General features: G+C 36.5%; 4 protein-coding genes across 4 annotated transcripts; 2 read left to right on the top strand and 2 right to left on the bottom strand.

The window, feature by feature from the left end:
• The first annotated feature begins 9,642 nt into the window (after positions 1-9,642).
• On the top strand, positions 9,643-22,710 carry LOC110867577. Its single transcript, XM_022116553.2, has 3 exons — positions 9,643-9,717; positions 9,796-9,858; positions 19,747-22,710. The coding sequence occupies exon 3, from the start codon at positions 19,751-19,753 to the stop codon at positions 22,385-22,387; it is 2,637 nt and encodes an 878-aa protein (XP_021972245.1). The 5' UTR covers positions 9,643-9,717; positions 9,796-9,858; positions 19,747-19,750; the 3' UTR covers positions 22,388-22,710.
• A 334-nt stretch (positions 22,711-23,044) lies between these two features.
• On the top strand, positions 23,045-25,773 carry LOC110869329. Its single transcript, XM_022118628.1, has 5 exons — positions 23,045-23,081; positions 23,254-23,354; positions 23,470-23,514; positions 24,033-24,503; positions 25,693-25,773. The coding sequence occupies exons 1-5, from the start codon at positions 23,045-23,047 to the stop codon at positions 25,771-25,773; spliced, it is 735 nt and encodes a 244-aa protein (XP_021974320.1).
• A 3,972-nt stretch (positions 25,774-29,745) lies between these two features.
• LOC110867575 (uncharacterized WD repeat-containing protein C2A9.03) lies at positions 29,746-38,671 on the bottom strand. Its single transcript, XM_022116552.2, has 10 exons — positions 38,424-38,671; positions 36,880-37,012; positions 36,434-36,592; positions 35,728-35,814; positions 33,821-33,955; positions 33,129-33,239; positions 32,938-33,029; positions 32,080-32,185; positions 30,445-30,531; positions 29,746-30,370 (listed from the first exon to the last, which is right to left on the bottom strand). Coding segments are annotated over exons 1-10 (1,326 nt in total). The 5' UTR covers positions 38,426-38,671; the 3' UTR covers positions 29,746-29,956.
• A 9,080-nt stretch (positions 38,672-47,751) lies between these two features.
• On the bottom strand, positions 47,752-56,935 carry LOC110867574 (aspartic proteinase-like protein 2). The gene is made up of 10 exons (XM_022116551.2): positions 56,524-56,935; positions 54,660-54,789; positions 54,310-54,557; positions 53,501-53,725; positions 52,440-52,602; positions 52,262-52,335; positions 49,859-49,946; positions 49,546-49,621; positions 48,838-48,909; positions 47,752-48,273 (listed from the first exon to the last, which is right to left on the bottom strand). Exons 1-10 carry the CDS (start codon positions 56,751-56,753, stop codon positions 48,122-48,124), a joined length of 1,458 nt encoding a protein of 485 aa, XP_021972243.1. The 5' UTR covers positions 56,754-56,935; the 3' UTR covers positions 47,752-48,121.
• Positions 56,936-65,169: the final 8,234 nt, after the last annotated feature.

The following is a 65,169-nucleotide window of genomic DNA, read 5'->3' as shown; positions in this document are numbered from 1 at the left end:
GGCCGCACTCTCACAAGGTTGCACACTCGGATGGGGGTCGCACACCCTTAACGGGCCTCTTCAGTTGGGCCGTACACTTAAACCATATGCTTTGGGTTTTTTTGTTGTGAACGTATGTTATGACTGTTATGCTATATGTGTTATGTGACAACCATGCTTGTATGCAACTTGTTAGAATACGTGTAAAACATACGTGTACTATATGAATACGAACCTGACTTGTATGGTAACCATAAGAGGACGTGGTTGACCACATTAGCTCAAGTGACTTTTATCTGCCGAGCTAAACTAAGGTGAGTTCACAATTTTTTATAAAAAAGCATGTTGTTCCCGGTGGATTGGGAACGGAATAAACAACAACTATATCCTTTTGTGGGATACAACTACGTTATCTCCTTGTGTGGGATACGAGCAACTTTGTCTCCTTGTGTAGGACGTACTGTTAATTTACTATTTATGCAACATGTCTTAAGCGGACTAGACGAAACTCTATCTGAAAGTCCCAAAACATTTTATACCGATTAATCGTTGAGCCAATGGCGAACGTGATATTAGTTAGTAGCGCTATTACGTTTAACAAGCCTCACAACGTGCCGCTGAGGACGGGAGTAAACTAGTATGTCTGGGCACTAGTCAATGATGATAGACATTGACGAGGGGCACTACACATAACCATAGTTAGTTTCGGTATGGCACGAGTTTAGTAGCTCCCCATGACATGGTTTATAAAAACAGAGCAATTTAACAAACTTACATTTTTGGAATAACACTAAACAACTGTGAACTCGCCAACTTTATGTTGACACGCTACTACATGCTTTGCAGGTCGTTAGGTACTTGGTTGGAGCTTGCATGGAGGAGGAGTCGTTGTGGCAGGGAACCATTATTGGATTCCTATTAAAGATTATGAACTTAAACTATTATTTGGGTTTTAAACTTTATGCTTCCGCTGACGCTTAAACTTGGTTTGGATATTTGTTTTCGTAAACACTAATCGTACTGAGTGTGATGGATTTCATTTATTGTTCAATATAATTGGTGGCATGATCCTGGTCAGTCGCACGCCTCGCGGTAATACCCCCCATGTAGATTTTGAGGGTGTGGCAATATTACCATATTACTATTTATAAACATAACAAGTTCTAGGTAATGTTATTGAATATGATACCTAGTGCAATGCCATCGTGTATTTGTTCACCGATTCTTGTGCTCGCTAAGAAAAAAAAGCATGTATCCTCTAAATTAAAAAAAACAACAGTTAATGAATCTTTTGTAACCAAAACTGCAGCCCAACATTTGTTGATGCACATGTGTAGATGTGGCTAAATGGGTGTGTTAAATAACAAGTCAAGATTGGTTCAAATAGGTGTGTATACGACGCGGTTCGACCGAACTGCTAACTACGGTGTAAAAAATAGACAAACCAAACCAAACAGATTGCTTTTACAGATTGACAATTCGTGGCGATTTAGTGGTTCCAGATAATAGAATTATTTAATTTCAGAAAACGTAACTGTATAAGTGTTTTAGGCATGATAAGAATTGTTCACAAATATTATATAGATAGATAAATTTATATTCCTAACATGGGAAAAATTAGGAAACAAATATGACTGGTTAGGTTTACAACTGGTTTCAATTCCAACATGTTAACCGTCAATGCATTAAAACCGAACCACGAACCAACGTATATATTTCAACCTGCCAACTTGCTTCGGTTTGAGTGGTTTGGTCAGTTTCAACGCTTTTCACCAACACAGTTTTGTTGTTTTAAAAACGTCTAACTATTAGTGTATTAAATACGATTATAAAAACTCGATTGCCAAATTAATAATACAACTTCTTTTAAGTAAACAAAATAAGACATATATTGTAAGCATTTAAATACGTGTTAGGAAACTTTTGACCTGTTTTAGTTTATCTAGAAATACAACTTGAATTGACTAACATAAACCTGTAATAAAATCAATGATTCATTTGGATTGTGAAAGTAGTTTGACTGCAAAAAAGAGCATAATACATGTACCTTAATCTCACAGCTAGCAAGGTAATCATACTTGAGACTGTCTTAATAGCATTCATAAAGCCTGAACTTAAGAATGAATTTGGGGTGCTGAAAGTCGCCTCAACCTTTTTGGGGACCTAAACGGATTCCAAAATCAGAGCCACTCTTGAAATTACCATAAGCTACGGTGCCTCCAGTCACAAATTCCTACCGTAAGGCAATAGGATATGTGCGTAAAGAATTAAAAGCTATCGTAAGCTACGGTAGTAGCCACCGTAGCTTACAGTGGCGGCTGAGAGAGAGATTGTAACTCCCACTTTATTAAACCATTATGAGGTGTCTTTTCAACATTCCAATCATTATTGCGTTTTGGAGAGCTGTTAGAGGCGAATTTTGGCTGGTTCTTGGTGATTTTGAAGAATCCAAACATTCGGTTTATGTTTTTGATTTCTATGAACAATACTCTTGATGTTATGATGATTTACCGCACTATGAGAGGCTAATTTCGTTGGTGATCATCCTAGATGTAAGGTTTGTTTGAGACACTATGTTTATGCTTGAATTTCTAGAATAATGAACTTTGCAATGTTTGTTTAGTTTGTTATGGTGTTTGGATATTTGTTTGTAAGTGTTAATTTGTGTTTGATCGTAGTCTAAACCATACGTTCTTGGTGCCATTGGCAATCGAGATATCATGGGAGGGATTAGGGTTGGATATAGAAATTAAAAAAAAAGCCATGATTCTGAGATTTTTACAATTGAAAAGCCTATATTTTTTTAGTTTGCCAAATTATCACCCTGGCAATGAAAGTTAGTCCCACTTGGAAATATTAACTAATAGTCAACAATTAAAAGTCGTGGATAACCAAATTGAGCTCCATTAACCATTAAAAAACATCTTCATGATGTCTGCAAATCAACATTCCAGTAACTGTTATGATTAAAACATAATATTTCAAACATCAGAAGACTGATTAGGGAATTTAGATACAGATTTGGATTTACTTAGGATATTGGGTCACTTAGACTAGAACATGAAATTAAAAAAATTAGGGTTTCGGGAAACTGACCGTGACGTAGCTTTGATCAAGATAACAGCCGCCACACATGTGACCCAAACGACACTTAAGAAGTATATTGTTGAAACTTGATAACCTAATTTTCGATTTAGGTTAGTGGAGACGTTGGTGTTCTGTATGAGGAAGACGATTAACACCATTTACAAGAAGAGAGTACAGTAGTATAGTGAAGCGGATGACCATCCAAATTCTCCATTGATGAGGACGGTTACCAGTGAGGCAAATTCTTCACGTGACCAGACAATGCGATTCAAGGAGGAGACAAATAGTAAATAAATCCCTAAAATGCTCCTAAGTGTTTTAAATTTTTGGACAATACGCAAGTTTACCCTCTCTAAAATAGCTTGACTCTCTTGTACATGTTGCTTGAAGATGTGCACACAGGGGCAGACCCACATTGGTGCCACCGGGGTCCCTGGACCCCAATCTTTAAAAAAAATTAGTAGATTCGGTATATTAAATTGTATATGGACCCCATAAATACAATTAGGTGGACACCATAGAAATAAAAAGAAAGCTGGTGTAGTGGTAAATATCCCTCTTTTCCACCAAGAGGTCATGGGTTCAATCCTTGATAAGCCCATTTTTTTTTTAAATCTAGTTCAAACCTCACTTTAACTCGACCCGAACGAGGACCGACCCGAAAATGGACCCCATTGAAATAAAATCCTGGGTCCGCCACTGTGTGCACACAATGTAAAATTACCATAAGGGTAGAAAACCTAGTTTGCTTAATAAGGTAGTATAGATAATAAAATATAAGGAAATAATATGAAGCAGAATGGTGTTTTGGTCGATGATTTGTGTTCGATCAACACGGATCCTTTCGAACATATTTCGTGTCTCTCAAGAGAATCCGTCTGTGTCCTAGGATACAGTAGCTGAAGCAGTATCTGTCGGGGAGTGCATAATTCCGAATTTTACCTATTAGAAAACCGATGAAGATGATCAAAGAATTGTTGGAATTATTTAAAAATAAAGGTGGGAAGTCTAGAGAGTTTTGTGTTGTTTAACATATGTTTCAACAAAGACGCACCTTGATATTTGTAATCAAACCAGATTTGAATAAAACAATATATAGAGTATTATACTTGGTAGGTTAAGGGGCTGTTTGTTTAGCTATTAATGGTTCAGACCTTTTGTTGGTTTAACACTTAATGGTTTAGCCTGTTTGTTTCGATAGCAGATGTTAAAATGGTTGAGACATTTGCCTCTGAATGATTAAGCATTATACTGGCTTTGAATGATTCAAACCTCTTACTGATTTAACACTTAACATTCAAAAGTTGCCAGACGATCTCTAAATTTTTTTACTACTAGCATGTAAGACTAAGGTATAGTTGACCACCTCTAACACTAAAAGATTTTGTTGATCTAGACATCTAGTGTTGATAAGCCGTCCAATATGAAGCAATTTGGTCCGCTTGAAAATATATACATTTAAATTATATAAATTAAACTGCTTAAATCCTAGAAATTTGAGAGTTTTGCGGTTTGAAACGTGGAACTGGTTGTGTAAACCGGACAGGACAAGAACGATACACATTTATTATTAATTTTTTTACTTTAGTAAAATAAAATTATGTATGTGTGGTGTGTGTCTAAATTAAATATGATATTATAATAGATAAGGCCGTCTAAACACGGCTTAGTTCGAATGTGTTTACTTTTTTTTATTTGAGCTTTTAACAAGTGACTCTTCGTATTTACACCTCTGGTCACCTTAATAGAGCCATAGAGGATACAATCAAACACCTTTTCATATACTAGGAAATAGCTTGGATCCATAACGAAAATGAAATGTGGTTGAATAATTAAAAACCTTGTATTACACTTTATTTAAACCTTATATAACGTATGTATATATGTTAATGTACAATTTAAAAGAGTTGAAACCAATTGCTTTTATGCAACAACGTTTCTTGAAAATGTATTTTAAGCAAATGTTTTGCAACTCTTATCTTTGATAAACTGATGATAAATTTTGATTAAACATTGGGGATGTAACAACCATTCATTTATTTTAAATGGAAAATACAAAAATAAATATATAAATTAATCAACCCAACCTAATCCAAACCAGCCACTATTAAGATCATTAATTTTGAAATTTGATGTGAGCCATACGTGTCACCTCTATCAATCTAGCACTAGTCACTCGTCATCAAACTTAATAATCTTTTTATTATGCTTATTTTTTTTAACGGCCAACGAATCTTTTAAATAGGTTAGTGGCGAAATTCATTACATCGGGATACACTTGTCTCCAAGAACCAGGGAAAACCCTAACCTAGGGCCGAAGCCCGTGAACACTCGCCCGAAGGCACGACAGTATGGGGAGGTAAAACCCGCTCAGTTCAAGGATCGAACTAGCGATCTCCACATTTTCGCCTAGTCTCCCATCATCACCAGGTGCCGCAGAAAATAATGGAAAAGTCAGGAATTGAACCCGAGTTCCTTAAAACACCAAGTTTCTCCCTTACCGCTCCACTACCACCTCATTGGCCCTTTTTATTAGGCTTATCTAAATATACTCCTCCAATTACTAATTATACCCCCTTTATGAGAGGAAAAATACCAGTTTACACGGGCCGCACCCATAAGTATGTGAGAAAAATGGTGCATTTAGTAATTAGGGTTGTATTTAGTAGCACTATTTTATTAATAACAACAATTGTTAAACAAATTATTATAAAGTTTTATAAAAATTTACATAGCTTGGTAATAATAACAGTTACACATCAAAAACATGTTACGTATTATGATGTTAAAATGTGGTGTTTACCGAGTGACACATCAAAACTCAAAACCAACATGAACCCTACGCAACCCGAGTCTAAAAATTATGTTAGACACAAGAAACCGACGACAAACACGATACAGGTCTTGCGGATTGACATAAATACAACTTGTTTACTTGAATTATCATATTAGTTTTATCTTTTAAATGTTGATATAATATATCATATCAATTATATACTAATAAAAATCGAATGGAATGAACAGTGATATTCAATTAATTAAAAATATATTCAATAATGGGGCGGGGTTGTAACGTGGGTTGAGTACAAACGCCCAAGTCACCATCCTGGGTGGGCTTGGGTTTCGGCGTAGCCCCTTGGGCAGGGGTTTCAGCCAGGGCGATGGGCGGGGCTATCAAGATGACATGGCGGGATCTCATTGGCCAAGACAAGACAAGTAGCTGTTTGGGCTAGCCGTTGGCCAACGGCTATGTGTTAAAAAAAGATCTAGTAAATATTATAATATGGGGTATGGGGCGTAGGTTGTGGCGTGAGTTGGGTACAAATGCCCAAGTCACCACCCCGGGTGGGCTTGGGTTTCGGCGTGGCCCCTTGGGCGGGGGTTTCAGCCCGGGCGTTGGGCGGGGCTATCAAGATGACATGGCGGGATCTCATTGGCCAAGACAAGTAGCCGTTTGGGCTAGCCGTTGGCCAACGGCTATGTGTTAAAAAAGATTTAAGAATTATTAGAATATGGGGTATGGGGCGGAGGTTGTGGCGTGGGTTGGGTATAAACGTCCAAATCACCACCCCGGGTGGGCTTGGGTTTCGGCGTGGCCTCTTGGGCGGGGGTTTTAGCCCGGGCGTTGGGCGGGGCTATCAAGATGACATGGCGAGATCTCATTGGCCAACACAAGTAGCCGTTTGGGCTAGCCGTTGGCCAACGGCTATGTGTTAAAAAAAAGATCTAGGAAATATTAGAATATGGGCTATGGGGCGTGGGTTGTGGCGTGGGTTGGGTACAAACGCCCAAATCACCACCCCGGGTGGGTTTGGGTTTCGGCGTAGCCTCTTGGGTGGGGGTTTCAGCCCGGGCGTTGGGCTGGGCTATCAAGATGACATGGTGGGATCTCATTGGCCAAGACAAGTAGCCGTTTGGGCTAGCCGTTGGCCAACGGCTATGTGTTTAAAAAAATATCAATTCACTATAAATACTCACACTTCTATTCATTTTTTACCACAACTACTCCACCTCTTCTATAATGATCTCTATCTTATTTTAAAAAAAAAAAAATTCTCATCCAACCACAATACGAAAAAATGAATCCTCATAATCGAGGTTTTGACCCGAAAAATCCGTGGGCATTCCAAGAAACACCTAGCCCAGCATCCAATCGTCCAATTGCTCCCTTTTTAATGCACTCCACGATGCCGGATATGACTGGTTACGCATCGTTTATCTTGAATCGTTTGAAGAATGATGTCAGTCAGTTTACTTACTGTGTGTATAAAAGGTAATCTAAACTGTGCAATTACTTGTATTGCTACGTTGTTACAGGATTTTATGAGCTCGGTACCAATCGGTACCGAAAATACCGTTACCGAAATCCCCAAAAGTATGTATCGGTACCGAATATACCTGGTACGGTACGGTTCGGTACCGGTTGGTACTGGTACAACACCGGTATTTGAGGGTAAAAATCGGTGAACACCGGTGCCGAACCGGTACCGAAAATACGTTACGTTTTAATTCGAGCTACTTTTTGTTATTTGACATGTTTTGTCATTCTTATAGAACGATTTGGTTTAGCGCGCCGCAACGCGCGCGCATGGAAACAACTAGTTATAGCATTAAACACATTTTCGAAAAAACAAATATAAAGTTAAGAAGTAAATTTTCTAAATGATGTGTGAGTTTAGGTCACTTTTGCTCTTCAATTCAAAAATAAAACTTTTTGTATCTAGGTCCCCGAGGTTTCATTTTGTTGCCATTTTCATCCAATTCGTAAACTGGGTTATAATTTTCTGTTAAGTTCTCACTGTTTTGTCGTTTTCTCATTTAAATAAAGGGTATACTCATCATTTTATGCCAGAATATATTTTAATTAAATGAGGAAAACGACAAAAAAAGGGTGAAGTTAACAGAAAATATTAACCCAGTTTGCCAATCGGATGAAATGACAACAAAAATACAAGCTCAAAGACTTAGATACAAAAAGTTTCATTTTTGGACTGAAACGACAAAAGTAATCTAAACTCATGGACCATTTTAGCATTTTAATCTAAACTTAAACATGTTAAACGAGTCAATTCTCGAACCACCATGTCAACCCAACTCCTTTAGCTAAATGTTCACGAGTACAACCCGAATTCATTTAAACTATATACCAAAACTAAAAAATTTCCAATTAGGTTCGTATCTTGTTTCCGTATAGCATTACATTATTACTTCACATTCTACCCATGTATCATGTTTTTAGTTTAGGTAAGAAAACACTTTAGCGGGAAACGTGGATAACAATTTCGCACCAAAAACTCATGCCCACATTACCCCTCGTGGTTCCACTTATTTACCACCATATCCAACCCCAGTCACATTAACTCAAGGACAAAATCGTCATTTACCCCAAAAATCATTAACAGTTAAATAAACTAAAAATCGAATATTCGGAAGCTTTCTATCTCATAATTTCTTCGTTTGGTATTCTCTTTTGACTCTAAAGAAACCCCCAAATTCAAAACCCTACATTATTTATACTCCTCTAATTCCTCCATTTTGATCATAAATTCGCAGCAATTTCTTCAATTCAGTTCGTTTTTTGATTTCTGGTATGTCAAATTCAATGATCCACATGTTTTTATAGACTTAATTCGTGTTTATCGTGTTCTGTTTATCGAAAATTATTGTATAATTATCTGTTTATGTAATCTGTTACTGAAATTGAATCATAAGAAGTGGCTTGATCCGATCTAATTTGAAATTGATATACTATGTTATATACAGATTGTTATATACATGTTATATACATATTGTTGTAGTATAGTGTGTTAGGTAGAAATAAGGAATTTGCTAGTTGAATTGTGGCTTTGTGATGATTGTTGTTATGAGAGAGTATGTGTTTGTTGAGTGATTTGAATTTGGTTTGAGCAATTGAATTATTTGGTGTTTTACTACCATGCCCTAATTTTTATGCACACATTTTAATTTAGTAGATGTGTTTAGGGCTGTAAAGAACCGAAGAAACACGATAAGACCTAGTTCGTGTTTGTTTGTTTGTTAAGGAAATATACGTGTTCATGAACTGTTTGTTTTCGTTCGTTAAGGAAATTATCGTGTTCATCTTCGTTTGTGTTCGTTTGTTAATTTTAGGTAACGGATGCAGATGAACGTTCATGAACACAAACGACCGTTCATGAACTGAATATATACGATTACACTGATACTTATTAAATATTTTATTTGTTGGAAAGTTGAAGTATTTAAATGAAATATAAAAATTGAATACATTAATGAACTATTGAACATAAACGAACACGTTACCAAACGTTCATGAACATAAATGAACGAACACGGCCTCTATTCATGTTCGATCATTTATCAATTGAAATATACACTGTTCGTTGAACGTTCGGTTTGTTTGCGGCCCTAGATGTGTTATCATGTGTGTATGTTTATTGAATTGCTGACATTCTGATATAAGGTTGTGGTGATTACAGAATTTTTATTTGGAAGAATTTGTATTTACTAGTATCTGGTATAATGCGTGCACCGTCATTGCTTTCACAATGCTTACCTGGCTTGGCACCGGACCGGGTAAGCCAAAGCATGTCGACTGCGTCTGATAGGGAGATGCATCTGCCTTCACCGGCTGTTGAAATTATACCTTCTAAGGTATTTTCTATTATCTGAAGTATGGGGATTAATCGGTTTTTTTTATGTATTCAAGCGCATGTTATTCCTATTATGCAGTTGGAGCACCCTTACAAATATGCTGGAGATAGCATAGATTTGCAAGGAGTAAATATCTTCAAGGTGCGAAACGACCTACACAAAGTTATTTATTAATCGTCATTCTTATGTACCTTAGTGTGAGGTCTCATATAGTCATATGGCTGTTGGAACCTAAAGGTTTATTCATGCAAGTTAACAATATATAGGGATTGATCTTGTAATTAGTTTAATTATGTTTTGGGTTAATCTTATGTGGGTTGGGCTTGTAAGTGTGTCGCATGGGCTTGAGTAGTTTCGGCCCTTATGTTTTGTATTTAAACACCCTTAATCAATAGATTAAGGGTTGTTGATACCGAATAGAAGCAGGGGCGACACATAGCAAGGAACCGAGTTCCTACCGATCTTGTATCAGTCATCTTCAAGTTGAATGCAAGTTTGGTTTGTTTATTCATTGTGTTTTATTCGATCTGTTTATATATTGTTTCTTGAATCACCTTTGTGTTTGGTTTTCCGCACTCTCACAAAGTTAGATTGATATCATTGTGATCCTCACGGGTTTTACAATTGGTATCAGAGCCATTGAAGCCATTCAAAGGCTCGGTTTGATATCAATCAGATTCAAGAATCTCATATTTTACTGATTCGATTTGTTGAAGTGTGTATGCAGATCTGTTCATCGACTGTTCCTGAAAATTCCTTGAAAAATTACTGATTTTGGTTCTGTTTGATTTCAGTCTCGGTGTTTGCTGAAATCTCGGGATATTGGTTCAACAGATTCAAAGATTACCAAATCTTTGAATTTTGGAAACTGCTGAAAAATCGGGATTGCGAGTAAACAGTCCTTATCACTTTCTGTTTTGCAGGTTCCGACTCGCAATCTCCCAGTTACGGCTCATCACGGTTTAGTTGCGACTCGCAATCAGCCTTGGTTTCGGTTCATCTCGCCCAGTTACGACTCGCAACCAGCTTTTTGATCATCACTCGCAACCACGGTTTCGGCTCATCCTGTCCTGTTACGACTCGCAACCATATTGGTTACGACTCGCATTCAAGTTTGACCTGACTCGCAACCGTCTACGATTACGACTCACAAACACCTCATTACGACTCGAAATCACCTCATTACGACTCGCACATTCCACTCGCAACCCAGTTACGACTCGCAACGACAAATTGAAACGGACTTTTGGACTGTTGACTTGGACTTAATTAAATCAATCAATTAATTAACTGATTTATTAAAAATGTCAACCACCAACAGTGAATTGTCTGCTTTAACTCAGCAACAAGAATTGGATTCAAAGCTAGGAACCACAACGCGTATTCCACGTTTAACTGATGCTAATGACTTTCCCGAGTGGAAATGGCGATTTGAACAGCATCTGAAAGTTAAAGACTACAAGCTATGGCGCAGCATATTGAGAGGACCAAGAGAGATCATGATGGAAAGCCCTACTGAACCTGAAGTCAAAGTAAAGAAGCCTCGTGATCAATACACGGAAGATGATCTGCTTATTGTTGAAGAAGATGATAGAGCTCTTTCTTATCTGACCATGGGTTTGGGTCCAAACATTGCTATGGGATTTCGCACTTGTAAATCTGCCAAGGAACTTTGGGACTCTCTGGTGGAAGTGTATGAAGGTAATGAGGACATGAAAGAAAGCAGAAGGAACTTGCTGCAACAGAATTTCAACAACTTCAACCATATTTATGGTGAAACAGTGGATAATCAGATCCAAAGGTTTGTCAAGCTGGTGACTCAAATGCAAATGGAAGAAATTCACACCACAAATGCTTCGACAAATAGGCAACTTCTCAATGCATTACCCAAGAGCTGGGATCATCATGTTGCTATGATAAAGAAAACAAAAGATCTTGCAAGATGCACCCTGTCTGAGATGATCTCGCATATTAAAGCTTGTGAATTGGATGACAAGCAGAGAGAGACTAACTACAAGAACAGTATGCTGGCTGCCGGTTTTTCTATAGCCCCCACTGCATCCAGTGACAGCAATACAGCTCTTCTGTCTCAAGGAGGATTCCAAATGTTTCGCAATACTAAACCTGCTCCCACTTCAGCAAATGTCTACAACTCAGGGTCTTCCACTCAAGCTTCCCCTGCAAGTGCTGGAAAGACTTCTGCTGCACCTTCTGTTTCTGTTGCTAGCAATGAAATGGTTGCTTTCTTCTCTAGGCAGTCAAAGGAAAATCTTGAAATTGCAGCATCTGTCATAAATTGCATGAACGCCTTTGCTTCGGGAAATCTTGACCCTCCTAAGTTTTCCATGGATGATTTGGATCAAATTCATCCAGAGGATGTGGAAGAAATGGATATCACGTGGCAGATGGCTATGGCGGCTTTTAGAGCTAAAAACTTTGTGAGGAAGACAGGGAAAAACAAATGGCAAAATCTTAAGTTCACAGGACCCGTAAAGATGCCGTTTGAATATCGTTGTTATAATTGTCATGAACAGGGTCATTTGGCTAGAAACTGTACGAAACCCAAGGTGAATGATGAACAAACTCCAGCTCAGCCTGCTGCTCCTGTTACACCAAATCGAGAAAGAGCCCTTGTGACTACAACTGGTGTGCCTGCTGATAGTGTCAACAGTGGAAGCCCACAAGTGGGATTGGCCCAAGCTTTGGTGGTTCAGCCTGATTCGCCTTTTGACTGGAGTTCAGAGATCGAAAGATTAAACATTTCAGCTCCTGAGAATCAAGCCACCCCAAGCAATATCGCTTTCATGGCCAGCAATGCTTCTGTGAGTGACGATGTGAAGGCTGCACAGGAGGAGGAGTCGTCAGCTGAAAACTTCGCCTTCATGACTCAAATTCTGTCAGCTCCGGTTAAGGGTCTCACCAAAGAAGAGGTACTTTCTGTTTTTTGCACTTCTGAATGTAGGGAACGAGTTGAGGCCTATAGAATCCATAACGCTGAGCTAATTGAAGATTATAATGAAATTAAACGCAAAAATTTCACTTTAACGAAAAATGAAAAACTTTTCAAAGAGAAAATCGAAGCTCAGCGTAAGGATATCGTCCAACTCAAAGACGATGTTAGTGTAGCCACGGCACAACTCATCATGGTTAAAGAAAAATTGTGTGAGGTAACTAAGGAACTGGAGGATGTTCGGGATAAATATCAAATTAATGAGTTAAATATTAAAAAATTTGATTCCTCCAGTAAATTAGTCAAGAATCTCTGTGATCAACAACTGGCTTATTCTAAAAAGAAAGGGTCGGGTTTGGGTTATAATCAGGCTCCTCCTCCGTACAATAACAATTATACCTACTTGCCTATGACCGAGGAGGAGATGCTGAATGAAAGTAAAATGACATACGGACCCAAAAATAATAAGCCCTCGGTAAATGTTGAAAGTTCCAAAAACAGTAAGTCATCAATCAATGGCAAATTTACTGAAGAGCAGGTAAAATCAGAGACATGTTTTGTGTCAAAGGGTACTTTTGATCCTAACAGTTCTTCGTCATGTGCAGATAAAGTACCTGAAGTGATATGGGGAGATGTGTTTGGAAGTGAACAAGTTTTAGAATCTGATTCTTCTAAAACTTCTTTTGATGATACTAATTCTGGTTGTGTGTTTGGACAAGCGTTTTTGAACTCTTTTCATAGTTATGTTTCGTCTTCTTTTGGGCCTGATGTTTTGGGCAAAACAGTGAATGCTTGTGATGAACCTTTTAAAACTGCGTGTGATGATGATTGTTTTGAAACTGCTGAAAGTTGTGATTCTGATATTTCTGATTCTCTAGGAGAAAATAGTGTGACCAACGATGTTCCTCAGAACACATCCAGTGAAACCACTGATGATGCTTCACAGGAAAATCAATCACATACTGATTTTTCGTGTGAATCAAATTCAGTAAATATTTCTACTGATGAATCTGAGGGAACATCATTGGACGACAATGATCGAAAGGAATCGAAATTTGTTGATGACGTCTCAGCTTCGATCGAGACTGAAACTCAAAATGATTTGCAAAAAGAGAAAGAAGTTTTCTTAAATGAAAATTTAAAAGAAAATGATTGTGAAGAAAATCATAAGTCAACACCTGAAAACTCTAATCAAAATGATTTTCATGAAGCAGTTAAAATTGAAAAATCAAATTTTTCGGATTCTCATGCTTGTGCCAGTGCTAGTTCTGATTCTGATCCTCAGGTATCTACAAGCTCAGGGAAGGCACAAGCAAGTAAATCAAAACAGAACAAGCAAGCTCCATCTACAAGACCCAAAAGACCCGCAGCCTCTGTGAATCGTCAAAAATCTTCCGCAGTGAAACGGCAAATTTGTTTCAACTGTGGGATAGCTGGGCACATTGCCAGAAACTGTGTCTCTCCATCTTCCTCTGTGCAGTCTAAAACTAAACATGCACAGCATCAGAAAGTCAAACCAAATCGATCTGGTCCTTCTAAGTCAATGACGACTCATCAGTCTAAGACAATGAAGAACGACCATCGTAAGGTCAAGCCTTCTGATCAAGATTGGAATGCAGCCAAACGTAGACATAAAAATCAGCAAAATCATTTTTCTGAAAACAGATTTCAAGCGTTTGGTAATTATGCTAACAACTGGTCTAAACAATATTGGAAACCTAAACCCAAGGCCAAGCATTCCAATCTGCCTCATACACTTCATAAAAATTCTGTCAATGCAAATTTATCTAAATTCTTAAACAAAGACAATTTAATCTGGCAGAGGGTAACGTATTTCGATGCTCAAGGAAAACCCAGATCCACTATGGGCTGGGTTCCTAAATCTAACTAATCCCGCTATTCGTGCAGGAACAGCTGTGGAGGACTACCGTGCGCCTCTGGTACATGGATAGTGGCTGTTCCAGGCACATGACAGGAGACTTATCCCAACTTGTGAATGTCAAAGAATTTAATGGTGGATATGTCTCGTTTGCGGGAGGTGAATCTGGCAGAATCACGTTGAAAGGAACTGTTCAAAACGGAGTTCTCAGCTTTGAAAATGTTAACTATGTTCCAGAACTGAAGCACAATTTGTTGAGCATTTCGCAAATTTGTGATAGAGGAAATTCAGTTCACTTTACGAAGAAAGGTTGTCATGTTCTCAAGCCTGGGATTGTTATTCCAGAAGACTGGTTCTTGATGACAGCTGAAAGAAAAGGAAACGCTTACGTCATTGATATGAACAAGAAGCCATGTGAAGAGATCACCTGCTTATTCTCGAAGATTTCAGAGCATGATGGTTTATTGTGGCACCGTCGACTAGGGCACGTGAATATGAAAAATCTGAATCGTCTAGCTAAAGGTCAATTGGTACGAGATCTTCCGATCAAGGATTTCATGTTGGTAGAGAAGTGTGTTGCTTGTGCGAAAGGGAAGGCTCATCGAAAACCTCACAAGTCTAAACCAGTACCCTCGACAAAGGCTGTACTCGAACTACTTCACATGGATCTTTTTGGTCCAGTGAATGTGCTGAGTATCGGGAAGAAAGCCTACTGTCTAGTAATCGTCGATGATTACTCTCGCTACACATGGGTGTATTTTCTTAGTCACAAAAACGAAACTGCTGCACTGGTGAAACAGTTTATTACATTGGCTGAAAATCAAGCGAGTACTAAGGTGAAGGTTATTCGATCAGACAATGGAACAGAATTCAAGAATGTTACTTTGGATACGTTCTGCAGTGAAAAGGGAATTGATCGACAGTTCAGTGCGCCTCGAACTCCACAACAGAATGGAGTGGCTGAAAGAAGGAATCGTACTCTAATTGAGGCAGCACGTACCATGCTGGCTGATTCAAAGCTTCCTAGCTTCTTTTGGGCCGAAGCTGTTAGCACGGCTTGTTATATCCAGAATCATGCTTTAGTTAATAAACGTCACATGAAAACCCCTTACGAGATTCTGGAAGGACATAAACCTTCAGTTTCACACTTTCGTATTTTTGGTTGTCCATGTGTGTTATTACTAATGGACTCAAATGGAAAGTTTGAAGTCAAAGGTGACGAATGTTACTTTGTTGGATATGCTAAAGGCTCTGCTTATAGGGTATACAACAAAGTAACTAGGAAAGTCGTTGAGTCGTGCAACATCGAATGGCTTGAAGAGAATGCTACGGACGCTAGAGTCGGTCCAGATTGGTTATATGATTATTCTGCTCTGTTTAAATCATTTAACATTTTGTCAAGTGATGTTTCAGTTGCAGGTGAATCTGTTCCAAAACAACCATTGTCGTTTGAAGATACAGAGGACGAAGTACAGATAGATGAAATTGTAAAGCATCATACTGTTGATCCGCCGGGAATGGTGTTCACGCAACATCCTACACCGACACCGGTGGTCAATCAATCCCCTGAAGGTGCATCAACCAGTGACTCTGCAATGTTTCCTGATCCAATCCCTGAGGATTGTACAGTCACTTCTCCTGTAATTCACACTACAAGTGCACCTGATGAGGGGGAGTGTAGCAACACCACCACTGAAGAGGAGACGGTACCAGATTTGGCCATACCGACGAGCGTTCAACGCAATCATCCAATCGAAAATGTGATTGGTCCTGTAAATGCAGGAGTTTTGACCAGGAGTCAATCAGGGACCATTAACACTTGCTTATATTCTAGTTATCTTTCTCAAATCGAACCTAAAACCATTGATATAGCTTTGCAGGAACCTGGCTGGGTAGATGCTATGCACGAAGAGCTGAACCAGTTTGAAAAACTTGGAGTATGGAAGCTTGTCAAGTTGCCAGCAGGAAAGCGTAAGCTTGGAACTAGATGGGTTTTTCGAAACAAGCAGGATTCTGCAGGTGTCATTGTTCGAAACAAAGCAAGACTGGTGGTTCAGGGATTTAGGCAAATCGAAGGACTGGATTATGATGAAGTTTATGCTCCGGTTGCACGACTTGAAGCCATCCGGATCTTTTTGGCGTACGCGTCATACATGGGATTCACTGTCTATCAGATGGATGTCAAGACCGCGTTTCTCTATGGAGATGTGAAGGAGGAAATTTTTGTTGAGCAACCGCCAGGATTTGTGCATCCAGATCATCCTGATTATGCCTACAAGTTAGACAAGGCACTGTATGGGTTACACCAGGCTCCTCGAGCTTGGTATGCCACCCTAACAGAACATCTGTTGGCTCATGGATATACACGAGGCACTATTGACCAGACTTTGTTCATCAAGAGGATAGGCAGTGATCAAATCTTGGTTCAAATCTACGTTGATGATATTATTTTCGGATCAACTAGCGAGGATCTATGCAAGGAATTCGAGAAAGTTATGAAGAAAAAGTTTGAAATGAGTGCTCTGGGGGAGATGACTCTGTTTTTGGGCCTTCAAGTCAAGCAGAGTTCGCAAGGAATTCTGATTCATCAAGGGAAGTATGTGGATGATGTGCTGGCAAAGTTCAAGTTCACGGATGCAAAGCCTGCTGAGACACCTATGGCTGAGAGACCATTGTTGACTGAAGATGAAGAAGGAGAGTCTGTAAATCAACGTCAATATAGGTCAATGATCGGGTCATTGATGTATCTCACTGCTAGCCGTCCGGACATCATGTTTGCTGTTTGCAACTGTGCACGCTATCAGGCTAATCCTAAAACTTCTCATCTTATTGCTGTTAAACGGATCTTTCGGTATCTTAAAGGCAGACCTCGGTTTGGCCTGTGGTATCCGAGAGATTCCAATTTTGACTTGTTTGCTTTCTCTGACAGCAATTTTGGAGGTACTGACAGTGACAGGAAATCCACTTCTGCGGGATGTCAATTTTTGGGTGATCGGCTCATTTCTTGGCAGTGCAAGAAACAACAAACGGTAGCGATATCCACAGCTGAAGCTGAGTATGTTGCTGCTTCTGCTTCTTGCTCTCAAGTGGTGTGGATGCAACATCAATTGCAGGATTATGGTTTGACATATCTTAACACTACTATTTACTGTGATAATGATGCTGCAATACAAATTGTTAGAAATCCTGTTTTTCACTCCAAAACCAAGCACATTGATATTAAAGTTCATTTCATTCGAGACTGCTTTGACAGAGGTCTGATTACGCTTGAACAGATCGACACAGATGCAAATGCTGCCGATTTGTTCACTAAACCTGTCAGCAGCTCGAAATTCAGAGTGCTTGTGGATTTTCTAAAAATGATCCGTTTTACTGATTGAGCATGTTTTGTATTTTCGTAGGTAAATTTGTTCATACAGTTTTCTATTCTTAGGTAGTTTTTATTTATGCACAAATTTAGGGGGAGAAAAATCGAAAAATACAAAAACATTGAAAAATCGAAAAATACAAAAACATTGGAAAATTAAAAAAATACAAAAAGAGTTTCAAAAGGAAGTGTGGCTGGACTGGGAAATGAAATGAATTTTCACTTTATGGTCAAGGGCTGACTCATGTAAGACCAGTATCGAAATTGTTTGACTCTAGTATGATGTGTTGGTAGGCTCTATCCTTAAGATTGGAAACAATGGCTGTTTCTGTTCAGAACTAAACCAGTACATGACCTCAGAAAAGAAAATCACTTGGAATTAGCTCATGTCTATTTGAATGTTTGTATGCTTTTCCCGATACACACAATTTCGGTCTGATTCTGAAATCTTATCTGAAAAAGTCGTGTACCTCCTCTGCTGCATCCAGATACATGCTGACCTGGAGGTGCTAGGCAACGTCGGCTTCTGCTGCATCCTGATACATGCTGACCTAGCTGTACGTTGTCGATCTGTAGATCAATTAAACACCCGAAAGAGGCCCTCTAGTGCCCAAAAGAAACCCAAGAAACCTATATCAAATTGAGAAAACTCATTTGATCTGTATATTATATCATCTCATTTTAAGATCTATTCTGTTCTTTTCTCAACCTATTCCCAGTTAAGATTTCAGAAATTTGGATTGGGCTTGTGAAATATGTGGTAGGGAAACTGCTTGCATGATAGAGTGAGCTGTGTATAATTCCGGGATTTGATTAGTATTTGTTTGGGTGTTCATTATTAAAATATCAAAACATGATAAAAGGAGATACAGGCAGTTATATGGAAAAGATCTAGGGAGATGAGTTTAAGAGGACAAATATACTGGCAATTGTCTAGATCATCCTCTAGTAGATCAGTGTTGATAAGTGAAGTCATGCCCGAGACCCTGTGATTTGATCCCTGAGCATCTATGCAAATTTCCTGTTTTTATTTTTGTAAATAATATTTTATTTTATTATTTATTTTTGTTTTTTTTAGGTTTTTATTTTGCAACACAAATGCTCAATGGGTTAATGGTTTATTTTTGAAAAATCAGATTTTTTAGTTGGGTTGGTTGAAATTATTTTTGAAAATCATTTTATTTAGCCCAAAATGCTAAAAGATATTAAGCCCAAGTTCATAAGGCCTAGGCCCAACAAATTTGGGCCCATGAGAACATTGGCCATATAAATGCTGATCACGAGTCATTATCACCATAATCCACTCGAAATCTTCTCTAATTTTCTCTCAACAATTCCGGCCGAAATCAAGATTCCGACTCGAATTCCGGTTGCGACTCGCAATTAAGGTAGATCATCAACAGAAATTATGACGTCATTGTTCAAGTTTTGCAGGTTTCCGATGAGTTCTTGAAGTTTCCGATGAGTTTTCCGACGAGTTCTTGAAGATTCCGATGAGTTTTCCGGCGAATTCTTGAAGATTCCAGTCGAAATCAAGAACAACTGGACTCGAGACCAACGATTACGACTCGCAACCTCGAGATTGCGACTCATGGTTGCGACCCATCTTGTTCGGTTGCGACTCGCAATCTCATGGTTGCGACTCATCTTGTTCGGTTGCGACTCGCAATCTCATGGTTGCGACTCAGTAATCCTGGTTGCGACTCACGGTTTCGACTCGAAACCTTGGGTTGCGACTCATGGTTACGAGTGAACAGTAACAGTGTTTATTTTTAATTCTTATTTTTATCACTGTTAAATTTGGGAACTTATGTGTTGTTTGTGTATTTGCAGAAAAATGGACCTCAAGTTTATTGCTTCTCACAATCAAGTTGCGTATTTGGCACCCCCACCTGTAAAGCACAAGGAGTTGTACACGTCTTTGATTAAAGGCTTGAATACATGCCGCATTGCTCACGCTCTTCGAGACAATCCGGTAGTGTATGAAAGTCTTATCCGAGACTTCTGGAAGACTGCGAAGGTGGAAATAGTTGAAGGCAAAGGAGCGATAGCTGCTGAAATTGACGGAACAACGATTATTGTGACAGAGCAGGGTATCAGGGAGGTGTTGCAGTTTAATGATCAAGAAGCGGATCCAATCGAGCTTGCTGCTGGGGTAATTGAAGCTATCTTGCCACGTCTAAGCTATGAAGGGAGATTTCCGCCCCTGGTCAAGAAGTTTGTTCATCCATATTGGCGCTTATTATTGCACACGTTCCTATTGTGCATGACTGAGAACCGAGGAGGAACTGATCAACTAAACACAACACAAACGGCTGCATTGATCTGCGTAATTACAAATGAGCCGTTCAATTATTCGCGATATGTCTTAGAAGCAATGAAGAGGAATGCTATCGGGCTTAGAAAGGATAAGTTTCTGATGTATCCTAGGTTTGTACAAATGATTCTGAATGCTCGATATCCAGAATTGAAGAGATCGGGCAACACACTGGAATTAAAGCCCATGGGTCCTTCTTGTTTTGGAGCACTTACAACAAAGAAAGGAACAGAAAAGAAGTTTGAAGGTTTGATTGCTTTGGAGAAGTTCGGTCAGTTTGCTGAGACTGAAGAAGTTGCTGTGAATCCAGTCAGGGCACTAGCCGTACCAGCACGTGCCATAGTAGCTGAAGAGCATGACATCCAGCAAAGAGATGAAAATGAGCCTGAGCCAGAGCGTATCACCATCAACTCTGACGATGAAGGTGTTGAGATTACGTGTGATTCTGATGATGATAACATAGAGCTTCCTCCTGAAGCTAATGCTGAAACCGTTTCTACTGTTACTCCAGTGATTTCTGCTGAGAACTTGGCTCTGTTGTTAAAGAAAGTGACTGACACGATGGGTAATCCTCCTACTAATCTGTCAGTGTCTACTGAAGAGCCTGAAGAAAGCCCAAGGGATTCTGATGATATTCCACTAAAAAGGAAAAGACGGGATCCGAGACCTGGAATGTTTATTGAACAAAGGAAAGATCAATCTGTTGCTGTTGCTGATGATGCTGAAGGTTTATACAATTTTGATTTCGAAAGAAATGTTGATGACACCACTACCACGATCACTACAGACAACATCTTTGAGTTTGATGCTGGAACTCAAGGTGATGATACAGTTATGGCAAATGCTGAAGCTCAAAATGAAGTAGTGCCTAATATTGAAGTTCAAACTGAAGCTGTATCTAGTGTTGAGACTCGTACTGAAGCTGGGCCCTCTGGAGCTGTTGGTGCTGGATCTTCCGGTACTATTCATGAAGAACCGGGCAGCTCTAGTGGTAAACGACCTGTTGAACCACTCAGAATGCCTTTTGACAGTGATTCAAGCGATGATGATGAGTTCATAAGTATGAGGGAAATGAAGAAGCGTTTGGTTGTGCTCGAACAAGATTCCATACATAAAGATGCTAAGATCATACAGCTTGAAGACATTATTGTGAAGAAGGATCAACAAATTGAACAACTACAGGGAGATGTTGGCCTGTTATTCAATATTGTTTATGATATGCGAGGCAAACTTGAGAAGAAGTTTGGTCAAGAGTTTTCTGATCCCACCGATGTAGAGAACAGAAAGAAAGCTTTCGAGAAGGATAATGCTGAAAAGGCTGCTGCTATGGAAAAGTACTTTGAACGGGTTACTGATCCAGAAGCAGAAAAAGCGAAAGCTGAAAGGTTGAAGAAGAAGAGAGAGTTTGTGATTCTGAAAAACAAGAATGCTAATCCTGACGATGAAGATGCGCATGCTACACATCATTTGATGGATGTGGGTGAAACTCTCTATGACAAAAAAGGGAATAGATCTGGTGTAGTTAGCTGGGGGTATGATCACGATCGTAAACGATGGTGGATTAAGAGGAAGGTTGGACCAGTCGAATGGTACAAGCGATCAGGGCAATTTCAGTCATTCACTAAGGTTGATTTGACAGATCTGATAAATAAACCTTATGTGGATGATAAGCCTAATGGTCCTGGTTATATGTTCTTCGAGAGATTGAAAAGGGAAGTGGCAAAAGGCTTTCCTTCGATGCGTACAGCAGATACCACAGTTAAACCAGCAAAAGGGATCAGGGATCCATACACCAACAAGCGGATGAAGATAGTACACTGGCCCGCTACTGATAAAGAAAAGACTATTCCGTTGGTAAGGAAGATTCCGAAAGGGGCGTTGAAGACGATGCACTTCTGGGCATATAATGAAAGACTTGGTCAAGCTGTGATCGTTTGTGATGGAGATGAAAGTTACTGTCTGGTGGATCAGATTGATTTATTGAATCTTGCACCTGAAGATCTTGCAGTACTGGCAAGCAACCAAATCCGAGCCACCGAAAAATATGAAGAAATTGCTAAAGGGTGGACGTCTGCTGTAGCCTCTGTGATGCATATTCACAGGAAGGGATTTGGTGGATACAAGGATAACATGAGTGGTGGTCATCAAGGAAGCTGAAGCAAGAAGAACTTGTATGCATAAACCTAGGGGGAGATTGTTGGAACCTAAAGGTTTATTCATGCAAGTTAACAATATATAGGGATTGATCTTGTAATTAGTTTAATTATGTTTTGGGTTAATCTTATGTGGGTTGGGCTTGTAAGTGTGTCGCATGGGCTTGAGTAGTTTCGGCCCTTATGTTTTGTATTTAAACACCCTTAATCAATAGATTAAGGGTTGTTGATACCGAATAGAAGCAGGGGCGACACATAGCAAGGAACCGAGTTCCTACCGATCTTGTATCAGTCATCTTCAAGTTGAATGCAAGTTTGGTTTGTTTATTCATTGTGTTTTATTCGATCTGTTTATATATTGTTTCTTGAATCACCTTTGTGTTTGGTTTTCCGCACTCTCACAAAGTTAGATTGATATCATTGTGATCCTCACGGGTTTTACAATGGCGATATTTATTTCTACCTTTTAATTACGAATAAGGGCTCATGGATTTTGTCATATATGTTTTGTGGTGCTTTGACTTGTTTTCAAACATATCATACTTCAGTTACTTCTTATTTCTTCACCTTACAAGTTCATTCTGCACATCTAATATTCTAGACTATATGATTTAACGGGCCTCTTCATTTTGAACTGCAGGGAAGAGTTAGTGTGTCCGATATGATAGGATCAGAACTGATCACATCAAAAACCGATGGTAAGTTCAATTTTGCATCATTCTTCAATTCGAACAGCTTGCTTGATTTTGCAGCCACATGGTACCTAATGGTCGTTGGATTTCGGAACTGAACAGTTGTTATATACATATCAACATATATGTATGTATGACATCATAAACTTTATTAGAACTGACATTGATCTTGGTGTAGGATCTTTTAAATCATGGGATAGCTCATTTGATCTTGTGAATGTCCTTAAACATGAGATTCGGGATGCACAATTAAGTTTTAGAGGCAAAAAAGTGCTCGAGGTATTCCCTGTTAATACATCAACCACATTCTGTATTTTATTTGCAATATACTTGTATTTCATGTTTGAGTTGCATCAATATTAATGCATTCTCTACTTTTTTTCTATTCATTCAGCTTGGCTGCGGATACGGGCTTTCGGGAATCTTCGCTTGCTTGAAGGTACATTAATCACACTTTTATATTTTTCAATTATTTCCTTCCTTTATTTTTCTTCTGAGCTACTTACATATATTTTGTTTATTATTATTAACAAAGATGCTATATTATAAAATTTTAGTTTGAATATCTAAATGCCGAACGACTATTAATTAAAGAGGTTGTCTTGACATTTAAAGTTATAGTATGATTTTTTTTAAATGTAATATTTTCTATACTAGGATTATATTCGTGTCTCGTCTCATTATCTATATTTCTTAACATAGTATTTATATCAAAGTATTTGTTATATCATTAATATACATAGTAGAATTTTGGTTACAATTCATTATCTACAATCTCATAACTTACAATCGTTATTAGTTTTTTGCTTGTATTACGGTTGTAAATAATAATATATGGATTATAGTGACTAAACAGAGACATGAAAACTTAGAAAATTATACTTGGATAGCTGAAAATACACGGGTTTGTAAGCTAGTTATTTTAATAAAAAGGCCTTCTACTATTGCACACTACAGGGAGCTTCAGTTGTACACTTTCAAGATTCAAATGCCGAAAACATAAGAACCACGACAATCCCAAACGTTATGGCAAATTTACAGCAGGCGCGTGACAGACAAATTCAACAGCCCGAAAGTTCACTTACTCCATCGCGACAATTTATTTCTCCCGTGGTTAACTTTTACGCTGGAGAATGGGAAGAACTTGCGACAGTTTTATCTGTTATAGAAAGTGATTTACAAGAATTACCGAAAACAACAAACGTTAGTTTCACAGAAGAGGATTTCATAGATGGATGTAGTAGTCAAGACGGTAGTATAATGGGACGAGAAAATTCTTCAAGGCGGTCAACAAAGCTTTCGGGAAGCAGAGTTTGGGAGCGGGCTAGTGAAACGGATCAAGGAGAAGGTGGATACGATATTATTTTGATGACTGACGTTCCGTATTCTGCATCTTCTTTGAAAAAGCTGTATGCTTTAATTAAAAAGGTATGTTTTATTTCTTCTTTTGTAATTGGAAATTGCAGTAGTTACCAGAACAGGATGAACTTTAAAGATTTAGTTAAGAAGGAAATGGGTCAATCAGGTCATGAATCCTACTTAATTACTTTATTTAAAAAAGAGAAAAATGCCCGGATAGTCCCTGTGGTTTCGCATTTTTTCACCTATAGTCCCCAACTTTCTAAAATTACCTGAATAGTCCCCAACTTTTCATTTTTTGTTCCCGGATAGTCCCTGGGTCTAACTTCAGTTTGTTTTCTCTGTTAAGTGGGTGTGAAATGACAAAAATACCCTTTCCTTTAAAAGGCCAAACCACAGGGACTATCCGGGCATCTTCTTCATTTTTAGAGAAAAACCCACTACCATACTTCATCTTCAACCTCCACTCACCATCACTCTCCTCCACCCTCCATCGACGAAGAACTGGAAACCAGTACGGGAATCTTGACTGCAATTGCATCTGTGTTTGCAAATGGTTATCCATGACCATTATCATCATTTGCGCCGAAATTTTGGAGATGAAAACGTCAAAACCCTAAAAAAACAGTTTCCAATATAGAACCGGCACTGATCATTCAGCTATCAACTAGTACAAAAAAATATACACCATTTACAACTTTCTTCCACCCTAGCATAAATTACACTGCAACAACCCAAAAATCATTAACATTAAATCAAATTGACAAAGACCATTTTGCTATAAACCATCAGAGCTCGGTTGAAATGCCTCGGTACCGAGATTGAGTCATTCCTCCCTCCAACAGAGCATCTCAATCCCTGCCGTCTTCATCATCCCGTTCACGAAGCATCATCAGCATCCGTTTCTCCATCTCTCTCTCTCGGTCTCTCGTCGCCGCCAACCTCCTGCAACCAGATGTTTTGACCGGAAATATGAATGGATCTACAAAGATCCTCAAGAAAAGATGAAGAAGACGGGTTGTAGGTTCTTATCGGAGAGAAACCTCACACGTTGCGGCTGTTGTACATCAGATCTGCCACTATCGCGCCTCAGATCAAGAAACCGACACTAGAAATGAGTTCAGAAGGTGTGGTTTAGGGGGGGTACGCGCCGGAAATCGGTCGTCGGAGCTCCGCCGCCGGCGGTGGCGCCGGAAAGGGTGAACGAGAGAGAGAGAGAGATTCAGATGTGTGTGTTTGGTCTGTTTGTGCACTTCAGATTCTTAAAAGGATGACCGGCAGCCGGCCAGAGGGACTGGATGACCGGCAGCCGGCGATGGTGGAGGGTGGAGGAGGGTGATGGTGGGTGGAGGTTGAAGATGAAGTGTGGTGGTGGGGTTTTATAAATAAAAATAAAGAACATGTCCGGATAGTCCCTATGGTTTGGCCTTTTAAGGAAAGGGTATTTTTGTCATTTCACACCCTCTTAACAGAGAAAACAAACTGAAGTTAGACCTAAGGACTATCCGGGAACAAAAAATGAAAACTTGGGGACTATTCAGGTAATTTTAGAAAGTTGGGGACTATAGGTGAAAAAATGCAAAACCACAGGGACTATCCGGGCATTTTTCTCTTTAAAAAAATATATTTTAGAGTAAAGTACATGGATGGTCCCTGTGGTTTACCAAAATTTTGTATTTGGTCCCCAGCTTTTCAAAAGTACCCAAAAGTACATGGATGGTCCCTGTGGTTTGCACTTTGTAACATATTTAGTCCCTAACAACTTGGACCTGCTGAAACCTATAATTTTTTAGGTTGGGGACTAAATGCGTTACAAAGTGCAAACCACAAGGACCATCCATGTACTTTTGGAAAAAGCTGGAGACTAAATGCATTACAAAGTGCAAACCACAAGGACCATCCATACTTATAAACCATTTCATACTTAAATAATTAAAAATGAATAAACCAAGAGGAAAACAACGTTACTACGATTAATTATCCCAATTTTTATATGCAATTGCCCTTCTAATTTTTAGTTTTCTGACGCGCCAAAGATAAACTCTTACTATTATTATTTTTTTCATCAGTGCTTGAAGCCTCCGTATGGAGTGTTATTTGTCTCCGCGAAAAAACATTATGTCGGCTTCAACAGTGCTGCAAGACAACTGAGGAGTCTGGTAGATGAGGAGGGCGTGTTTGGCTCGCATTTAATTAAAGAAATGACAGACAAAGAAATCTGGAAATTCTTCCTTAAATAAATATACAACAAAATATTCACTGAAATTATAAAAACATTACTAATTGATTAAAACTTAACTGCTTGATAAAGTCACATATTATACGCGATGCAACTAACTCTCCTTCCTTATTGTTCAGTACGCCCCTCCCCTCGGATGATTTCTTTTTCAGCTGTATATTTTAAAACCTAGTGATTTTATAGCTCCTTTATAATTTCCTGCTACCTTTTTTTGGTTTATTTGTTCAGAATTCTGTACTTTTTTTACAGTAATATGAATTTAATATTTGGTTGTTAAAGATTGTTTATGATTAGAATAGAATTTTATTTTAATCTTCGGTGATGTTTTATTATTGGATTACATTTTTAGGATAGCATTAGGTGCATCCTGTAGTGACACATGCAAAAATTTATGTTTGCTTATTTGTTTATTTTTTAAAGATTAAAGTACACGGATGATCTCTGTGGTTTACCAAAATTTGGATTTAGTTCCTAGATTTTCAAAAGTACACAGATGGTCCTTATGGTTTGCACTTTGTAACGCATTTAGTTCCCAGCTTTTTCCAAAAGTACATGGATGGTCTATGTGGTTTGCACTTTGTAACGCATTTAGTCTCTAACTTGGGCATGCTAAAAACCTTTAGACTTGTTGCCTGGGGACGAAATGGGTTACAAAGTGCAAACCACAGGGATCATCCGTGTACTTTTGAAAAGCTAGGGATTAAATCCAAAATTTTGGTAAATCACAGGGACCAACCGTGTATTTTACTCTTTTTTATTCAAATAGGTCGGGTAAGTCAACATCTAGCATTCCTGAGCTTAGATCCGAACCACATGTAAAGAACTTGTTAGAAGATGCCTGTAGCACACCCTCCTTAAGTCGATTTATACAAGATAAAGCATGTAAACATATTCATGGTAACATATAAAGGAAGAGACAACCAGTGTTGTAGTAATTGTTAGTCGCTAGTCGAGCGGTGGGTTGAGAACTAGCGATTAACTGGGATTAATTTTGATTGATCGGGATTAATAGGCGTCTAGTCGGGATTTTTACAACCATGGACATAAGATATAGAAAATGAGTTGTGGGAGAGGCTACCCTTTGGCAGACAGGAAAGTGGGCATGTTAATGAGCCGAACGTACACGAACAAAGGCATGTTTGTGTTTGTTCATATAACTTTAACCGAACATGAAAACGAACACGAACATATAACACATTTCTTTGTTCATGTTCGTCTATTAAGAAAATGGGCATGTTCGTGTTCATTCGTTTAAAACCTAAACGAACAATTCATGAATATAAACAAACAAACTTCAACCAACATAATCTAACAAACAATAAACAACATAAATGAACATAATTCAAAAAATACAAATGAATATAATTTACTAAACATGAACGAACAAAAAAATAAGTTTTTATATAAATTAAGTAATTAATAGAAAATTTCATCGTGCAAAGACCCGCCTCTAGTTAGTAATTAAGTACGTTAAATTCCATTAAAACTCATTTTTATTACTAAAAACATAATTACCAATTAGTTATATTTATATAAGTAGACAAAAGGTTCATTTTATGTTTAATATTTATATAAATATAACTACTTATGTATTTAAATTGAAACGGACATAAACTAACAAATGTAAATAAACGAACACAAATGAACAAACATAAACGGACGTTCACGAACATAAATGAACAAACAAAACGTATGTTCATGTATGTTCATTTACTAAATAAATGAACATAAACGAACTTCCACCGAACAAGTTCACGAATGTTCGATTCGTTTACAGGCCTACAGGAAAGGACTATGATAAGAGGTTAAGTGAAGTGTTCTTAAAAGGAAATATATATATATACCAAACTAAGATGAATTGAGGGAGAAAATGCAAACCTAATGGTCTCACTCTCACCTCATACAGACAGGTTGGTTCAAGCCCAATGACCCAACACTATAACTTATCTATGTGTTTGGTCCATTTTAGGACATACGTCAACATATGACATCATAATCAATTAAACTTTTTATAAGAGCTAAATTTGTAAATATTAACAAAATCAAGTACATTTGATACTTTATAACTGGTTCAGATACCATATAATACCCCTAAATAGAAAAAAAAACATAGTTTTAATCTTAAAATGTTTCTAAGGATTGTGATTCTTTAAGTTGAGAACTTGAGATCTAACGTTAAAGAAATGAGGCCTAGACTTGCATTTTGCTTTCGCAATCAATAGTACGCTATTTTTATGTGAGATAACATGATTACTCGTATCCATTTATATAGGACATTAAGTTGGGATTAATTCCCAACTCTAACAAGCCGGTTAGGGTTGGGCCCTATAGATTCACAAGGCGGTCACAGTCGGTGAATTTGAGGGGACCAAATTCGACAAGTTGGTTAAATTTGTTAAGTTTCGTAATTATGTCATATTAGTATAGTAATATCTTGGCTAGCAGGTTAGGGTGCATTCATGCATCGTGTCTATGATGTACGCATAGTTGTAAAAATCCCGACTAGGCGCCGATTAATCCCCAAATCTCGATTAATTTCCGGTTAATTACAATTAATCCCGATTATATCCGATTAATCCCTGGTTAATCCCGATTAATTGCTAATCCCCACCCCACCGACCGACTAGCGATTTAGGAATATTTGGGACTTGACTTGGTATCAGAGTCAAGTTCAAGAAACAAGAAGTCGATACCAAGTCATCATCGATCAAAGGTGCAAGTGATCAGAAGTACGTTGATCCGTTTATTGCTATATCTATGATCAAAAGCCGCTAATCATTCTAGCCGGAATCAAAGATATGATAATGCGACTTCAAGCCGGAACTTGGTACGATTGATTCAAAGAGTTAATTAACAGAGTTGTAATTAACGCAGTAGCTCGTAGACCAGCACACGCAACCCATTAGCGGTCAAGGAAAATTGGTAAGATCAATGTAAGTTGCAATCGGACTCGGGTCAGATACATAAGAAGATTAAAGAAGTGTGATCAATTTATTCAAAGCAGACCAATAAAGATGATGTTATAAAAACATATAAAACTCATAATTTAACACATACAAAAAAAAAAAAAAAAAAAAAGAAAGAAAACCTCACATTAATCTGAACAATTGACCAAATGAAACACATACTTCAAAAGATAACAACCCCTATACATTTTCCTGACAAGTTTTACACAACACCCAAGTCTTAATCCATCATATAAACCAAAACTAAACCAGAATAATCCAAACCAAAAAACTCAATTAGAAATCTTACTTTTAGGTACTTGGAACTAAACCTAGATCTACACAAAGGAATCAAGGTACCCGTAGTTATGTCGTTTGTTATACTGTAACAAACTTGCATACGTCCGGTCCCAAACTCCAATATAAAGCGTTTCATCGTCAGGACTAAGCGTCACCCCCGATATTTCTCCAAAGAAATCGATTTCTTGCCTCTTTTCGTAGTTTAAGTTGCCGTCGTAAACGTGCACGAAATCAGCGGGTTCAGCCACCACCAGAAACTGCCCGCTTGAAGAAAACCGGAGTGACCGCACCGCCCCCATGTTGCCCTTGAGAACGGATACCGGGTTTGAAAGGTTTCGTAAATCCCATACCCGACATGTTTTGTCTTGATTCCCTGTAGCAAATAGGTTTCCGTCTGGATGCCATGCGGATGCAAATGAATAGTCGAGGTGACCTTCAACCGACGCAACCGTCTGCAAGCAAAACATAGAATTAGAAATAAAAAGTAGATCATACAAAAAAAAGCGTAGCATGTATAACGACATACTTTTCCATTTGATGAGTCCACAATAAGTCCATCGAGATGATCTCCAACGACAGTTATAAGCTTGCGATCCGGGCTTAACGATGAATGCTGCAACAATTAACATTATTCAAATTTTGGCATATCATAGATCTTAGCAATTAGGCAAAAGATAACCAAGAAATCTCGAGACCAGAGAAATGAGAAAATAGTGTCGAATTGTAATATCATATATACCCATGCAAAATTATAAATATCGTGTGTACCCTTATAAAGTAGTTGAAATGTCATATATTATACATAGTTGTCAATAGCGAATAGCGGACGATAGCGACAAGCTACCTATACACTACGTACCAATAGCGATCAAACAGTGGGCGCTATTTCATGTTTAGGGATACACTAGAAGAAATTTTCAGAAAGAATTTGTATGTATATTTTACCAAAAAAAATATAAAAAAGCTAAAAATTTTACAAAATCTCGCTGTTTACCGCTATTTGTCACTACCAGCCATATAGCGACACATGAGCGCTACGCTACCCTATTCGCTATAGCGGGCGCTATGCTCGCTGTTAATAACTATGGTATTATATATATACCCAATTCATTAAAAATTAAAAACAATTTAATAAATAACAATTTTGCCCTTATTTTTCTCATATATGACCTTTAACTTCAAATATTATATATACTCATTTTCTAGCATAATTTATTTAGCTAAAATATTATATATGGGGTATACTATTGTTTATGGGTAAAAAAAACCTTCAAATATTATATTCACTCATTTTCTAGCATAATTTATTTAGCTAAAATATAATATATGGAGTATACTATTGTTTATGGGTAAAAAAACTTCAAATTTTATATTTACTCATTTTCTAGCATAATTTATTTAGCTAAAAAATTATATATGGAGTATACTATTGTTTATGGGTAAAAAATAAATAAAAATGGGTAAAAATAAACTTAAGCTAAAAATGTGTTGGATAAAAATATGAAGTTAAAAGATGAGCATATGTGAAATCTAGTTAAAAAAAGGGTAAAATGATCATTTAATAAATTGTTTTTAATAAATTGGGTATATTTGATATTTTAACTACTTTGTAGGGGCATATATGATATTTTAAGTTTTGGTTGGGTATATATGAAATTTTTAAAGTTTGTAAGGGTATATATGAAATTATATGCAATTAATTTTTAAAGTTTTGTCCTTTATCTTTATACCACTTTTCAAGCGGTGTCCTTTTTAATTAATGTTGACAGACGATGTCCTTTACTAGGTATTTTGTTGCAAGTTTAGTCCTTTACACCCAACTCAGTTAAAAAACCCTGTTAATTGTTGACAGGCGGTGTCCTTTACTAGGTATTTTGTTGCAAGTTTAGTCCTTTACCTAGGTATTTTGTTGCAAGTTTAGTCCTTTACACCCAACAATTAACAGGGTTTTTTAACTGGGTTGGGTGTAAAGGACTAAACTTGCAACAAAATACCTAGTAAAGGACACCGCATGTCAACATTCGATAAAAAGGACACCGCCTGAAAAGTGGTATAAAGATAAAGGACAAAACTTGTAATTTTTCCTAAAATTTATTATGAAATAAGTTGTGAGCTAGTATAGAAAAATGCTAGAAATAAATGCTAATTACACGGAACTTACATTCACAGGCCAAGGAAAGTGGAAGTGATTGACAAGCTGAAATCTTTCCATATCGTATTCTCTCACACCGCCATCATTGTTTGATGCCATAAAATGCTTTCCACCACTACAAAAATAATCAATATGCTACCATCAGCAACATATACATGCAAACTTTTGATTCCGGTTAGTTATTAACATGCCAATTCGGGTCATGTTTCATCTCTAACAAGTCAAAGAGGTAAGTTTAATAATGATATCCAAAAGAAAAAGAAGTCAACCGGGTCAAACAAATTGAAAGACACCAAAAGCGCATTAAGCCTCCTAACTCATTTTTTTCAAAAAGTTACTTTTTTTTGTAAAAATATTGTCTAACCAAGTTCCAAACTTTTATAACAAGTTCAGGAGTTATATGCCATTTTAGTCCCTGTGGTTTGGGCCATTTTGCCAGTTTAGTCCAAAGGTTTCATTTTTAACCTGTGGGTCCAAAAAGGTTTCATAGTTGCCATTTTAGTCCACTGGGTTAACTTCATCCATTTATTCTGTTAACGAGAAGGCCAATTCGGTAATTTTGTATGTAATTCTGTTAACTAAAAGGGCAATTCAGCCATATAAAATGACCGAATTGGTCTTCTCGTTAACAGAAAAAATGGATGGAGTTAGTCCAGTGGACTAAAATGGCAACTGTGAAACCTTTTTGGACCCACAGGTTAAAAATGAAACCTTTGGACTAAACTGGCAAAATGGCCCAAACCACAAGGACTAAAATGGCATTTAACTCCAAGTTCAGAAATTTTGACCCAAACAAACAGAAAGCTGCTAGCAGCGTTTTTTTAACGCATAAAGCCTCCTAAATCATCTGTCGTAGGTTGTAATTACCTCAAGCTATCATATATCTCAACGGCATTTGTTATGGCATTCTCATCATGAGTTGTTCTTGTACAGAAACTCACTCCCTGTTTATCCAGCCGCTGCATCATTTATTACAAGAAATTTAAAATCGATACTCCATATAAAAAAAACAAATTAAAAATTAAAGATAATTTTATTACGGGTATACTGCAACATACCTTACAAGCAAGCTCTCCTTGAAATCCACCGGCAACTATAAAATCATCCTTTACAGCTAGAGTACTAATCTGAGTATGCGTAAAACCTTCCAGCAAACTCCCAGCATGTTTCTATACGAAGAAAATTAGAGTTCGAAAGCGATATAAATAAACGGAAATGACTAGGGGTGTAAACAAGCCTAGAGGCACGAGAGCTACTCGTGATCGGCTCGGTTAAAAGCTCGAACGAGCCGAGCCTTAACGAGCCCGAGCCTGAAATAGAGCTCGTTTTGTTATCGAGCTCGAGCCTGAAATACAAAGCTTGTTTAGGCTCGCGAGCCTAAACGAGCCCATACAAAATTTAATTTCTTTATATATAATATATTAATAATGATGATAACATTGATGAGCCGAGTTAGAGCCGAGCTTTGGCTCGTTTAAGCGACGTTGAAGTGAGCTCGAGCCGAGCTTTTAGCTCGTTTAAGGTTGTTCTCAAAATAGTTCGAGCCGAATCGAGCCGAGCTCGAGCTTTTGGTTTTACTCGCGAGCCGAGCACGAGCTAAAAGAAGTAGACTCGAACCGAGCCGAGCTCGAGCTCGAGCTTCATAAAAACCTAACGAGCCGAGCTCGAGCCTGGTCGAGCTCGGGCTCGGCCCGGCTCGTTTACACCCCTAGAAATGACCAACGTCAGTCTCATAGTCGACAGAAATTACCTCAGTAGGTGCTACATGTCCGGAAAAGTTAAGGATCTCAGTCATGGTGTGTGATAACGATGACCAATGCATGATCGAGTAGTTAGACATGAGATACACATCGTGTTTTGAGGTGGCCCACACCAGATTCCTTAACTGAAAATAATATGAATTAATAAGGAATGAATATTAGTACAGGTGACAAAACACACGGGTCGGGCGGGTTGGGTAACGGGTCAAACTGGTACGTGTTGTTTTGACCAGAACACTTTCTTTGTCCAAAAGATCTAATGAATGAATATTTGCCAAATATGATCACAAGAATTATTATATTCCAATAAGAACATATATTAATAAGACTTGGAAGGTTCTATGCATTAATCACTAATCGCCAATTAGTCGCCGATTAATCACTAATCGGAGGTTCACCGATTAATGGCTGATTAATCACTAGGCGGTCAATGGCGGTCCTATTCTGGCCAAATTTTGGCCAGACACGGGCCAAATTTCGACCAAACCTTATAAATTCCTTCCAGTTACTCGTATAAATGTGTAAATGAGTGGTTAAAAATATCTGCTTTAGAAAACTACATATAAAAATAGGTAGAGGATCCTGTAAAAAGTGCTCAAAGTGTAAGAAGTGTGAGAAGTGTATTATAACACTATATATAATACTATATAACACCATATAAACACCGTATAACAATATGTAACACCATATAATACCATATAACACTATGTAACACTATATATCATTATATAACAAATATAACACTATATGTTGTCTGATAGCATGTCTATGATAGATGTATAGTGTTATATTTGTTATATAATGATATATAGTGTTACATAGTGTTATATGGTATTATCTGGTGTTACATATTGTTATACGGTGTTTATATGGTGTTATATAGTATTATATATAGTGTTATAATACACTTCTCACACTTTAGGCCCTTTTTACACTATCCTTACCCTATAAAAATATGTGTGTATATATATAACTAAAAATTTCATATAAAAATCTCGATCCGATTAATCCCGATTAATCCCTATTAATCCCGATTAATCGCTAGTCGGTACCCCACCGCCCGATTAGCGCCTAGCGATTCTTACAACACTGTAGAACACTTTGGGTGACTTTCAACTTGTTTGTCCAGTCAACCCTTTTTACTAATTTCCTTTTTAGATACTTTTTTTTTTGTATTTTTACCCAATCTGGTAAAACATAACCCGCACCGACAAGTAGGGCTGCAAACAAACCAAACGTTCAGCGAACAGTTTGTTTGTCTTCGGTCGTTTAATGTTTAATAAATGAACGAACATGAACAATAAATTCCGTTCGCTTAGTTAAATGAGCGAACATGAACGATAAATTTTGTTCGCTTAGTTTAAATGAGCGAACATGAACAAAGGCCGCGTTCGTTCATATAATGTTCGTGCAGTAACGTGTTGGTTTGTGTTCGTAGTGCTTTTCATTTTTTAATAATTAATAATTTAAATATGTCAAAATTCCAACAAATAAAATATTTAATAAGTATTAGTGTATTATACATTATGTTCATGATCGCTTGCTTGTGTTCGTTTGTTTTCATTTGTGTCCATGAACATTAGTTTGTGTTCATTACCTAAAATTAACAAACAAACATAGACGAACGCGCTCATTTCTTTAACAAACGAACACGAAGATAAAATCTCATTAGATAAGTGTTCATGAACAGTTCGTGAACGCTTATATTTCTTAACAAACGAGCACAAACAAAGTCTTGTTCTTGTTCCTTCGGTTTGTTTGCAGCCCTACCGACAAGAGTCACAATGTCAACACTACATATCCCGAATGTTGAATTGTTACTGAGCCAGACAGCAATTACCGTGAAAAAACATGACTTTTATACAAAACAAAACAAAAGGTATCGATCGGTCTATACCTGAAAGTGAAGTATTGTAGGCTTCACCAATCTGGTATTGTGAAAAAACTCGTAGTAGTTGCCACCCTTCTGCTTTTGTTTACATTTCTACACATACCAACAAGGTTTCCATTAATATCAAGAGAGCCATGTGAATCCAATGGTTAAGACTAGGGGTGCAAACGAGCCGAGCGGCTCGCGAGCTACTCGAGATCGGCTCGAGAAAAACTTGAAACGAGCCGAGCCTTATCGAACCCGAGCTGAGTTTGAGCCCAAAACAAAGCTCGTTTGTTTGTCGAGCCCGAGCTCGAGCCTCGCATGTGAAGCTCGTTAGGCTCGTCGAGCCTTAGTGTAAAGGAGTCGAGCCGAGCTTATTTAAACTTGTTTACAAGCCGACCTCGAACCTAAAAATATATTTAGGAAACGAGCCCGAGCCTGAGCTTCACTTTTCGAGCTCACGAGCCTAAAAAAGTCTATGATTTATATTATTTTTATTTAATATACTAATTAATAGATAATAAACGAGCCGAGCTCGAGCTTCAGAAAATACAAACGAGCCGAGCTCGAGCTTTAAAAACAAAGCTCGAATCGAGCCGAGCCAGAGCTCTCATAAGTTAATCGAGCTCGAGCCTGGTCCAGCTCGGGCTCGGCTCGGCTCGTTTGCACCCCTAGTTAAGGCAGACACACACACACATATATACAAGGGAAATATACTTATAACTCATACCTTATCGACAGCATCACCTGATAACGGAATGTTTTCATAGTTTCTGTACTGTTCCAGCCTTGTTTGTCTGTAACTTTCTCTTGTTATATTCAATCTTTCCCATGGAATCCCTTGAATGTCTCTACCTCTCCTTGCTTGAGCCGAAGACGTATCCGTCACCTTCAGAAATAAAATAAATAATGTCTAAAGTAGACAGATGGTATGAACAAAACGGCGGGGGTATACAAGTTGGGTAACGGGTCAAAACAGGTAGTGTAGACAACCAACACTTTTTGTCCATTTTTTTGGGAATATTATCAATAGTTACAAATCCCACTATTTATATTAAAAAAAACTAAATCCCGCTATTTTATACCTATTCGCCCAACGCCCGCTATGAGCGCTATTAACAACTGTGCATAGTACAGAAGCAGCATAGCAAGAAAAAGAAATGAAAATAAACTAACCATATCATAATCATACTCAACGTGATCTCCACCACCGCCTCCTTCCACATCATCCATCACAAAATCCAAAACATCTATCTCATCTACAACGTAATCGATTTCTTCAACTTCGTTATTAGGCATCCTGTAATCCCTGCATCAATGACCAATAATTCTTACTCAGAACAATCTAAACTACATGGTACAAAGATGCAGTTAACTTTACCAAAAAAAAAAAAAAAAAAAAAAAACCCACAATCAAGCATCACTTGCAACCATAGTCATTAAAGGCGCGAGGCGCACTCAGGGCGATTTGTTGGGCCTGGGCGCTCGCTTTAATAACTATGACCTGAAGCATAGTTACTAAAGGCGCGACGCGCACTCAGGGCGATTTGTTGAGCCCGGGGCTTTATTTGCGCCTAGGCGCGCCTGGGCACTCGCTTTAATGACTATGCTTGCAACATAAAGCTTATTACAAAACAACAAGTAGTTCTCTATACTTGAAAATTGATGGATAACTAAAGTCTACACAACAAGAAATAATATTAAAACTAAAAAAAAAATATTTTTTATATGGGTAAAAAAAGAGTAAACTTCCGTTTTGCTCCCTGTGGTTTGGTCATTTTAACGGTTTTGCTCCAATAGTTTAAAATTAGCCATTTTCCTGATTTTTCTAACTTATCTTCATTTTGCTCCCAGCCTCTAACTCCATCAGGGAGGAAACTGGCGACAAACTCGAAAGATTAGGGAGCAAACTGGCGACAAACTCGAAAGATCAGGGAGGAAAATGGCTATTTTTAAACTATTGGAGCAAAACCGTTAAAATGACCAAACCACAGGGAGCAAAACGGAAATTTACTCTAAAAAAAATAACTAGCAACAACATTAACCTATAGCAAAAACATCACAAAAAAAAACCTAAAAACAAAATCATACCACAAGAAAAAAAAACCCCTAATCAAGAAAATAATAATCATCAAATTTACAAAACAATGGACAAGATTAAACAAGTGGTTCTCACTATACTTACCAATTAATTGATCATAGGGAAAAAAGGAATAATAGTGTCAGACACCCAATATAAGAGCATAACTAAAGTCTACACAAAAACAAATAATATTAAAAAAAATATTTTTATATGGGTAAAGAAAAACAATTAGCAAAAACATTAACCTATAGCAAAAACATCACAAAAAACCTAAAAAAACACAAATCATAAAGAAAAAAAAAAGCCCTAATCAAGAACAAAACAATCATCAAATTTACAAGATTAAACAAGTAGTTCTCACTATACTTACCAATTAATTGATCATAGGGCAAAAGGGAATAATAGTGTCAGACACCCAAAATAATAAGAGCAAAATTAATTAAAGTCTACACAATATAATAAATAAATATTTATTAAAAAAATCGATTTTTTTGTATGTGGGTAAAGAAAAACAATTAGCAAAAAACCTAAAAAAACACAATCATGCAAATAGAAAAAAAAAAAGAAACCCTAATCAAGAAACTGGTGAAAAATCAATAATACATTATACGAAACGGATAAGGATTCGTAACCGTACATGCTTAATTAACGAGATAAGAAACCCTGAAGAAAAAAATTGAATCTTGGGAAAGATGAGATTATGAAGGATTGAATCTCATGAATAAAATTGGGGGATGTGTTGATTGATTGAATGATGTTGGGGATGAATGGAATTGAGAGGGTTTGTTATGTTCATCCAAAGATGGGCTTTTGGGATCTGACGAAGATGATGATTTTAACACCTTCCTTGCGTGGCGGTGTTACACTGTTTCTTTCTTCTAATCTAAAAATTATTATTATTATTATATTATTATATTATTTAGTGGTGAATGAATTTGTTTATACCAAAAATAATAATACAAACAAGTTATTCCAAAATAATTTGATTTAATATGATATGATTCAAAGATTATTATTATTAATCTAACGGGCTGTTTGGTAAGATGGTTAAGTGCTGAACTAATAAGATGTCTGAACCATCAAGTGTTGAATTAGTAAGAGAACTATTAAGAGCCTGTATAATGCTTAATCGTTCAGAGGCAAATGTCTGACCAATTCAGATTAGAGGTATTAATCATTCAGACTCTGTATAATGCTTAACCATTCATAGGCAAATGTCTGAACCATTCAGACATCTGCTTGTGAAACAAACAGTCTGAACCATTAAGTGCTGAACCAGTGAGAGGTTTGAACCATTAAGAGTCTCATTAAGAGGTAAACAAACAGCCCCTAATATACAAAGATGATTGTCAATTAAAACAACTAAGGTAGCGTTTGGTACGAATAGGGCTGCAAACGAACTGAACTTTCAGCGAACAGTTCATGAACCGTTCGGCGGGAAGTTCGTTTGTGTTCGTTCGTTTAATAAATGAACGAACACGAACAAAAAATTTCGTTCGTTTAGTTAAATGAACGAACATGAACAAAGGCCGTGTTCGTTCATTTGTGTTCGTGAACGTTCGGTAACGTGTTCGTTTACGTTCGTTTTTGTTCGTTTGTTTATGTTCGTTTGTGTATAGGAATATATATAAATATAAATCCTATACATATATATATATATATGTGTGTGTGTGTGTGTGTGTGTGTGTGTGTGTGTGTGTGTGTGTGTGTTAAATGGATAATTGAAGTTTAAGATGAAGTTTTGAGATACTATTTTGTGTTAGTTATGTTTATAAAAATGATATGTTAACCTACTCAAGTTTGGATAATTAGCTTGGTATATTTTGGGTGGATCTACTTAGTGTTTTTTTTTTTTTTGTTATGATCATCTTCGAAAGTAAATATATGTTTGTTTGTGTTTGTTTATGTTCATTAACATTTCTTTGTGTTCGTTTGCGTCCGTGTGTGTTCATGAACGTTCGTTTGTGTTCGGTACCTAAATTAACAAACGAACACAAACGAACACGAACAAGTTCATTTCCTTAACAAACGAACACGAACAAAAAAACCCGTTCGGTAAGTGTTCGTGAACTGTTCGTGAACACATGAAATCCTTAACAAACGAACACGTACAAGGCCGTTTTCGTGTTCGTTCGGTTCGTTTGCAGCCCTAGGTACGAAGGAATAGAAGGCGGAATGGAATGGATTATTCTATTGGAATGAAAAGAAACATATTTGGTTGTCAAGTGGTAATGGAATGGAGCATTCCATAAGGAATGTAAACATTCCAAATATAATAATTTTCATTCCTTAGTAAGGTGGTGTTTTTTTTTCATTCCTTCAACGAATGGAAAGATATATTATTATTATTATTATTATTATTATTATTATTTTTTACCATTATTATTACTTTTTACCATCATTATTATTATTATTAGTATTATTATTATTATTATTATTATTATTATTATTATTATTATTGGTTTTAATAACTCACTCACGGGCAACACCGCTACTGCCATAGCTGCCGTCGTGACTACCGTCGCCGCCGTTACCCACTTCCGCCACCACCCACCTCCACCCCAGTCGTCACCCACCTCCGCCGCTACCAACCGTCACCCACCATCCACACATCCGCCCCAGCCGTCACTCGCCACCACCCACCACCCCCGACACCACCGCGACACCGTGCCAGAGCTGCCACCCACCCCCGCCTCTGCCGTCAGCCGCCACCCACCTCCACCACTGACCACCACCGTCGCCATCACCCACCACCATTGTCGTCGCCACCACCTACCTCTGCCCCCGCCACCACCCACCGCCGCCACCCACTGCCACCACCTCCGACCATCGCTACCATTGCCACCTATCACCACCCACCACCACCAACTACCGTTACTCATCACCGATTTTATTCCTTCGTCTATTCTTTCCTACTAAACAACACAAAGTAATGATTCATTTCATTCTCACATGGTAACCAAACAAGACATGGAATGGTAATGATCCATTCCATTACATCGTCCATTCCATTACCTCGTACATTCCATTCACCCGTCTATTCCATTACGGCGTACCAAACAGACCCTAATGTTTATCTCTAGTGTATTTGCGTGTGTATTGTTTTGAATTTTTTGTATTGTTTTGATATGGGCCGTATTTGTGGGTAAAAAAAGTGATACGTGTTGTATTGATCTGTTTTGATATGGGTTGTTTTTGTGGGTAAAAAAAGTGATACATGTTGTATTGGTCTGTTTTGATATGGGTTGTTTTTGTGGGTAAAAAAAGTGATACATGTTGTATTGGTTTGCGTATATACGTGTATTGCTTTGAATTTTTGATGTATTGTTTCGATATGGATCGTATTTGTGGGTAAAACACGTGATACGTGTTGTATTGGTCTGTTTTGATATGAGTTATATTTGTGGGTAAAAAAAGTGATATGTGTTGTATTGGTCTGTTTTGATATGAGTTGTATTTGTGGGTAAAAAAAGTGATACGTGTTGTATTGGTCTGCTTTGATATGGGTCTGATGAAACAGTGGTTAACCGGGAAGATTAATTCACTGGTCTCGTCAAGTAGGGTTAATCCCTTATTTCCGAGGTCGATGGCCGGACCGTCCACTAACCTGTCTCCTGCACAAGGAAACACACTGTGACTCGTAAAAAGGAGGATGGGTGGGGGGTGCTCCTTGTTACCACTCTCCGGCGTGAGAATCAGTATTTGCTTGAGAGCAAAGTGTGTGTTTGAGTAGTAAGTGAGAAAGAGTAGATTAGCGTTACCTCAAACCAGGTCCGGGATGAGTATTTATAGCCGAAGAGTGAAGAAGGGTAATTGAGTGGCTAGACTGACAACGTGCAGCCCTTTGTAGGTGTGTCAGAAGCGCCGGTCATGGAAGTGTTGGACGCTTCCTGGGGTGATGCCACGTTCTATTGCCCTTGTTAGTCTGTGTGCCAGCTTTGCATACATGTGGGGTGAATAGCTGACTGTTGTCAGTGCCACTTGCTGGTTTGGACACTTAAGTCAAAGTATCAGTCCCACTTGGGTTGTCAAAAGGACGCAAGTCTGGACCACATTACTATGTGCAGTAACCACAGTTGTTACCGCGTCACTTGTTGTGACGAAAACAATCGTTTTCATACATAAGGTAAGTCTTCTCATCACTTGGCCGACTGAACAGCAATCCGGGTTCGTGCGTTGTCTGCACGAACGCAAGTTGATCTTTATTGACTAGGGGTGTTCAAAAAACTCGTGGCTCGCAGCTCGCTCGAAACTCGCTCGAAAAAAGTTCGAAAAGAGCTCGGCTCGAAAGCGGCTCGGTTGTAAACGAGCCAGCTCGGCTCGGCTCGGTTTGTAAACGAGCCGAGCTCGAGCTTGGCCTGGCTCGGCTCGCGAGCTCGTGAGCCAGCTCGATAAGGTTTACATCCTTCATTTTTGGGTCCCACATCGCTCAGGAGATAAAAACTAAAGGAGTATCTCATCTATAAAAGAAAGTAAAGAAAATGTACAAAGTGAGTTATCTATTTATACTTGCATATTTAGCCATTTGGTTAAATATAATTGCAATTATGGCCCTTAGTCTATAAAAAGATTCATTTTTAGGGATTTTTAAGTAGTGAATTTTGTGGTTCTTTGTTAATTCGAGCTAGATCGAGTCGAGCCGAGCTAGCTCGAATTTTAATCGAGTCGAGCTCGAGCCTCAAATCTCAGCTCGATTTGAAATTCGAGCTCGAGCCGAGCCAGCTCGAATTAAGTTCGAGCCGAGCTCGAGCCGGGTCGAGCTCGGCTCGACTCGGCTCGTTTACAGCCCTATTATTGACCGGGGTAAGAAGATAGATAATGGTCTCTCGCGATCGAGCATGGTGCGAGATTTGGGACCATACCCCTTCAGGGTCGTAGGTAAAAAAAGTGATACGTGCTGTATTAGTCAGTCATATTAGTGTCATATTAGTTATTTCTGTGTTCGGTGAAAAAAGAGATATAAGTCGTATTGATAGGCAAAAAAAAGTGATATGGAGCATATAACCTCCGATATTTAGATATCATGCTAGTGGTGCATTGAAAAATGTAATTTTTTACAGAAACCTAAACCTGTATAATATATACTTTACTTAAGACATAACTAAAAAGATATGGTATTTTACGCATTAAAATAGATTTATATATAAAGTTTTCCAACAAAATACGATTATCATTGAAAATCAACTGATTTTGGTATATAGGATGTTATATATATATATATATATATATATATATATATATATATATATATATATATATATATATATATATATATATATATATATATATATATGAGTAGGGTTCGCACGGAAAGTGTGTTTTTCCTAGAAAGTCTAGGAAGCGATCTGGTCCATCCGATTGGTGTGTTTAAGGGTTGAGATTAAATCAATGGCAATCTTGTAATATTTGAATTTAATTAATTGATTGTTTTAAATGAATAGGAGCAATTTTGTCAAATGGCCGTTTTTTTAAATCAATTAGATAACTGCAATCCCTACTTTCATGGGATTTTCCCTCTCTCTCTCCATTATTGATTTGATTTTCTCTCTTTCTCTCTCCAATCCAACCCTAAACATAATAAAACCTGCGATCTCTACTCCCCCTTGCTGTTGGCGACGCAAAACAGGACCCCAAAAGCATTCAGATTTCGGTTCCAAGGCTTGTTGATACCCCTTTTCTTCACTAGGTATTCATATCTTGTGTTGTGATTAAAGTTCTTGAAGTGCATATACGTTTTCGGTCTTAATTTGCTTGTAACTTGGCTGTGTTTTTTCTGTTTTAATTGATGATTGTAGAGAGGCATGTAAAACACAGCGTCAAGAATCTGCTTGCTGTTAAAACACAGCGTCAAGAATCTGCTTGCTGTTAAAACACAGCGTCAAGAATCTGCTTGCTGTTAAAACACAATGTCAAGAATCTGCTTGCTGTTAAAACACAGCGTCAAAAATCTGCTTGCTGTTAAAACACAGCGTCAAGAATCTGCTTGCTGTTAAAACACAGGGTCAAGAACCTGCTTGCTGTTAAAACATAGCGTCAAGAATCTGCTTGCTGTTAAAACACAATGGCCTGCTTGCTGTTAAAACACAATGTCAAGAATCTGCTTACTGTTAAAACACAATATCAAGAATCCTCCAGCAAATCTGCTGACTTAAAACACAATCAGATTTGTTAAACTCTAGTATAAAAACAAACTGTTGTAAAACACATTATGATGTAATATACTCATCAAAAAACATTATGCGATGTAATGTGACATAGAAAACAACATAAAACACATTCAGAGTGTTAAAATGCAAAATAACTGTTAAAACACAACCTGATTATATATTGACTTCATATTGTTAAAACACACTGACTTCAACCTCTCTGACTGGTAAAACACATCACCAAGAACATGCTGATAGTTTCAGATAAACACATTGACTAGCAGATTTGAATTCGAAAACAATAAAAATTCCGAAAATCATGGAATTTTAGTTAATGAAGATACATTCTAAAAATAAAATTAAAATGTGAAATTACATGATAGCCCTTCTACTTAAAATCCCTCAATGACACATGTCCAAATCTTATTCCTTCCTAGACTTTCTAGGAAAAATAGACTTTCCACCAAGTCCTACTCTCTCTCTCTCTCTATATATATATATATATATATATATATATATATATATATATATATTGCATCTTAACCATATAATGGGGAACCATCCACTAAAAAGTGGATTTTGCCTAAGTAGCCTAAGAAAGATTGTGATGATAACATGTGACACTCCTAATAAGTAGGAATGAAGGGCATATTGGTCCTTATAAATAGGAGTGAAAATGACATGTGACACCCCTTTTGTTTTTTAAAACTACAACAAAAAAATCTAGTACAAAAAATTATAGCACAAAAAATCTAGTATAAAAAAATATAGCACAAAAAATGTAGTACAAAAAAATATAACACAAAAAAATCTAGTACAAAAAAATATAGCACGGAAAAATTCAGCAAAAAAATGTAGTACAAAAAAATCCAGCACAAAAAATGACAAAAAAATTAAGAAAAAATTTTTTAGCACACAATATAGTATAAAAATCCAGCACAAAAAAATGTTATACAATATAGAAATACAACACATTTTAGTGGGTTTTTAGTCTTTATATTTTATATAGCAATATGGTACTCAAATTAAGGATAAAAAGACGCTCGATTTTACGGTGAAATTTTTATGAAAAAATAATTTCTCATAAAAAATTATGAACGTTTAAAAAATGAGGATGGAATATGCATGTGGAAAGAAAAAGTCTATAAATAAGATTTTCCCAAGATACCCTTGCACTTCTCCTTTCTCATACATTTTCATCTTAGACTATGGGGAGTGGGGCGTCTCCCCCTACCCAAGCCGCCCCAAGATGCCCAACACACCGCCCCTCATCGGTGTTCCCATCGGCGTTCCCCTCCTTGGCGTCTCCCACAGAACGCCCAACCCTTTTCTTTTCCCCAAAATATATCCGTTGCCAACTCCCCCTACCCAAGCCGCCCCAAGTTGCTCCACTCCCATTTTTTTGCCCAAAATCATCTAATCTGACGTGGCGCCACGTGTCGGAAGACGCCCTCTCAAAAGAATGCCCCACTCCCTTTAGTCTTAGGGGGGAGGGGGCCGTGCGTTATACCATCACGCGTGATACATTAACGCGTTATTTCCCACCGCCACCATATACATCAACGCGTGATACATTAACGAAAACACATTTCCGTGATTTTTTCAACGCCGTGATGATATTATTTTGGAAAACATGTCACAGAATAGTAATGAAGTTTTAGGAGTGTTCCAATTAGGTCACTAATAAAATTTATTGTTCCAATTAGATCATTATACTTTATTTTGTTGGTCTAATGCTAGATATTTTACCTGAATAGCAGGTCATAGTCCTAGATGACATTTATTTATGGTTAGTTGTTTATCTTCTTTTATTACTATAATTTAAATGTTTTTGGTGTAGGAGTAATTAGTACTTTCTTTCATTAAAAATTTACTAACATCTAACTATTTTCATGATTTTATAAAAATTTTGATAACTTTTTAGAGATTTTGAAAAAAAAAATCACATTTTTTTTTTATTTTTTTCGCATTTTTTTTTAACTTTTCTACAATTTAAAAAAAAAATTAAATCTATTTCGCATTTTTTTCTAACCCATTTGGCATTTATGTGCCATGTCAACAAATTTTTTAAATAAAAAACCTAAATAAATGCCATCTAGAATGGATGACCTTCTGTTTAGGTAAAATATCTAGGATTGAAACATCAAATGAAACTTGAATGACCTAATTGGAACAAAAAAAATTACGAGTGACCTAATTAGAACACTCTTGAAACTTGGTTACTATTGTACAAAGTTAACCCTATTGTTTTGTGAGGGTAGTTGTTGGTTGGGGGAAATTGTTGGGTGTGGTGGTGAGTGATGACCACCCCCACTAAAAAAAGGTTGTGAGTGATGGAAAAACGGTTGATGACATGGCGGAACTTGATTGGTGCTTGTGAGTGATAGAATTCTATCACTGGTGACCACCCCCCTCCCCTTAACCATTGATTTGAAAAATGAATGGTTACAATTCCTTCTCATCGTACTTTGGCAAAATAAACTTTTTATTTGATCTTACCCCACCGTATAATAGCAAGTTATTCGTATTATCTTATCATATACATAAATAAGGCTAAACCAATTGCCTTTACTTATAACCGACTAGTTCATAATTGCACGGTTTATCAAATTGTATCAGACCAACTTCATCAACAACTTCCACTTTTACCTTTTAAAACAGACTAGTTTTCTGAACCATCATTTCTAACAAAGGAGATTAAAACCCACAACTAATTATTTTGTACTCGATGTTTTAAATAACTCATAATTTCAAATTATACCTTTTACTAAATAACATTAGGTACCTAAAACTTACATTTCTATTTGAAAACTTATATTATAGTAAAAACGTTAATCTTGTACTCACAACACAACCAATTCTTCCAAGTGTTAACAAAATACTAGACCAATCTGTTGTATATGTTGTAATTGTCTGTCCTTTGCCCCTTTGGGTCGGGGTTGTTGTTCGTTGTTTGGTGTCTTGCCCGTTTGGGTCGGAGGCGCGTTTTAATGAAGTTTTCTTTAAAAAAAAAAAAAAAAAAAACTAGACCGTTACTTTTGAGTTTTTGGCCATTCAATTATTCAAGTTCTATGAAAAATAAACCTTGAGTTATTCCCTTGAAAGTAAAGAGAAATGCTAATGTGAGCCAGCCGTGTGAGACTGTAGGCTAGACATATATTTAGTTAGGTTGGTCCATAAAGGGCCCAGTTTGGCTAGCAAACTCTTGGTCATGACCTATGATGTCCCACTTTCCCATAACCAATAATGTATTCTTTTATTTTTCAACAAAGCAAGTACATTTAATTAAGTAATTAATATCAATAAATAAGGCCATATTCATTTTTTTTTCATGATATTATCTATATCTATAGTCGAAATAATTGAAGTAATCCGTCAATCTGGCCAGATACAGAGGAAAAAAAAAACATAAAAGACGCAACTTTTCACGTAAAAAAGCACCCACAATGCAGGCCTTCAAAATGCTCCACGACCAAAAAATCACGCATGGTCAAAAACCCTAATTACGCATGTTGTAGCATAATCACGCACGTTATACTACTGCTTGTGTACGCTTCGCCCCATTTCCTCCCCTCAAATCCCCGTTTTTGGGTGTTATTCAGCAAGCAAAAAACACACACAAACACACAAAAAAATCCCATCTCCTTCCTCTCCATTAGCCCCTCTCTTCTCATCCACGTAAACTCTAAAAAGGCTCAAGAAAACATGCATTATGATGACCAAATTAAAATCCAGATAGCATGAAACAATAAACACATGTTCCACACTTTCTTTATGCAAATATTAATGCACCTCTTGAAACCAACAACAAAAGTTGCATAACTACCGAACAAAATACATCGATTTCCACTAGCAATGCTAGATGTACATAGACACAACGGTATATGAATGGCGGAATAGCTCAAGAAAAAGACACTGCAGAAACAAAAAAAAAAAAAAAAAAAACCATGGTTTTGTAAAGTGAACAAAAAGACGAAAAACTCCTTTACGGCCTTTACAGAAACCCATCTGGAGATTGTGAAATTATTTACAGAAATCACCCATTTTTTTGTTTGAGATCAATTCAATTCTGTGATCTTTGACATGCTACCAGACAATGGATTCAATACCTGTGTTATGTCTCTAGCGTATATATCATCGTGTATTTAGCACAGCTACCTAGCTTACCTTTAGATATCTCGGGAATCAATCAAGATATCATATGGTGAAGTAGAGCAGTTATTAATAAAAATGATATTAAATATCTACTAGACATCCGTCTGCCACCAGACGGTATAGAATGAGGACCTACTAAATGCACTGATCCAGTTATTTCGTCCCTCAGTTTGATAGTTGAAGAGCCTGAAATCATTCAAAAATAAATAGTAAGTAATTATATATGTTATCTTCTAACTAATTTTCCTTCTATCACTCAAACATGAGTAGTGAAGTCAAACTTAGCATATTCGGAAATTAGGATAAGAAAATGAATCAGAGATATAATACGTATTGTAAAATTTGTTCAGAAATTAGGATAAGAAAAAATAGAGTAAAATGTCAAAATCGTCCCTGAGTTTAGGTCACTTTAGTCCAAAAATGAAAATTTTTGTATCTGGGTCCCCCTAAGGTTTCATTTTTGTTGCCATTTTCATCCAATTGGCAAACTGGATTAGAATTTACTGTTAACTTCTCCCTTTTTTATCGTTTAAATGAGGAAAACGACCAAAAAAAGGAAGAAGTTAACGGAAAATTCTAACCCAGTTTGCCAATTGGATGGAAAGGGCAACAAAAATGAAACCTCAGGGACCCAGATACAAAAGGTTTCATTTTTGGACTGAAGTGGCAAAAGTGGCCTAAACCCAAGGACCATTTTGGTATTTTACTCGAAAAAATAAGAATATAAGCTAAAACTGAATCACAACTTACAATTATACTCCGTCCATCCAATAGTTTGGTTTTCTAGATCATATAAAACCAGCTTGTTTGATAGTACGAGATCTGCAAAACAATAAAAAAAAATAGCACTTGGAAATGACTTAAAGTCTTAAAAATTGGATATCCTACAGTTAATCAGAGTTACAGCAGTTTAATCTGAATTAGTTACAACATAATTACAAAAATGCTGTTGACGAACCAGATACTTAAAGCCAAAATGATAAAGGTAAATATAATAGTTAAACTGTTTTATGCTTCGTCCTTCCTTAAAACAAGTGTAGTTGACTTTTGAAAACATATATATTACTTTTACATTCAGCTTCAAGTTCGGCAGAGATATATAAATATTTATCTTTTGTAATTACATATTTACATTGAACACAAAAGGTAGGGCCATCGATGCTGAACATTGTTATTTTAGTTTACTTATTAATTGTAAATCGACTGCAATTAATTTCCGTATACATTTAATTATGCATTTATGCAATAACGAAAAAATCACTTAACGTTCACACCAAGTCACCAATATCTACTTTTAATTTAGGACCTTGAAAATACGTTATAATTATGGAAAAATGATAAAGATAAATGTGAAAATTGAAAGTAGATATGAATGTACACATTTGGTGTTGTTTATTCTTATTAATGGGTTACAGAGGACAATAATCTTGTATGTTAAACTAATAATATAGAGCTTACCTCCCAATAAAATAGTGTCGGTTGTACTTAATGAATCCAGACCATTGTTTTGCCAGCCAAAACACAAGAAATCTTCCTGCAAGATTTAAAATAATACATTTTTGAAGTTAATAATCAAACATAAAGGGATATTACTATTACTATATTAGCATGTCATATTTTTATACAGTTATCTAGTCATACTTAATTCTTAGCATATTATATTTAGCTGTTATGGTCAAGTGGTCAACGTTATGACCTACTGGCCTAAATTTCAAAAATGATGAAATGAATGCCTTTACAGATAAAAAAATATCCAACCGGAGATACTTACAAAGGCGAACAAATAATCATGAGGATAAACCTTCAAAGAAAGTGATTTTTCAAAATAAAATGTAACAGCAGGAAATGCATCATCAACACTGCAAATGTAGAAACAAAAGTTAGCAAGTCATTTCACTTCTTAGTTCTTTAAATAGAGAAAGATCTACAAATATATAGTGTGTCAAATATGATTACATATGTATCTTATTTCAATAGTAATCTAATCTTTTTAATGAAATGATTTAGAGGGTATATACCTTGAAAGCTGAAAATGTGCTTTGGATAACTTTCGACCCGTTTGACCCTTTTTTTAAAGCTTAATATTTTATTTTACCCGCATGACCAGAAGATAAAATAACACCCTAACTAGGGCTGCAAACGAACCGCACGAACACGAACAAGACCTTGTTCGTGTTCGTTTGTTAAGAAATATATGTGTTCGCGAACCGTTCACGAACACTTATCGAACGAGATTTTGTGTTCATGTTCGTTTGTTAAGGAAATGAACTTGTTTGTGTTCGTTTGTGTTCGTTTGTTAATTTAGGCAACGAACAAAAATGAACGTTGACGAACATAAATGAGCGCAAAATAATGTTCATGAACACAAATGGAAACAAACGAACACAAACAATTGTTCGTGAACAGAATATATAATACGCTCACACTTATTAGATATTTAATTTATCGGAATTTTGAAATATTTAAATAAATATAAAAACAAAAAATACTACTGAATTATTGAACACAAACGAACACGTTACCGAACATAAACGAACGAACACGACATCTGTTCATGTTTGTTCATTTAACTAGACGAACGAAATTTCTTGTTCGTGTTTGTTTGTTTAATAAACAAACGAACACAAACAAACTTCCCACCAAACGGTTCACGAACTGTTCGCCGAACGTTTGGTTCATTTGCATCCCTAACCCTAACCAACCATTCATGAGTGATTAGGTTGAAATTGGCACATCTGCTCAAGGGCTCATCGCTTGTGAAGTGATCAGAAGACTTCAAGTTTTAACACGTTTGACCAATTTCCTTGTTAGCTACTTATTATGTTATATTACTTTACCCACCTAACCCGTTACAGATAATATATATATATATATATATATATATATATATATATATATATATATATATAGAGAGAGAGAGAGAGAGAGAGAGAGAGAAGGATCCGTTAGGAACCACCCTTTATTGCGAGAACCACGAGAACCAATGTGAACACAACCAAAAATACCTAAAAAAATCTAAAAACACACCAATTTTTTTTAATATTTTTATGGTAAAATCCCTACTTTTCGTTATTAAAAAATTTTTTGGCTACGAAAAGTAGCGATTTTACCTAAAAAATATAAAAAAAATTTGTGTGTTTTTTAGATTTTTTGGGGATTTAGTTTTTAGCATTTAGCTTGGGGGGGGGGGGGGGTAGGTATTTTTAGGTTTTTGGTGGTGTAGTGGGTTTATTTTGTTGTGTTCACATTGGTTCTCGCAATAAAGGTGGTTCTCGCATGAACCCTACCATATTTTTATATATATATATATATATATATATATATATAGGATAATGCTAGATAAAAAACCCTAAAATTCTTAGAAAACTCTGGAAACCCAAATGGGAAGCCATTTTTACCCAACCTCCCGACATTTTTTTTTTTTGAAAAAAATTACACATGTAATATACATGTTTTAGAGTGTTTTGGGCCAAAAAAAACAAAAAAGCGCCGAAGGGATTTTTTTAAAAAAAATAAACAAATTTCAGCTCCTAACACGTGTTAAGCAAAAAAGACAGAATTTCGCTGAAAATTGCTGAAACTTGTTTTTTTTTTTAAAAATATCCCTTCGGCGCTTTTTTGATTTTTTTGGCCCAAAAGTCTTAAAAACATGTATATTACATGTGTTATTTTTTTCAAAAAAAAAAAATGTCGGGAGCTTGGGTTTTCTCGGGTTTTTATATATATAGGGTTTTCTATCTAGCCCTACCCTATATATATATATATATATATATATATATATATATATATATATATATATATATATATATATATATATATATATATATATATATATATATATATATTCCGAGCGGTGTTTTCAACCTTTTTACGACACTGTAAAAAGTTGCTGACATCAACATTTATGCCCACTGTAAGGGTTTTTTTACGGTGGTGTAAATCAACAAAAACTATTTTTCCCCTTGAAAAGCTGATTTTTTTAGGATTGTAGGTAAAAAACTATATTATTGCATTAACATACTAGATGAAAGCCATGAGAAAAATCATTTAACAAAGCCCTAAATTTTAGTAGGAAAGAAAATACTTTTTTTTTTATAAAAAAGTTCATGAAAAAATGTCCCCTTCCATTATCAAGCATACAAGCACAAAAATAATGACTCCTTATCCACTGTACCTTCCAGAGTATTTAAAGCATGTATACTGGTCATGAAGAGTGCGTAGCCTCAAATCAGGTTGCCCTGCAACTATCTAAAAATAAAGAGCTAAAAAATATAAATCCGATATACGATGCAACTTCTAAAGAACCAACTTTTTTCAATAGAACTTGTAGTATAATGCATTATAGTTTTCACCTCATTCACCATAGGCTTGTAGATTGCATCTGGAAGATAAGCCAATGTTGTACCACTATCTATTATTGTTCTTCTTTTGTCCCCTGGACCGTGTGTACTCGTTGAAAGATTCAAAAATTGGGTACCAACTTCAATTTTCATAACATTGGCAGAATAATGAGGCCTGTAGTTTTATAAATGATCAATGTTAGCTTCAACGCTTAGTGAGCAAGTGCGGTAATATCTAAGACACTAAAAGATAAAAGAAAATCGGTTTTTCAAATTACACTGGATCTTCATGTAATGTTACAATATTTAGCATGCCTAGTTTACATTTTGGATGTTATAATGTAGAGAATCATTATGTATGCATGCACATGTAACCATGAAGTATATAGACACGTGTGTGTGAAAATGGAGTAAAGGATGTTACATGGTGCCCTAGCTTCAAACACATATGAATGAACCTACTAGTTATAAAAATATTAAAATGTTTATCTAATATAATATTATACTACTTAACAAACATTATTATACACAAAAACTATAATAAGATAAATAACTAAAAAATTACTATGTATAAATATAACTACAGATAGGGTAGGGATCCTAAGAAAAGTCCACCCTATTTGAGAAACTTGAGAAGCATTCTGGACCACACATTTCCCTAAGCTTTTCGTAATATACACATATGTATAGTTTAAAATTCACTATATACATATATGTAGATTGTCAAATCTTGAATTATACACATATGTATATAATCACTTTTAATCTATACATATGTGTATATTACGAAAAGCTTAGGAAAAATGTGTGGTCCAGAATGCTTCTCAAGTTTCTCAATTTGCATAGTGTTTCTCACACGATCCTAACCCACTACAGATATATATACATAATACTTATATACAGTATTATACACACAAACAAACATAGAAGAATTCAATAAAAATAAACATATCAGGGAAATGTTCAAGATAAACAAATAATAGTTATTCTTTTTTTTTTTCAGATCTGTTTTTAATAAAGATATACAAAATAATAGTTATTTTTTTTTTTCAGAAAGAGAGAATTGCACATACTCATCTGGGATCAAAGGTGTTGAATTAACCTTTGGCTGAACAACATGCCCAATTGCAAAAATACCACCACCATTGTCACCATCTAAACAATGTGCAAACATCTTTTTCACCTTCCCAGATGAAGCCAACTGTGAAATTATCGATGAATTTGATTTTCCAAAACCAAGAATTCCATCAAGTGCTTCCTCAGAAGTACCTAGGTTACCAGATTGTCTTGCACCACACCTGATTATACAATAACGTACAGAGGGTACATGAGTTAAACTTATAGTTATGCAATTCCCATAAAGTAATGTATTTTGTTATTGTTAATTGTAATATACATATAATGAACTGGTGTAAAAGAGTTACATTATTACATTGCTCTTCTCAATGCGCTCAAATTGAGTCCAATTCTAAAAAAATGTCATTTTAATATAACAAAATTTCTATAACATAATAAAAAACGATTAATATAATGTATACTTTATCTTAATATTTTCACCCCTTTAATCATCAAACAATGACCAAACTAGAAACTTTATTTAACAACTAACATGTCACCCGATATAAGAAAATGAACAACACGAGCATCATGATTGAGAGATTATGTAGGTTTTATCTTTTAGAAATTTTTTTGTTAAATTTGAATTAATCATTGTTTATAATTGACCTCATAATTTATATATTATCTTTCATCTTCTTCTTAAAGGTGACTCTGTAACGCACGTGATTATAACCTAGTTTGATATAAGAATCTATCGAAAGCATTAAATATCCAAATATAACACTTCCGGTGGCAAACGTCATGAATATAGATGAAAACATACCCAAATATAACACTTCCATTTGCCAATTTAGTTTCCAAGTCACCTGACACGCTATCATATTGGACAACATCCATTACAAAGTAACCAATACTGTAGCTCCCATCGCCATAAGTCTCCGTATATAGACAAGATGCATTGGGTTTACAACCAGTAACCGCACCACCATTGATCTCTGCACAAAACTCTGAAGCACATGTAACTGGTTTCCATGTGAATGAATCTTCTGGATCGTATAGTGTAAGTTCCAACTGTTTGAAGCATTGTAAGTCAAAAACTGTCGGCATTCATATGCATAACATTATTTGAATATAGATAATATTTATGAATAGATTATATTAAGAACAGAATACCCCATGATAGCCTCTTTTCGGGCATTCTCGGCATTGTATACAGTTGATCCACATTATATCACTTCCTGTGTCTACTTGTACATAATATTCCTTTGGCGGTGTTCCAATTCCAATTTTAGCATAGTACAGACTGTATAAATACGGTTAAATAATCAGATGATTGTCAGACTGTAAATATGACATTACATACAGTACACTGCTATTCTACTATAAACTATGAAATCGCCATTATTCCATTCCAGTACGTTTTCCAATGATTTACAAGTATAAAAGTACCAATCTACAGCACCTAGTTCTCATAATACACAAACTCCTAAAGTACCATGCGAACTTTAATTTAAATCAGTAGTATGCACCATTTATTTCTCTCAGGTATAGCTCCAATAATGGAGATAATCATCATGATATCAGACTGTAACTATGAAACTACATACAATACACTGCTATTCTACTATAAACTAAGAAATCACCGTTATTCCATTCACGCCACTACTAGTATGCACTTCATTGTTATACAAGTATACAAGGTACCAATCTACCGCACCTAGTTCTCATATGCCAAGGATAGCATAGTACCATGTGAGCTTTAAATCAGTAGTACGCACCATTTATTTTACTCAATTCTTACTCCAGTAATGATAATAATCATCATGACATCAATATTACAGCTTAATTCCACCCTACAAAAGCCCTAATTCTCAATTTCTTATCATATCAAACAATTTCAAAACCAATCGCTAACAAGCTACGAAGCATTAAAGCAAAAATAACATAACCTATAACATAACACGCAGATACATCAACAGAAGCGCAGCCCAGCGCACCTTGTGTACTGTGATTTGAAAGCCCACCTTCTAGGCACTCAGGCGCCAATTCAGGCCAAAATGCTTAAAACCCCTGATGAAGGCAGGAATCAACGTAAACTAGCCCTAAACAAGCCTAAAACATGCATAAACCCCTAGAATGGTATTTTATACTATGTGCCTAGCTTAAAAAAAAAACCCAGGTTATTTTATCGCCTAGGCACGCCTTGCTTGCGGTGTACGCATATAATGTATATATGTGTGGGCCCTCATGGGGCAAAAGTGAAATTGCACTAATTTTAACGTTATTTTACTGATTTTGTGAAAATAACGTTAAAAGCGGCGGATGACTAATCATGCATCATGTGGTGGCGTTGATAGCCGAAAGACAAGGAGTACATGCACAAATCGGCCTTCGTCCCAATTGCCGAGTGTTATGTGCCTCATGTCCAAGGCTTGATACAAAACTACTAACGAGCCGGGGGTCTCATTGGAAGCAGCCTCTCTACTCCTACGGGGTAGAGGTAAGGTTGTCTACATCTTACCCTCCTCAGACCCTACCTTAGCTTTGCTACTGGTGGGATTTACTGAGTATGATGATGATGATGATGATGATTTTATCGCCTAGGTGCCAGACTCCAGACTGGCTTATGCGCCTTGACAACTATGCTATAAACTACGAAAAAACGTCATTCCATTTACGGCATGACTGGTATGTATTTTATTGATTTACAATTATAATAAAAGTACTTAAGTACTAAATTACAGCACCTAATTCTCATACACCAGATATACACAAATCTAAAGTACCATGTGAACTTTAAATCAGTAACATGCATCTAATCCAATAATGAACTGTGAACATAATCATCACAATATCAGTATCACAGCTTGATTCCACCTTACAAAAGCCCTAATTCTCAATTTCCTATCATATCAAACAACTTTTAGCAACAATCACCAACAAAACTACAAAGCAATAAAGCAAAATCACATAACCTATAACATAACACATATATATAATATATATATCAACAGATTGAAGTCATAAGTGCGTTTACCCTACGGCATCTGGACGACCGGTACCACCGAGAGGTAGATCGACACCTGACGCTAGAATCTGAAGGTGCCGGAGGTTATCGTGAGCTTTAAAAAGACTAAGCGAGCGTTCCTTGCCGGAGAATTTGGAGTTTACGCCGAAAACAGCACCGCGGAAGCTGTCGTCGCTACTTGCAGCGACGGAAACGGAGATCAGAAGTGTAATTAATAGGAGTGAGATGCAGGTGGTCATTGTTGGAGTGAAGATCGGTGAATTGAAGTGTAGAGATGCCGGCGACGGAGGAGTAGAGGTGAAGTCGTGGAATGGAGACGACGACTGGTTGGGTTGGGTGATGAGACGGTAAAGTTGAGAGAAAGTTTGGCAATAAAGGCCCTTTGGTTTTGGAAGTGTGGTCCATTCTAGTATCCACCTTTTGGTTCACATAAAGGTCCCTCACAAAAACATGATATGATGATTTATTTAGAGTAAATTACATTTTTGGCCCCTGTGGTTATATCAGTTTTACTATATTAGCCCAAAATAAGAATTTTTAACATATCTGCCCCCATGGTATCTATAACTAACCATTTTGGCCCCTAAGTCTAACCATTTTGGCCCCCATGGTCTCTATAACTAACCATTTTGGCCCCTATGATCTCCAGACTTAGGGGCCAAAATGGTTAGTTATAGAGACCATGGGGGCAGATATGTTAAAAATTCTTATTTTGGGCTAATATAGTAAAACTGATATAACCACAGGGGCCAAAAACGTAATTTACTCATTTATTTATGTTAAAAGAAAGTAAGAAACCAACCCAACCCATACCAAAACAAGTATGTGAACATGACGTGTATTAATTATCTAAGCTAGCTAGTCAAATAGTTGCAAACTAGTGGGTTACAATCACGCTTCATGACGAGGTAACATGATTTTTTTGATAAATTTAAATGGAAATGTAGATGTGGTGGTTAAAATAACGTTAATGGTGAGAATCCTGTCAATATTGTTTCGGTTTATTACAGTATTGATACGGTGCCGACACTCGATATAGAAACCGAAAGAGGAAAGTTTAAAAATAAAGTCGTGATAAGTCCAAAAGTCATTTGACGCGTGCTTTTTTGATCCGTTTATAAAAAAAACTTATATCACGTACTTAGTTTTTGTAAAAAAAAAAAAAAACTAACGAACGAAAGTTATAAAATAAAATAAAACTAACGTGTTTTTTTCGACCCGTTTTCAAAAAAAAAATTATATCTGTATTCAGTATTTGTAAAAAACGAACAAACGGAAGTTATAAGAGAAATAAAAACTATTGGGTTAAGGCGTATAATTTTATAGTATAAGGGATAAATCTGAAACTTGAAAAAAAAAACAAAAAAAGTCAAAGGTATTGTAGCTAAGAATTTAGTATATAATAGTTTTTAAACCCACTTGTTGTGGTGGTCGTGTCGTTTTGGTTTGATTTGTTACAACACTGGTACGGTACCTGAAGTAGCTATACCAACCGAAAGAGAAAACAAAAAAAGAGTCGTAATATGCCCAAAAGGATGTGGACACGTGCTTTACATCCATCACAAACCATAAAAACGAAATAATCCATGAAATTATAACTCAAAGGAAAAAAAAGAGAGAAAACATTATTCATACCGATCCCCATGTGTGTTAAAACTTGTAACACACAATTACAATGATTTGTACTTTAGTATTAACCCCGTGGAAAAAAATTCACGTCGAAACGTTGATTAAAATAAGCACGTCGCAACAAAAAATGCAAAAAAATAGCGTAAATGACAAGTTTATTAAAGTTCAGGAGGTGTAGTGAAAATTGGTTGAAAAAAGAAACTCTATCTTCTACATGGAAATGCGGGAAAAACAAATATTCACAACTCAATATTCAAAAAAATTTAAATCGAGACGTAGATAAAAAATAAGCACGTCGCAACGATGTACTCGAAATTTTATAAAACTTCATATTTTAGAAGCTATAAGTTATAAAGGAAAAAGAAAATATTTTCAAAGTTAATTATAACTAGTATTAAGCCCCCGCGTTACGGGCGGGGGCGTAAGATTATGTTAAAAGCGTTAGGTTGGAAGCGTAAAACCATACTAATCGAACGACGGCCAAAATTAAAAAAAACATAAAAAATAAAACAAAAACAACAACATGGCTTCCCATGTTGTTAACCCATATATACACCTGTTACATGGTATTATTCAATTTAAAATATTTATTCAAATGGGTAAAATAAAATGTTCTATATACATTAAAATGAAAAGAAAATAAATAGAGGAGTAAACTGCAATTTTACCCCCTGAGGTTAGGGGTCATTGGCACTCTTACCCCCCTAAGGAAATAATTGCAATTTTACCCCCCACTGTTAACTGTTATGTCGCAATTCTACCCCCTGGCTTCAATTTTGTTGACCGGTCTGTTGACTTGGGGGTGAAAAGACTATTTTACCCTTTTGTTTTACCCCCCAACGTTTGCTGTTATGTCGCATGTTTACCCCCTAGAATCAAAAATGTTGGCTGAACTATTGACTTGGGGTAAATTACTAAAATACCCTTTCTTATAACCCCCTAGAATTTGTGGTTAGAAGCAAATTGGATTTGGCCTATATGCATTGTACAAGTCTGTTGCATTTGTAGAAGCCTGCATATCCATATTATTGCCTAAAAACAACACATATATCTATAACTATGGGTTAAGCATAACAAGTGTTTCTGGTTTGGTGAATATAAAGTTTGGAAGCATTCATGAGACTCAAGATCACGAACACCCTCTTTCACTTATGCAAGGGACTGAAAGTGATGGTGATTGCACCAAGTGCAAATGCAAATGCATCAGCACCTCTGCATCAGTTAATGTGTTATGTTCTGTTCTGTTCTATGATCAAACCAAACAACAGCAACTTAACAGTCAAATATAACCAACATTAACCCACATTATGTCGTGATCAAACATTAACCCACTTAACAGTCAAATATAACCAACAGTCAATGTATTCTATGATCAAACATAACCTGTTCTATGATCAAACATAACCTATTCTGTTCTTTGATAAAACCAAATAGCAGCAACTTAACAGTCAATAGCATACCAAAATATAACCTGTACAATTAAACATACCAAAAGATCCTAATATATAACCCACATTAACAGTCAACTACACTACATATTAACCCAAAACATCCTAATATATTAGAGTTTTACACAACCATTTCCTGCTACGGGGGAAATTGGAAGTGTAGGAAAGGGCGGCCCCGCATTTTCACCACCACTGAGACCACAATCAATCGGACTGACCACCGAATCCTCATGTCCACTGCAAACACATAAAGATGGATGTTTCAATAACCCCCTGTTTTTAACTTGTTCACACAGATTGGTTTATACCTAACAGCAGCGACCAAAAGGGGGAACGGTTGTTGTCGCCGGAAACCATGTGCATCGGCGGAGGTGTGGTCGCCATTGTGGTCGCCGGAGGTGGAGGTGGAAGGATGGGGTTCTCTTCACTCATTGTTAGTTGGAAGTCGGTGGTGGAGGTGGAGGTGGAAGCCGGTGGTGGAGGTGGAAACAGGTGGTGAAGGATCGCCGGAGGTGAAGGAGTGGATGGAAGCCGGAGGTGGATGGATCGCCGGAGGTGAAGGATCGCCAAAGGTGAAGGATCGCCGGAGGTGAAGGAGAGGATGGAAGAAGCTTAGGGGGTAAGATTGTGAGATTATGTTTAGTTTAAGGGTTTATATAATATATAAACCACTAATTAAAGTAAAATTACCTATTTGCCCTTTGACTCTCCCATGCTTTTATTGACCAGTCAACAAAATTGAAGCCGGGGGGTAGAATTGCGACATAACAGTTAACAGTGGGGGGTAAAATTGCAATTATTTCCTTAGGGGGGGTAAGAGTGCCAATGACCCCTAACCTCAGGGGGTAAAATTGCAGTTTACTCTAAATAGAGTTTAATAAGTGTTGAAGTCCGGATGGTTTACCAAACCAATGTCCACCCGAACACAATCAAAAGTGAAAACGCATTGTTTCTACTTCCTCTTTACTCTTTCATTTCACTCTGATTTCATCCTCTCTAAATTAGCTTTATCACCCGTCGGCCGCCATTGCATGTGTTGATAAGTCAGCAAAAACGGTGGTCAAACAACAAATTGAGGGTCAAGTTTTCGTCTTTCCGGCCAACTGCTACCACACATATCCCTCGAGTGTAAGTACGGCTTTTGTTTATGTCCTCCGGTTAGGACAATATTTTTCCGATAACCAATTAGCATTTGGTGAGTGCCGGCATTATCTTGTTTTGTGGTTGATAAGAGTAGAACCATCGCATCAAGTTGCGGCGGCAACGGCGATTCGGACGAAGCATGCACATTCTTCTGTAAGTGGCGGTGTTTTGGTGATCACAGGTGGCGGCGTCTATGGTCTATAGGAGAGAGAAAGCGTCAAAGGTCGTTATATGATGTAGATCAATATCCCATCTAGCCGATCCATCGGCATTCCGGCGACTCTACACCGGTTGGACCAAAGGATGCACCTGCCACCGCGATCGTTAATCCACATTGTGTCTCCTAATAAATAAAGCTGAGGGTAATATTGTAGTTTGATAATTGCACTAAGGGCATAACTGTAAATTGATCAATGGCTACAAGGACAAAATTGTCTTATGATTGAAAGTTTGTTGGTAACATCTTTACCGTTTAATCACTGTTCCTCGATCATGTTTGAAATTAATAGTATAGAACAATAAGTAATCTTTAAAAAAAGACACTAAAGGAAAGAAAACAAAATCCAAGTGTCTATTAAACAAAAAAACATTCACTTTTTAAAAATTTTTACGCCAAAACATAATAAAAAGAGAATAATGTGTATTGTGTTACTAAAGAAAAAACCGTTCACTTTTTAAAAAACTTTATGCCAAAACATAAGAAAAAAAGAATAATGTGTATTTAGTAATTGCCACTCAAAAGACAATGAATTACCAAAATGCCATTGAAAAAGAGATGTCAATGATATATGTGTAAATGACATTCATGTAATTAAAAAGAAAATGGAGAGGAACCTCCTAATGTTTTAATATATAACATAATATAATTATGCCAAAACATAAGATAAAGAGAATAATGTGTATTTTGTAATTGTCACTCAAAAGATAATAAATTACTAAAATGTCATTAAAAAGAGAAGTATATATGTGTAAATGACATTCATGTAACTAAAAAGAAAATGGAAATGTATGTGACAACCTCTTTATGTTTCAATATAATATAATACTAGAATTACCATCCGCCGCAATGCGGCGGGGATTCATTAGTTATATATCATGCTAGATGAAAGGAAAATGTTTCTCACATGACCACGAGCCTATGTGTAAAAAACCAAGAAAAAAATAACTAAGTTGATCTCTGACTCGCACGTTGCGACAGACCTATCAAACGAGAAAAATAGACGCGCTGTGACGGACATGTCAAACAGGAAAAAAATAGATGAAAAAACGTTGAACCTCACACGCACGTTGCGACGTGTTAACTCAGAAATTTAGAACGACACGTTAAACGAAGAACTTATGAAAGACGAAAAGTATATAAGAAACTAAAGTTGAAAGTAAAAAAAAGTGTTCGAGATTAAATTGCGAAAGATGAAAAGCTTTGAGTTGAAAGTAAAAAAAAATTAAAGGAGTTAAATTGCAAAAGATGAAAACTTTTGACTTAGAAGTGAAAAATCAAATTAATCAAAGGGGTTAAAATACCAAAGATTGAAACTTTAGACTTAAATTTCCAAATATTGAAACTTTAGAGTTAAAAAAAAATCACTTCCAGATTATGAAAACAAAAGAGATAAATAGATTTAGTTAAATTGATGTTTAATATTATTATTATTATTATTATTATTATTATTATTATTTAATAAAAGAGATAAATAAAAAAATAAGGGTGAGAAATTATCAGAGAATGACACGTGTCCAAAAAGGATTTTTGTTTATTAGTATAGAAAGATAATATAATATAATATAGAGTAGGAGTTGGATAGAAAGTGGGTTTTTTCTAGAAAGTCTAGGAAGCAATAAGAATGTGACACGTGGTGTGGAGGGATTTTAACTAAAAAGGCACTTGTTTAATTTGACATTTTATTTTATTTTTAGAATTTTATCTCTCATTAACTAACAATGCCTATAATTATGGAAACTGTTTCTCCAAGATTTTTTGTATTTCGCAACCTTCTCCTTCTTCGTCTTCGTCATCATCAAACACTTCTTCATCTCCACCATCTCCGAGTTCATCATCACCATTCAAATACTGTTCGTATCATCTCCGTTTTCTTGACTATGTGTTTTAACAGCAAGCAGATTCATACAGTTGTGTTTTAGCAGAAAGCAGATTCATACAGTTGTGTTTTAGCCTTCAGATTCATACAGTTGTGTTTTAACAGCAAGCAGATTCATACAGTTGTGTTTTAGCATTCAGATTCATACAATTGTGTTTTAACAGCAAGCAGATTCATACAGTCGTGTTTTAACAATAAGCAGATTCATACAGTTGTGTTTTAGCATTCAGATTCATACAGTTGTGTTTTAACAGCATCCAGATTCATACAGTTCTGTTTTAGCATTCAGATTCATACAGTTGTGTTTTAACAGCAAGCAGATTCATACAGTTGTGTTTTAGCATTCAGATTCATACAGTTGTGTTTTAACAGCAAGCAGATTCATACCGTTGTGTTTTAACAGCAAGCAGATTCATACAGTTGTGTTTTAGCATTCAGATTCATACAGTTGTGTTTTAACAACAAGCAGATTCATACAGTTGTGTTTTAGCATTCAGATTCATACAGTTGTGTTTTGTATATAATCAGGTTGTGTTTTAACAGTTCTTTTGCAATTTAACACTCTGAATGTGTTTTATGTTATTGTCTATGTAACGCCCTGCTTTTTCATACTTTCCATAATTAGAAAGCTCGCCTTGTAATGCTATTTTTGGAAATCTTGTATTATTGTAGTCGTCTTTTCGTTGTAAAATCCGAGACTTGGATCATAAATAAAATTCGTATTTCTTTAAATTCACCATCTACATATTCATACATGTTCATACGTTCGAATTCATTGTACATCGAATCCTTATTTGTAATTCATACTTATACTTATTCACGATGCATGTCCATGCTTGTCCTTATATTGTTGATACCTAAAAACCCCTAATAATATGCTTATTTATACAACGGTTAATCATCTAATATGTGACATATACTTGTCACTTACAAACATGTTACATACTTGTACATTACACTTTTTACCTAGTTAAATCATGTTTTATTTCATATTTCACCTTGTTACAAGTTAGGGGAAACATTGTTGCATATTATTACACAACTTAATTAATAAAATTACTCATTATAATGTTTTAAAAAAATAAAAAAATAAAGAAATATGGCAGCCCCAATTCAGCAAAATTCAGCCCCATATAGTTGGGTTTTATGGGCTAGTTTCAAGGTGTAACCCCTTCTAAACACTTCCAAAGCCCAACCCATTGAAACCCTAATCCTTCCCCCTATAAATACCACTTATAACCAGCCTCCCTACCACTTTTGCAACACTAAAAACTCTCAAAACATCCTCCAAACCGTAGCTGAAAGCAAAGGTTCGAGCAGATTGACACCCCTTCACGAAAATGAGCATAACTCACTCAATTCTTATCCGATTCACTTGATTCTTTTTCCTACTTGCTTGGATAATCATGGGGTTCGATTCCTAGACTTCTCCTTGGAGAAATCAGACCTGGAAATGCCCCGAAATAGTCCATAAACTTTCTGTTTGATTTTTATGTTCTTCAAAACTTGTTTAAACCTATGCAACTTGTGTCTAACACATCTCATGCCTATGTCCTAATGCTTACAACTTATCCCATGGTTGGTTAAGCTTAAAAACAAGGTTGAGACATTTGAAATCAGAGGATTAAACCTCATAAACTTGGTGTTTTGTCTAGGGTTTCAACCCACAAATCATGTCAAACATAGTCTTTGATACATGAGTGATTATGGAACAACTTGGGTTGTCCAAACATACAATCCTCACATGATTTGATGATTTCTATTAGTTAGTTTACTTTACATACATGTAAAGACCTTAGTTCATGACCCTCCTTGGTTGTTTTTACATCAAGTGTAGTGGTGAACATCAAAGGGGTACCTAAATGGAAGCCTTGTCTTCCTACCCCATCCATGACACCCATGACTCATCTTGAGGTACCTAAATGAAGATGTAATCTTCTACCTCTTACTTGAATACTTGAACATTTGGACTTAATAATATGTGTATATTATACAACCTAAATACTATCTATGTACACTCGAATCATTGATGTTGAAATCATATTCATTTGTCAAAATAGTAGGTTATCATCTAAGGACCTAAACCTTGTTATGATTCTTATGGGTGTTCAACTCATGAAATCATTATAACCCTTGTGGTTACCAAGTGTCATACAAGTGTTATGTGTGTAGATGAATATTTTGATATAATATTTTCATGTCACTTTCATTCCGAATCTCGACTCTAAACATGCTTGAACTTAAACCTTTACGCATTCAACCTTCCAACCTCGTCAACTTTGTCACATTGGATAGTCGGAAAACATATGCAAACTTTGTGAGTATACTCGTATTCCCCT

The sequence above is a fragment of the Helianthus annuus genome, chromosome 7 (genome assembly GCF_002127325.2).
Source record: "Helianthus annuus cultivar XRQ/B chromosome 7, HanXRQr2.0-SUNRISE, whole genome shotgun sequence".
Classification (NCBI taxonomy): Eukaryota; Viridiplantae; Streptophyta; class Magnoliopsida; order Asterales; family Asteraceae; genus Helianthus; species Helianthus annuus.
Note: the sequence above shows the minus strand (reverse complement) of the source record. Positions and strands in the feature narration are given on the sequence as shown.

What these genes read in the sequence shown, in the direction of transcription:
- LOC110867577 (XM_022116553.2), top strand. Translation starts at nt 19,751, where the DNA reads ATGGACCTCAAGTTTATTGCTTCTCACAATCAAGTTGCGTATTTGGCA.
- LOC110869329 (XM_022118628.1), top strand. Translation starts at nt 23,045, where the DNA reads ATGATAGGATCAGAACTGATCACATCAAAAACCGATG. An exon ending in GATCACATCAAAAACCGATG is followed by an intron (nt 23,082 to 23,253) that starts GTAAGTTCAATT and finishes ATCTTGGTGTAG; the next exon opens with GATCTTTTAAATCATGGGAT. An exon ending in GAGGCAAAAAAGTGCTCGAG is followed by an intron (nt 23,355 to 23,469) that starts GTATTCCCTGTT and finishes CTATTCATTCAG; the next exon opens with CTTGGCTGCGGATACGGGCT.
- LOC110867575 (XM_022116552.2), bottom strand. An exon ending in TTGAGTATGATTATGATATG is followed by an intron (nt 36,593 to 36,879) that starts GTTAGTTTATTT and finishes TTATTTCTGAAG; the next exon opens with GTGACGGATACGTCTTCGGC. An exon ending in CAGGTGATGCTGTCGATAAG is followed by an intron (nt 35,815 to 36,433) that starts GTATGAGTTATA and finishes TGGTATGTGTAG; the next exon opens with AAATGTAAACAAAAGCAGAA.
- LOC110867574 (XM_022116551.2), bottom strand. Translation starts at nt 56,753, where the DNA reads ATGACCACCTGCATCTCACTCCTATTAATTACACTTCTGATCTCCGTT. An exon ending in AATGGAAGTGTTATATTTGG is followed by an intron (nt 53,726 to 54,309) that starts GTATGTTTTCAT and finishes TTGTATAATCAG; the next exon opens with GTGTGGTGCAAGACAATCTG. An exon ending in ATGATTATTTGTTCGCCTTT is followed by an intron (nt 49,622 to 49,858) that starts GTAAGTATCTCC and finishes TAAATCTTGCAG; the next exon opens with GAAGATTTCTTGTGTTTTGG.